The sequence below is a fragment of the Pelophylax lessonae genome (assembly GCF_965119305.1).
Source record: "Pelophylax lessonae genome assembly, chromosome: 2".
NCBI classification, from domain to species: Eukaryota; Metazoa; Chordata; class Amphibia; order Anura; family Ranidae; genus Pelophylax; species Pelophylax lessonae.
This window is the reverse complement of record NC_138769.1, coordinates 333,704,598-333,776,686: the sequence shown is the minus strand read 5'-3', so window position 1 is coordinate 333,776,686 and position 72,089 is coordinate 333,704,598.

Here is a 72,089-nt window from a genome sequence, read left to right as displayed (position 1 = left end):
GGGGGAAAAAAACACACAATGCGCAGGAGTTGTGGAGGAGCATGGAACAGCAGACAAATGAGTGGTTGCTGCCAGCGAGCCTCAAGCCCGGCCCGGTGGTGTGCGATAACGGGCGAAATCACCCTGCTGCTGCTCGCCTGTCAGCGCTGCAGAGTAACTTCAGACTTCCCGCTCACCGCCTCATATGTGACGTGCCCACAAGTTGGAACTCCACCTTGCACATGCTGGAAAGACTGTGCGAGCAGCAGCAGGCCATAGTGGAGTTTTAGCTGCAGCACGCACGCCTGAGTCGCTCTGCGGAACAGCACCACTTCACCACCAATAACTGGGCCTCCATGCGAGACCTGTGTGCCTTGTTGCGCTGTTTTGAGTACTCCACCAACATGGCCAGTGCCGATGACGCCGTTGTCAGCTTAACTATCCCACTTCTATGCCTCCTTCAAAAAACGAGTCGGGCGATGATGGAAGAGGATGTGGCACAGGAGGAGGAGGAGGAGGAAGAGGGATCATTTCCAAGGCTTTCAGGGCAGTCATTCACAATTGGCTCCGAGGGTGGGTTCCTGCACCCACAAATGCCAGGTACACAATTGTCCAGCAGGGGCACAGTTCTGGAGGATGAGGAGGATGAGGAGGAGGAGATGGAGGAGGAGATGGAACCATGTTCACAGCAGGGTGGCACCCAGGCCAGCTCATGCCATCATTGGTGCGCGGCTGGGGGGGATACAGAGGACACAGACTATACACCTCCCACAGAGGACAGCCTTTCGTTGCCTCTGGGCAGCCTGGCACACATGAGCGATTACATGCTGCAGTGTCTCCACAATGACCGCCGAGTTGCCCACATTCTAACTTGTGCTGATTACTGGGTGGCCACGCTGCTGGATCCCCGTTACAAGGACAACGTACCGTCCTTAATTCACTCACTGGAGCGTGATCGCAAGATGCGTGAGTACAAGCGCACGCTGGTAGACGCGATGCTGCTGGCATTCCCACCTAACAGCGGGGCCACAGTGGAAGCACAAGGCCAAGGCAGAGGAGGAGGAAGAGGTCGCCAACGCAACCAGGGCACCGCCAGCACCTCAGAAGGCAGGGTTAGCATGGCCGAAATGTGGAAAAGCTTTGTCAGCACGCCACAACAAACAGCAGCACCAGCAGCTCATATGGAACGTCTTAGCAGGAGGCAGCATTTCACCAACATGGTGGAGCAGTATGTGTGCACACGCCTACATGTAGTGAATGACGGGTCTGCCCCCTTCAACTTCTGGGTCTCCAAATTGGGCACATGGCCTAAGCTTGTCCTTTACGCCTTGGAGGTGCTGGCGTGCCCTGCAGCCAGTGTATTATCTGAACGTGTATTTAGCACGGCTGGGGGCGTTATCACAGACAAGCGCAGCCGCCTGTCCAGAGACAATGTGGACAAGCTCACATTCATTAAAATGAACCAGGCATGGATCCCACAGGACTTTTCCATACCTTGTGCAGAATAGAGATGGATACCGACCTTACCCAGCCATTGTTATATTTTTGATCTTTCTCACTCTTTTGGGGTGTACCCTAATTTAAAATGACTAAAAAAAAAGCAGTGTTGGCTACCTCGTCTCCCTCCACCGCCGCTTCGACCTACACCGCCACATCCACCGCCACCTCAACCTCCCTCCTACTCCATATGGGCCTCGTCCTTCACAGATGAAGAAAATTGTTTTATTTTTCTTGTTTTTTTTTTTGTTGTTTTAAGTTATTTCCCTATCCACATTTGTTTGCAGAGCACTTGCCATGCTCTTAACTACATTGTTTTTTTAGAGCTATTTTAGTGCCTGAAAGTTCGGGTCCCCATTGACTTCAATGGGGTTCGGTGTTCGGGTAAAGTTCGGAAAAAGTCCGGGTCACGAACCAGCTGAACACAGACATCCAGGTGTCCGCTCAACTCTAGTCTCTATCAGACAAAAGTCTGTGCATTTCTGAGATGTACGCCATTTTGTCAAGAACGACAATGCCCCCACCCTTTTCCGCTGGTTGGACAACAATATCCTCCCTTTTTTTCAATGACCTTAAACCTTCATTGAATCTAGATTCGTTCCGATCATTCCTGATCTGAAGATTTTCTACATCTTTAATAACTAGATCCCTAAAAACCTTTATTGAAGGAGCTACAAAACCCAGAGGATTGAACAAAGAGGCGTTAGATAGGCCCGCATGTCTAACTCCATCTGCCACCAATCGGTGGTCCCTAATGGGGTTAGACATAACATACCTCCTAATATTGATCTTGCTGATATATTTGTGAACACCCATAAACAGACTAAACCTGTTGATGGGTTTAGTTGGAGCATATTTAAGGCCATGGTTGAGGACTAGTTTTTCATTGTCAGTGAGGGGAGCTGAGCTAAGGTTGAAGATACCGGCATCTATTATGTCCTTTTTCTTTTTTTGTCGGTTCCTCCGCCCCCCTCTGGTCCCTCTCCTTGTTCTAAATCCTGACCATTCATATCCCTGGGTCTGTGAAAACCCCCTTGCCTGGTGGGATGAAAAGGATCAGGACCTGCCCCTGACCAGTTTGGTTAGCCATAATAATTACACCTTCGTGGAGTATTTTATAGGTGATTGGTAATATACCTATCATCATCCACATCGCTATAGTACTCATCCCTAGCAAGCAAGGGGCTCAAAGCGATTATGGGATGCACCACCGTCTCTCCATGGGGAACCATAACCCCCATATCAAGAATAGTGATCCCCCTGATTATGCTGGTTACCCCCATAACACTGGTTAGAGCGAGGTGGATAATGATGAGGCTTTCCACCTCTACCATTATTAGCAGACTTACCTCTGTTACCTCTTCCTCGGGCATTGTTGCACCCCCTTTGGGCCGGTGTTACAGGTACTCTATTAGGGGCATTCCCAGGCTGAGGAACCGAGGTTGGACCAGATGAAGAAGGCTCATTCACTGTGTCCAACCTCCTAATAGCTGAATTAGTTCATCCTGACTTTGTTCTATCATATTATTATTTACTGTCCATCTATTGTGTTTTATGCTTTTTATGACACAGCCATGTGTTTTGTTTGCTTTTTATAATTATGAAAATGTTTCCAGGACATACCTTGGTCATATTTGACTTTTGTTGAACCTGGATGTGTGTGGGTTATTGTCATTTGTGGTTATTATCTATATTCATGCCTGACACTGTCATATTAGCAGTTATTTAACCACTTCCCGCCCGCCCTATTACAAAATGACGGCGGGAATGTGGTTGTGTTATCCTGACCGGACGTCATATGACGGCGGCAGGATAACACCGCTCTGGGCGCCCCCCGGGGGCGCGCAGAGCGGCGATCGGTGATGCGAGGTGTCAGTCTGACACCCTGCATCTCCGATCTCTGTAAAGAGCCTCTGACGGAGGCTCTTTACCATGTGATCAGCCGTGTCCAATCACGGCTGGTCACATAGTAAAACAGGAACAGCCGTTGATCGGCTTTCCTTAGTTCGTGCCTGACAGGCACGAGTAAAGGAGCGCCGATCGGCGGCTCCCCTGACAGGGGGGGGGGGTCGGCACTGGTAATCAGATCATTGATTACCAGTGCAGACCCTCGGGGGGGGGATGCCACTAGAACCACCAGGGATGCCCACTATGACCCCAGGGATGCCCACTATGACCCCAGGGATGCCCACTATGGCCACCAGGGATGGCAATCAGGGCTCAGGGAGCCCCCATTGCCCTCCCCATCAGTGATGCCCACCAGTGTCCTCCCTATCAGTGCTGCCCACAAGTGCCCATCATTGCCATCCTTTAGTGTCGCCCACCAGTGCCCATTATTGCCCACCAGTGCCGCCTATCAGTGCCCATTAGTGCCCATCAGTGCCGCCCGTCAGTGGCGATCAGTGCCGCCCATCAGTGCCCATCAGTGCCCACCAGTGCTGCCTATCAGTGCCCATTAGTGCCCGTCAGTGCCACCTATCAGTGCCCATCAGTGCCGCCTATCAGTGCCCATCAATGCCGCCTATCAGTGCCCAGCAGTGCCGCCTATCAGTGCCCACCAATGCTGCATATCAGTGCTACCTATCAGTGCCACATATCAGTGCCTATCAGTGCCGCCTATCAGTGCCGTCTGTCAGTGCCGCCTATCAGTGCCACCCCATCAGTGCCACCCCATCAGTGCCACCCCATCATTGCCTCCTCATCAGTGCCTGTCAGTGCAGTCTCATCAGTGCTCATCGGTGCAGGAAAAAACATATTTATTTACAAAATTGTATAACATAAACAAAAAAACTTTTTTTTTTTTTCAAACTTTTCTGTCTTTTTTTATTTGTTTAGCAAAAAGTAAAAATCGCACAGGTGATCAAATACCACCAAAAGAAAGCTCTATTTGTGGGGGGAAAATGATATAAATTTGGTGTAAGTACAGTGTTGCATGACCGCGCAATTGTCATTCAAAATGCAACAGCGCTAAAAGGGGAAAATTGGCCTGGGCGGGAAGGGAGGGAAGTGCCCTGTATTTAAGTGGTTAACTGTCCCCTTTTTTATAATATCCAGTCTTGCCAGGCTAGGGCTAATGTTTTTATAAATTATCATTTTCATAATTTATTATGATTATTCATGTCTCAATATGTCATATGTGGGATATGAATGTGCTCTCTGCCTGTTGTTGCTTGTTCCGGTGTGTGTCCAGCTTTGGTGGTTTCGGGAGCGTGGGCTTAAGTGACTCCTAACGCTTCCTATCCATCTGGTTACGGCATTACACTAAGTGGAACGCATGAAGTGACTACTTCCGGTTATGTCACTTCCAGGCTCTATGCTTTATTATGTGTGCTCACGTTGGTAAACCACGCCTCAGATGATGTCAGATCTGTGACGATACGCGTAAGGCGGATGTACCTATGTGAAGCACGCTATTACATACCGCGGTTGAATCTTTTTATACATGCTGATCCTACAGTGAATTCATGTAAGTGCACTACTTTTAATAAAGTCATTTGTTTAAGACATACTTCACTATTGACCCTTTTCTGTCCTCTGAGGCAATTCGCATCGACATTGTTGAGGGACCATTTTATTGTATTACCTATTGGAGGAATGAAGTCCTATTAACCACTTACCGCAAAGTGACGCAGGGGTACGTCGGCAGGCTTTGCGATGTTATACCGGGGTGATGCCTCTAGCTAAAGGCATCACCCCGGTACCGTTGTTTAGAACCAACGGTCGACTTTCCGCCAACTTCCGCGGCTTTGCCCGGGTCTCCCGTCCCATCGGGAGACCCGAGCACCCAGCCGGCACGTCCGCCGGCTGGATGGAGTCCCGATCAAAACCGGAAGCGGCATCGATCGGGTCTCCGATGACGTAACCCAGAGGCGCCATCCATGACGTCACGTCCGGGTTACTCTGCTGCTAAAGGCGGCAAATTCAAAAAACGAGTGTATTCAAAAATGCCGTTTGCGGCGTTTTGAATACATGGAAGTGTAGTGGAGGGATCGAGGGTCTTTTAGACCCTCGATCCCTCCATAAAGAGTACCTGTCACTGCATATTACTGTCACAAGGGATGTTTACATTGCTTGTGACAGCAATAAAAGTGATCAGATTTTTTTTTTAAAAAAAACCTGTGATAAAGTTAAAAAAAAAATAAAATAAATAGGAAAAAGAAAAATTTTAGCCGCCCCCATCGCCGTTAGCTCGCGCACAAAAGAAAACGCATATGGAAGTCAAGCCGCAAATTAAATCACTGTTCAAACCACACATGTGAGGTATCGCCGCGATCGCCAGAGAGTGGGCAATAATTAAAATAAAAGAGCTACACTCCAACTCTAAATTGGTAACCGTTAAAAATTTTTAAAGCGTGGCCTATTGAGATTTCTATATTGACCGTAGTTTGTCGCCATCCCACAGGTGTGCGCAATTTTAAGCCGTAACATGTTGGGTATCTATTTACTCGGTGTGACATCTTTCACAATATACAAAAAAACTTTACTGTTTAGTTTTTTTAAATGCAGTGAAATGTGATTTTTTGTAATTTTTCCAAAAAAATGGCGTTTTAAAGACCGCTGCACAAATACCGTGTGACAAAAAAAAAAAAAATATATATATATATATATATATATATATATATATATATATATATATATATATATATATATATATATATAATGTTTGGGGGTTCTAAGTAGTTTTCTAGGAAAAAATACTGATTTTAACTTGTAAACAAAAAGTGTCAGAAATAGGTCTGGGGCTTAAGTGGTAAAGCCGAGGGAGCTGAGAAGGATCCATCCATTCACATCAAGTGTATTGCTATCTTGTTGGCGCTAGTTTGACCGCTCTGTAAAAGGAAGGTCAAACCTTCTGGTAAGGAGCCCTGAGTGTCATCACAGGGTGGAAATAGGTTTTCCTGCTACACACACTGGTGATTGGTTGACTGGAATTGATTTCTTCCTTTCCTCCCTGCTTCACAAAGACTTTTGGGACTTTATTATTGATATATATATATATATATATATATATATATATATATATATATATTTAGGACTGTAATCTACCTATTGAGCTGGCGGTCTTTTGTATACATGTTTCTTTATTGTGTTTATTTTTAGTTCTGAGCGCAGATATTCTTCCTCTTTTTTCCCCCCTAACACTTACCTGATCCCTATCTCCATCCAGCAATGTTACACAAGAATCTCGGGACTCTCCTTCCTCATTGGCTGAGGCAGCAACGGGTGCGATTGGTTCCTGCTGCTATCAATTAAAGTCAGAGAATCAATGAGGAGAGAGAGAGGGGGGGGGGCTGAGCCATGGCTCCATGTCTAAATGGACATACAGAGCAGCGGCTCAGCTTGGATGCCCCTATAGCATGCTGCTTGCTGTGGGGGCACTCAGCAGGAGGGAGGGGCCAGGAGCACTGGCGGGGACCTGAGAAGAGGAGGATCTGAGCCGCTCTGTGCAAAACTATTACACCATACCTCCCAACCGTCCCTGATTGGCCAGGACCATCCCGCAAATTGATCCCTGTCCTGCGATCCCGGCCAATCAGAGCTGAGTCCCGGAATGCCCGCGGCATGTGCAGGATATCTTGGTTCCCGCACGCCGTTGACAACACTTTGCATTGCAGCCAGATGTCTCCAAGGCTGCCTCTGCAGTCACTGTGTGTCGAAGACCGAGTACACTGAAGCTGCCCCTCCTCCTCCTGCTGTGATGTTTTCCTGTACACAGAGGAGGAGGGGAGGGAGGGAGGACAGAAGGCACATTACTCTGACTGACCGACCGGGATCGTCTGTCAGAAGATGGGAGAAGGTACATTGAAGGTAACCCTTACACTGCTGGCACATCATCACTGGAAGGATCATCCATGTTCTTTTCAACTTCAAGGATATTAGACTTTAACAGCATTTTACGTTTTAGGAGACAGACACTTATCTGTAATATATTATGTTTCCAGTCTCTCACAGTCTCTTTTATACCACTGAAGCATGTCCACTTTCTCCAACAACGCCTGTATCATGTCCGCAGTCTCCAACAACCCCTGTATCATGTCCGCAGTCTCTGACAGTCTCTTGTATCATGTTCGCAGACTCTGACAGTCTCTTGTATCATGTCCGCAGTCTCTTGTATCATGTCCGCAGTCTTTTATAATATGTCCGCAGTCTCTGACAGTCTCTTGTATCATGTCCGCAGTCTCTTGTATCATGTCTGCAGCCTCCGACAGTCTCTTGTATCATGTCCGCAGCCTCTGACAGTCTCTTGTATCATGTCCACAGTCTCTTGTATCATGTCCGCAGCCTCTGACAGTCTCTTGTATCATGTCCACAGTCTCTTGTATCATGTCCACGGTCTCTTATATCATGTCCAAGGTCTCTTATACCATGTCCACAGCCTCTTGTATCATGTCCGCAGTCTCTGACAGTCTCTTGTATCATGCCTGCTGTCTCTGTCAGTCTCTTGTATCATGTCCGCAGTCTCTGACTGTCTCTTGTACCATGTCTGCAGTCTCTGACCGTCTCTTGAACCATGTCCGCAGCCTCTGACAGTCTCTTGTATCATGTCCGCAGTCTCTGACCATCTCTTATATGTGGGAGGAATTTTGCCATTTCCTTACCCCTACACTATGAGTTACGCACCCCTGTCTCCTGCACTCTTTTTGTTTTTTACTCCTGACTCTTTTTATGCATTACACACTCCTGTTCCCTGCATACTGTGCATTATGAACCCCTGGACCCCTTCAGCCTGCGTTATGTATCCTAAACTGATTACTGACTGCAGCACTCCCCAACCCCTGCGCTCTGCTTTACACACTCCTGCACTATATACACAATACTGTACATACTTCTCACCAAACTCTTTATTGTCTCAACAGTTGCTGGTTGCTATGCAGTCCCTGATTATTTGAATGAAGTTCTTCTTTAGGTAGGCTCAGATAAAGCATTTAAAGCATATTTTATAGGTACAAGGAAGCCAGGGTTTTGTTTTAAACATATCTGTTAAGCCCCTCCCACTGCTAGGCGCTTGATCACGCCCACAATTTACTGCAACGTAGCATGCCGCGCCGCAGGTCTTTTCACTCCTCCAGTGTCCCCCATTCTGAAGTTCAAAAGTTGGGAGGTATGTTACACAGAGCAGGTAAGTATGACATGTTTGTTATTTTTAAACAGAAAAAAAGAAAAAAACAAGACTTTAAGACCGCATTCACACTGAAGCGGCATAACTTCGGGGGCGACCTGTGAAGTCGCGTGCACCGCGACTTCGGCGCGACTTGCACGGACTTCATGTAATGAATGTCTATGCAAGTCGCCTCGAGGTCGCCCCGAAGTAGTACAGGACCCTTTTTCTAAGGCTGGCCATACACTATACAATTTTCTTATTCAATTTCCTTTAGATTTACCTTAAACTATGTAGTGCAAGGGCCTGCCTGATTGCATACAAATTGAAAGTATTTAGGTTTGACCCTATATTACATGGTTTTGGTAAATCTAAAGGAAAGTTGAACAAGAAAATTGTATAGTGTATGGCCAGCCTAAGTCGGAGCGACTTGTGTCGCTCCTATTAGAATGGGTCCTGTAGCACTGCATGGACCGCGACTTGTCAGGCTGTCCAGTCGCCTGACAAGTCGCGGTAGTGTGAATGGAGACTTAAAATCACTTTTATTAGAACAAGCTGACATTAGAAGCTGATTGGTTACCATGCACAGCTGCACCAGATTTTGCAATCTCCGGTTTTAGTAAACCATCCCCCTTGTATTAGTTGAAAAAAAATAAAGAAGTGTGCTGAATGGCGGAGCTATAAAAGGGAGTTTGTTGTCCCATTGATAATGAAACTAAAATTGCAATTCTGGGACAGAGCATTACAAAGGTATTAATCATAATACAATGATAACTAATCTTCTATAAATTTGGGGGTGATTTCACAAAGAATGACACAACTAAAACATAACCAGTAATAATTTAGTCACACCTGCAGGCTACCCTTCACCCATAAGAATTACATATATACACTACAGCACAAATAAGTACATGTGGAAACTTGCCAAAATTGACCTGACAGTGCTGGAATTTTCTGTAAATCCTGTTACTGGGTCATTACTGGAATGATGTTAATCTCAAGATCAGCCTGCCTAATTTTTGCAAGTTGAACAAATCACATATATACACTACAGCACAAATATGTACAGGTGGGAACTTGCCAAAATTGACCAGACAGTACTGGAATTTTCTGTAAATCCTATTACTTTTAGAAAGGAAAGAGAAGACTCAGAAGAGGGGTGTGTGCGCTTGCGCAGGTGCTGGTCGGCTGGAGAGTGGGAAGAAGAGAAGTGGAACACGGGATGTTATAGCTGAGATGTCAGGATGCAACATCTACAACAGGCCCTACAGGCCTGTGAATGTGAAGGAGCAGTACAATTCCCAGCCTGGGAGACAAGTCTCTGCTGAGGAAGACAGGAACAGAAGTGGAGTACAAGGTGGAAGTTACAATGAACTTCTACTGTGAGCTGGACTTAACATTTTCTGTGCACTCTCCAGATGTAGGAAATAGATCCCACCCAAAGTTCCCTCCTCAAACATATGTAGAGTGCACAACCACAGATGTGGACAAAGGATCAGAATATTTATGCATAAGGTAGGGGCTAGAAGAACAAGCAGGAATAGATACTTTGAGGTTGATTTACTAAAGGCAAAAAGACTGTGCACTTTGCAAAGTGCAGTTGCACCCTGCAAGTGCATTTGCTCCAGAGCTTAGTAAATCAGGTAAGGCTTCACTTTGCAGTAGCCAGTGACGTGCAAGGAAATTAAAAAAACAGCATTTTTGCTTGCACATGATTGAATCATAGAAGTTAGCAGAGCTTCTGCTCATTTACTAAGCTCTGGAGCAACTGCACTAGCAGAGTGCAACTGCACTTTGTAAAGTGAACAATCTGTTTGCCTTAACCGCTTGCCGACTGCTCACAGTATATTTACTGCGGCAGTCAGCCCCTCACAGGCAGAGTGACGTAGGTCTACGTCGCTCGCCTGTGAGGCTCCCGCACGGTCACGGACCCCCCCGCGCGTGTGACCAGCGGACCCGATGTCCGCCGGTCACTCGGCGATCGGCGGGGGAGAGGGAGAATGTCAGGCAGCTTGTGTAAACAAGCCACCTGTCATTCTCCTCGCTGTAAAAACACTGATCACATGGATCTACTATGTAGATCCATTGATCAGTGTCCTTACAGCTCAAGCCACAGCCAATCACAGTAGAAAGCACGCCCCTAGGGACACACACAGCCCCTCCCTCCCAAATAAAGTTAACCCCTTCACTACCAGTGTATTTTTACAGTAACAGTGCATATATATAGCACTGATTACTGTAGAAATGTCACTGGTAACCCCAAAAGTGTCAAAAATGTCAGTCAAGGGTCCGATCTGTCCGCCCCAATGTCGCAGTACCGCAAAAAAAATCGCAGATCGCCGCCATTACACGTTAAAAAAAAAACACCAAAAATGACAGAAATCTTTCCCTTTGTTAGTAAACGCGATAACTTTTGCGCAAACCAATCAAAATACGCTTTTTGCGATTTTTTTTACCAAACATAGGTAGCATAAAACAAATTGGCCGAAAATTTTAAAAAATTTTGATTTTTACATTTTTTTTGGGGGGAATTTCATATAAAAAAATGTGAAAAATATTGTTATTTTTGCAAAATGTACGCTCTTTTTTTGTTTATAGCGCAAAAAGTAAAAATCGCACGGGTGATCAAATACCACCAAAAGAAAGCTCTGTTTGTGGGAAAAAAAGGACGCCAAATTCGTTTAGATACAGCATCGCACGACCGCGCAATTGTCTGTTAAAGTCACGCAGTGCCGAATCGCAAAATACCCCCTGGTCGTTTAGCAGGAAAATCCTCCGGGGCTTAAGTGGTTAAGTAAATCCACCCCTCTGATTTTCCCTGTGCAGAGGGCTTGTCAGTACAATTCTTGGCTATCGGAGGACAGACAGGCTGTGCTCCCAGCATGACAAGTAAAGGACCACTGTGGGAAGGATGTTCTTCTATGCTTAGCCCGGTCAGTTTGAAATAGGAAAGATGAAGGACTGGCAAGATTACCAGGTATTTCACACAAAATGTTTAGCCGTTACAACCATTTTAGGCAAACAAGCACCAATGCATACCTAAAGAGGAAGTAAACTTCCATCTTTAGGTTTTACCTACAGGTAAGCCTATATTAAGGCTCACCTATAGGTAGTATAAATATCTCCTAAACATATTTACTGAGCTGGCAGGCAGTTTTGTCACTGGCGCATGCGCTCTGAAGGAACAGCCACCCGTGCCGTTTCTTCCGAGCAGTGTGCCGTGACTAGCGGCTCCCGCGCACATACTTTGTAGTTGGCTGGAGCCGCGAACCCAGAAGGAAGGTAGAGATAGACACTGGCTTCAGCGATGGCATTGCATCACTGGAACGCTTTGTTTTCAGGTAAGTTTAACATTATGTGCTAGTATGGGATGCAAACTAGCACATTATGCCTTTGCCTGGCAGGTAAGAAAAAAAAGAAAAAAGCAGCGGTTCACAGCCGCTTTAACATGATACTCCCCATTAAAATTTATGATTTCAAATATTAAAAATTGAGAATAAAGTCCAAACAATCCTATTATTCCAGGAACACCTGAAAGAAAAAAGGGGAGAACAATAGAATAAGAATGCAAACATTAACATACTATAAAACTGGTGTGTGTAAGAAGACCGTTTATAATTTTATCTTCAGAAGGGAAAGCAACGAGATGCACTATTCCTTCTTACCTCCCTTTAAATCAAGTCGTTGGTTTAGAAGATGACTCTTCTTTCGACAACAGAAGCACCAGTTCAAATGTATAATCAATAATACCTCTGGTCTTTACGTCAGGTGTTCTCTAAATTAATTTGGCAAATGTCATGAATCTAATTCTGGAAAGGGGGAAAAAGGGGGCGGGACTTTAAATGAGGTTACAAATATTGTATCTCCATCCCTAATATCAATTGAAGCAAAGGGGGATTGTGTGGGACTTTAAATGAGGCGTGTGGTTGAGATGACCATAGAGATTGTATATATAGAAAAGTATATGTGCATACATGTCCAAACAAAAAAACATGAAGAGTATACATGTAATCTGATTTATTTTGCATGCACATTGATAACATAATAAATGCAATATTGACATACAATAAATTCCAATAACATAGCATATCACAACCAATTACATAGCATAAAAATATAAATTGGATTCTAAAACATTCCGTAACAAAGTAGTAAATACTCCATAGTAATTGCATCATGTATGCTCGACGCGTTTCGTGTATTTGTAACACTTCCTCAGGAGCTGGTGCAATGGGTTAACTATAAAGGGGAGAATAAATGGAATCACAATGTATCTGGTAGTATGGACACCCAATTAAAAATATGTTGTTTTAAATGGAATTGCTTACAATAGAGTAAAGGCTGTAGCCTCAAGGAATTTGCCATAGAAGGACCTCCATATCGTCTGGCCCGGGAGCTGAGGGAACAGTACCAGGCACGCACAAGGGTGAACACAGAATTTGTAGTGAAAGAATCTGGGTAGTAAGAGGAATAACAAGTATCTCAATAAGTCATGTCATAAAGTATCAATAATGAAATTAAGTATATATATTGCACTGAATGTGCATTGCATTACAACAAAGTAATGGAGTATTAGAAATGAAGAATATTGAGAAGATGGATAAGCTCCTAGAGCCAGAAATAGAAAGCATGGTGAAAAGATCAAAGTAGGATGCCACATAGGGGTTGTGAAGATGGTGCGAGTATAGATAATTATAAGGAACCAGGTGAGAGTGAATGGGTGAAGACCATACAGTGAATATAGGGAGAAACCAGAGTGACCCAAAATAAAAGCTGAACCAAGGTGAATGGTAGAAAAATAAATATAACAATGTGGAGTGAAAATAAGGTAGGGAACCAAATTGCTAGACAAGAGATGAAAAGCGTAAAAAAAGTGGAAAAGTGAGGGTAATAGCTGAAATATCCAAGTATATATCCCAGTATCAATAGTGCCTTGTGCATGAAGATCAAAGAGCTCACCCAAGGTAAATGAAAAATGAAGTGAACATGTGTGAAATAGAAACAGCATAAGAAACCAAACATAAGGTATAGTTACCAAGTATAAGTAATGCCTTGAAGTGGGGATCCAAGAATGTGGTGTTCAACCCAAGCAGTGCACTGGGACAGCTCCCAGCGTCACGCAGCCACTCCAAAGAAGAAGCACCGGGGGCCGCCAGCCGCAGTCCAGCGGGAGCCGGCGCCTCATGGAGGGACATGATGGTAAGTCAGCGTGTCGGTCAGACCGCCGACAATGCGGCGTCTTAACCAACACGGAAGGGGCGTGGCGCCGATGCGCCGTGGCTAAACACGCCCCCACCCCCGCATCACTAGGATGGAGGAGGAGGGGGAGGGGAGCCAGGGCGCATCGCAGCTCCCGGGACAACCAAACAAGGAAAGACACAGCAAATGGCAAACACCCAGGGAAGGGGGGATAATGCTATGTAGAAAATGGACAATGTAAGTTGGGTAAAAGTATAACAATAAATATAAATCATATAGATAAAACCGTAGATGCTGGCCACTAGAAATTAGGTGCCAGTGCCCTGAATGTGAGAAATCGTGTGTACCAAACCAGGGTGAGTACTAACCGACCCCAAAGATCCACGGGGCCGGCCCCTGGATGTAACACAATGTTTGCACAATAACAGGGTATGGTCAGACACGTCACACGCCTCCATCCCTAATCGTAATAAGGAAAGGGGGAAAAAGGGGGCGGGACTTTAAATGAGGTTACAAATATTGTATCTCCATCCCTAATATCAATTGAAGCAAAGGGGGATTGTGTGGGACTTTAAATGAGGCGTGTGGTTGAGATGACCATAGATATTGTATATATAGAAAAGTATATGTGCATACATGTCCAAACAAAAAAACATGAAGAGTATACATGTAATCTGATTTATTTTGCATGCACATTGATAACATAATAAATGCAATATTGACATACAATAAATTCCAATAACATAGCATATCACAACCAATTACATAGCATAAAAATATAAATTGGATTCTAAAACATTCCGTAACAAAGTAGTAAATACTCCATAGTAATTGCATCATGTATGCTCGACGCGTTTCGTGTATTTGTAACACTTCCTCAGGAGCTGGTGCAATGGGTTAACTATAAAGGGGAGAATAAATGGAATCACAATGTATCTGGTAGTATGTTTTAGAATCCAATTTATATTTTTATGCTATGTAATTGGTTGTGATATGCTATGTTATTGGAATTTATTGTATGTCAATATTGCATTTATTATGTTATCAATGTGCATGCAAAATAAATCAGATTACATGTATACTCTTCATGTTTTTTTGTTTGGACATGTATGCACATATACTTTTCTATATATACAATCTCTATGGTCATCTCAACCACACGCCTCATTTAAAGTCCCACACAATCCCCCTTTGCTTCAATTGATATTAGGGATGGAGATACAATATTTGTAACCTCATTTAAAGTCCCGCCCCCTTTTTCCCCCTTTCCTTATTACGATTAGGGATGGAGGCGTGTGACGTGTCTGACCATACCCTGTTATTGTGCAAACATTGTGTTACATCCAGGGGCCGGCCCCGTGGATCTTTGGGGTCGGTTAGTACTCACCCTGGTTTGGTACACACGATTTCTCACATTCAGGGCACTGGCACCTAATTTCTAGTGGCCAGCATCTACGGTTTTATCTATATGATTTATATTTATTGTTATACTTTTACCCAACTTACATTGTCCATTTTCTACATAGCATTATCCCCCCTTCCCTGGGTGTTTGCCATTTGCTGTGTCTTTCCTTGTTTGGTTGTCCCGGGAGCTGCGATGCGCCCTGGCTCCCCTCCCCCTCCTCCTCCATCCTAGTGATGCGGGGGTGGGGGCGTGTTTAGCCACGGCGCATCGGCGCCACGCCCCTTCCGTGTTGGTTAAGACGCCGCATTGTCGGCGGTCTGACCGACACGCTGACTTACCATCATGTCCCTCCATGAGGCGCCGGCTCCCGCTGGACTGCGGCTGGCGGCCCCCGGTGCTTCTTCTTTGGAGTGGCTGCGTGACGCTGGGAGCTGTCCCAGTGCACTGCTTGGGTTGAACACCACATTCTTGGATCCCCACTTCAAGGCATTACTTATACTTGGTAACTATACCTTATGTTTGGTTTCTTATGCTGTTTCTATTTCACACATGTTCACTTCATTTTTCATTTACCTTGGGTGAGCTCTTTGATCTTCATGCACAAGGCACTATTGATACTGGGATATATACTTGGATATTTCAGCTATTACCCTCACTTTTCCACTTTTTTTACGCTTTTCATCTCTTGTCTAGCAATTTGGTTCCCTACCTTATTTTCACTCCACATTGTTATATTTATTTTTCTACCATTCACCTTGGTTCAGCTTTTATTTTGGGTCACTCTGGTTTCTCCCTATATTCACTGTATGGTCTTCACCCATTCACTCTCACCTGGTTCCTTATAATTATCTATACTCGCACCATCTTCACAACCCCTATGTGGCATCCTACTTTGATCTTTTCACCATGCTTTCTATTTCTGGCTCTAGGAGCTTATCCATCTTCTCAATATTCTTCATTTCTAATACTCCATTACTTTGTTGTAATGCAATGCACATTCAGTGCAATATATATACTTAATTTCATTATTGATACTTTATGACATGACTTATTGAGATACTTGTTATTCCTCTTACTACCCAGATTCTTTCACTACAAATTCTGTGTTCACCCTTGTGCGTGCCTGGTACTGTTCCCTCAGCTCCCGGGCCAGACGATATGGAGGTCCTTCTATGGCAAATTCCTTGAGGCTACAGCCTTTACTCTATTGTAAGCAATTCCATTTAAAACAACATATTTTTAATTGGGTGTCCATACTACCAGATACATTGTGATTCCATTTATTCTCCCCTTTATAGTTAACCCATTGCACCAGCTCCTGAGGAAGTGTTACAAATACACGAAACGCGTCGAGCATACATGATGCAATTACTATGGAGTATTTACTACTTTGTTACGGAATGTTTTAGAATCCAATTTATATTTTTATGCTATGTAATTGGTTGTGATATGCTATGTTATTGGAATTTATTGTATGTCAATATTGCATTTATTATGTTATCAATGTGCATGCAAAATAAATCAGATTACATGTATACTCTTCATGTTTTTTTGTTTGGACATGTATGCACATATACTTTTCTATATATACAATCTCTATGGTCATCTCAACCACACGCCTCATTTAAAGTCCCACACAATCCCCCTTTGCTTCAATTGAATCTAATTCTAGGACGAATCTCAGAAATGTGAGAACTTGGTATTTGAAGTTGTTGTGCTTGTAGGGACTCTTTTTATGCTTCTAATCTTTTTGCTTGTCTCTCTATTTAATAGGGTAAACCAATCTGTGATTTCAGAAGTAAGCTGCCTTAGTGAAACCGAGAGGATCGTACATGCTGTTTACAGCAAACAATGGGTGTGTCAAAAGTTGATATTTGAAACGTGAATGAACTTATTCACAGAGGGGGAGCCAGGTTCGAATAAGCGCCCTGCCCGCAGATCCCAGGGCTGTGGGGAAGAGGCTCTTGTCCCAATCAAAATTCTCTCTCTCTCTCTCTCTCTCTCTCTCTCTCTCTCTCTCTCTCTCTCTCTCTCTCTCTCTCTCTCTCTCTCTCTAACAGTTACAGACTTATCATTGAAATGTACTGGAATATGTTCAAAACTTGCAAAGAACATTAAACAAATAAAGGTGACAAAGGGAAACAAAGAGGAATATGGGACTTTAAAGATGGCGGAGGAACTCAAGTATTGATTCAATAAAAATTAATTTAATTTAAACTTCATTAAAAGATTTTATACCATAACTAATTCATACAAATAACTGTATGACAACACAAAAAGATACAGAACAATATCTCCCCATTGTTAAACAAGATCTCTCCCGGTGATAGCAAGGTACACCCGGGAGATCGAAAGAAATACCTGTACTGAATATGTACGTAAATCTTGCAAAAAATGAATATGCAGCCACGCATGATCGAAAATGGAGGGTGAGCAGTGCCACAGCAATTTGAGTGCATAAAGGTATTTACAACACTATGCCCAACTCAGATTTTGTTTTAGATGTTCACAGAACAAGGGGTTTTCTCAGCTAAGCACACTCTACTGCATGCATACTTGAGCTAAGGGCAGATGGATTCCAGGAAGTAAATGCTACATGAATCATTTGCTCTCTTTCTCAAGATGGCCATGACCAGAAATGCTAGGGGGTGTTTTTCAAAGAGATTTCTCACCAAAATTAAGCACGAAGACATGGATAGATGGGGCAGTTTTCAGGGAATTTTAAAAATTAATTAAATAGTATTTTTGGTTTGTGGTGCTCAGATGAAGTGAAGATCCGTTTTAACAGAGCCAAAATAACTGGCGCATACACAGTTTGGCAATTGAAACTGCACTGGAGCAAAGATTAGCCAATAATATTATATCCCAAATCCAAACTTAAAAAGAGCCCTTTGCAGTACTAATGGCTGAGAGTTTCTACTAATGGCTGTGAAAGTCTTGGTTACCAGTTATTCCATGTTATTGCATCTAGTTTTAAAGGTGCAGAAATACTGTCTATATGTAGAGGATTATATTTTATATTTGGACATATAGCTTATGCCTGGCTTTTTACTAATGTTACAGGAATGTGTTATATTGGAAAGTTATTACATAAGAATTTTAGATGGCATAATTAACCTTACCATCATTGGTCAGCAGCAGGACTTGGGCTGGCCCTTTAGGGCTAAACAAAACCCATCTGAGACAGTCTTCACCCTGAGGCTTTGTTCACACTGCAGTGACCTGAAAATCACGCGACTTACGGTGTGACTTTGCCAGGTTAATTCCTTGCGATTTGCTAGCACCTCGAGTACGACTTGAGGTGACTTTGAAGCAACTTCAAAGCTACATTAAGGGAATGCCTGGGTAATCTTCCTGTAATGTCGGAACCAAATCTCATCAATATTGATGAGGATTCGACTTGGAGGCGACTTCTAATAAAGTCTATGGACACAAGTTGTATAGAAGTCGCTATGAAGTAGTACAGGTACCTTTGCTAAAGTCGGAGCAACTTCAGTAGTGTTAATTAAGACAGCTCGTATTGACTAACATAGAATTTCACAAGTCACGTTACTTGGGATCTCATAAGTCGGATCCCAAGTCACGGCAGTGTGAACTGAGCCTGAAACAACAGCGATTGGCAGATGCTGGCCAATTGGCCAATAGATTGCAGTCCATATTTAAAGCACCTGTTGCACACACCACCAGTGCTTGTGATAGCAGGCATTACCTGCTGCTTGTATTTGCTCTGTAGATTCATGTGTATGACTCAACTTGCTCTGACTCTGCTCTCATCACTGTGATTCTGTACTGTTATTTCTACTCATTTAAGACCCAGCTAGTTTAAACTATGCTTCTGCCTAATCTTCCTGTGTTGTCGGACTCGGTTACTTTTTGACCTGTTCTGATATGCTCCATCCACACACCAGTCCTTGCTGCCCTACTGCCAATACCCTACCTCTTGAACCGAAGATTCCTTTGCTGGATCGTTGTTCTGTTGACCTTACGGGGTTCTGTAATTTTTCAAACAGCTGCAAATTATATTTCAAGTTAAAGCCATCTTCATCTGACTCTAAAACACAGAGGCAAGTCATCATTTTGTTACTGCAGGGTGATCCCCAGGCCTGGGACTTTAGTTTGCAACTAAACCATTGAGCCCTACTAACTATAGATGCCCTTTTCAAAACCCTGGGCTTGCTATATGATGACCCAGATCATTCTACTGCAGCTGCTGCACAATGAGCCTTGTGTAACTTTGGAAGGATACATAGTGTGGGTAAAAAAACAAGGGAGGACCAGGTCACCACTCTTGATGTCTATAACAGAGGACATTCTGACTCTAGCAGAAATGAAGCTTCTATGTCTGTCTGCAGTACACCTAAAAGGTACTTTTAAACTTCCTAGCAGACTTCTGGAGCAGAAGGAAGAAGACACAAAGGGAGTGGCAGTTGAATTGTCAGGTTTTGCTTCAGATCACCACCACATGTGGAACATAAAACATAAACCTGTTTGTATCCAAAATCAATGCCCAGGTGAAATAATTATCCTCACTGAAAGAACACTGAAAGAACACAATGGGGTGTCAGGGTCTGGAGACACTGGCCCAGTCTTGGAAGTTCCAGTAACATATGCTTTTCCTCCCGATTCCACTTATGTCCAAGATTGTTCAGAAAATAATATCAGACAAAGTGAAAATAATTCTACTGTCCCACTACTGGCAGTGTAGGGCATAGTTTCGCAGGCTTCTAAGACTAAATCTAGTGCAACCTTGGAATATTATGGACCTAGATCATTAGGGTCCAGTATTGCACCCCAACACATAATAGCTAAAGTTAGCAGCTTGGTACCTGATAGGTAAAAAAGCTAAAATATCAGCACTTATCGGACATGGTGATTGACACCATTATAGTAAGTAGGTTGAAGGTCAAAAATGCGATCTGCAATAAAGTATGAAAAACCTTCAGTACTTTGTTGTCAAAAAAATGAGGGTGAAACATATTTGGTACAAGAGGTTCTGCCGGAAGGTAAAGTAAATACTCTAAAAAGGACAAGTAGCAGCACTATCAGTGTGTTTAGGCGTGAAGTTAGCTGAAGATCTTTTAATTCAAAGGTTCATCATGTCCATGGGCATGAATTTCTTCCCTAAGTAGATCACCTTTTGAACCCACTGAAGATTGCTCAGACAGGAAAATCACACTAAAGACAGGTTTCTAGTAGCGCTGGCGTCATTCAGAAGAGTAAGTGAGATACAAGCTTTCTCTATCCGAGAGCCTTTTTTTCTCTTTATAGAACAGACCCAGGATTTCTGTGCAAGGAAGTTTCTTCTTTTCACAGGACACAGGAGGGGACTATTCCCTCTTTTTGTGAATATCCAACTAAAGCTGCCCATGAATGGACTGAAATGTGGCCGGTTCAACAGGGACAAGCTGAATTTTTTATCTATGGTCATTCCTGCATGACACAAGTTTATCTAACGATCAAAAAAAGCTATTAATTTATGACCAGCCTAAAGAAAAACAGAAGAATTCCACATTTTACATGTAAGAAGAGCTGTGTTAGAGTATCTAGAGTTCACAAAGGAATGAAGGAAATCAAACAACTTGTTTGTTTTATATGCAAGCCAAAGGAGAGTGCATTCAGCCTCAAAGTCTTCCATAGTTAGGTGGATTGAGCAAGCCATAAAATAAGCCTTCACCTACCAAGGTCAGAGATTGTCAGAGGGAGTAAAAGTTCCTTCAATAAGAGCTTTGGCTGCCTCCTGGGCAGAGAAAGCAGGGGCTATGCTGTAGCAGATCTGCAAAGCAGCAGCATGGTCAAGTTTTAGCACATTTGTGAAGTGCTACTGAGTGGATTAGATTTCCAGCCAGGATAAAGCCTTTGGCAGTAAAGTCCTCCAAGCAGTAGTCCCACCCTAAGAAGGTCAGTACTAGTTTATCCTCTCAAGTGCTGTCCTGGATGATGATTCAGAAAGTAAAGTTAGTTACCTGGTAACCTAATTTCCAAGTATCTTCCAGAACAGCAGGATATTCCCTTGGTAAGTTGTTATTTCATTGGTGTATACATATAATTATGTTTATATGTGTTTAATGAGGCTGTCATTCTTATGTGATTACTGGGGCACGCAGAACCCTGGCACCTTTTATATTAATTGTGAGCCTTGTTGTGTTTCCTGTTTAGGTGGGAGGAGTCGCTCTCTGCTGTTTTGGATTATTCCTAAAAATGAAGTTATCAGGTAAATAATTTAGTTTTTCTTTATTTGCTACAAGTAACAGCACTGTTATCATCATCTCTATGGGTAAAAGCCTTTTTAGCACTTTTTGTCACATCCACAATTTGTGTTGCACATTTAATTTTTCACCATACACACTCCCAATTTGCTTGCATATTCCGCCCAAGGGGAAACTCAGGTTGTGGGAATTGCATCAGTTTTGAGGTGTATTCATATATGCATATTCTCCTTAGTAGGAGTGGTCAGTTGTAGTCTTTAAAACGGAACTGTTTTTTTTTATATTGATTTAAATTTTTTTGTAAACTTCAGACCTTTTTTGCCCCTTCTATTTATATTTGGCCAAACCCACAACTACCCGATTAGCCCTGCCCACAGTGGCGGCCGGTGTAATGAGGGTGCAGGGGCGCTGCCCCCCCATCCATGCGTCCGGCCCCTTAATCTGCATGCAGGGGCGTCGGACGCATGGAGCTTAATGTTTTTTTGTTTTTTGTTTTTAAATCACCTAATTAGAGCCAGAGGCTCTAAAAAAAAGAAAATTCGCTATTGTCACACCGATCCTCCTCCTGGCCAATCAGGAAGCGCGTCCGATACGCGCTTCCTGATTGGCCGCAAGGCAAACCCCATGCCATTGGCCGAGGAGGAGGCGGGAGCGGGAGGACTCAGAGACACGCCCCTCTCTGTTATTATAGAGTCTTACAGAGAATATGCTATGTTGGCACATTTTACCCTGATTGAGTCACAAAGGCACAATTTTTTACACAGCTCGATCTCAGCTGAAAAATTGTTAATGTTTAGTGCATGGTAATCCAGCATTGTGCCTTAAGTTCTGAAGCCTATTCCAGTGTTCCAACAATGTAAAAGTGCCACACAACAGTTTTGCTATACATGGTTTCTGCAATTTTACCTCAGCTGCCAAATCCTGTGTTGTGCCTCAAAGTTCACGGTCTATTCTGGAGGCTCTGACATTTAAAAATATTTGTGGTTATTGGCTCTCAGATAATACACTTAAACAATATAATAATAATAATACAATATTTTACGATAAAAGTTGCCTCATCTCGCTTATTTATTTTAAAGTCTAAGTAGCAAAAAGTAGTAATAAGAACATACTGTCCAGCCATGGCATAATATTTGTGGCTATTTTTTACCAAATAATACACTGTAAATTAATTTTCAATATAACACCTACCTTGTTTCTCCCTCTTGTATTGTGACCCAGTCAAGTTGTCTGCATACTGCCCAGCCAATGTGCAATATATATGAATATTGTCTCTAAGCCAATACTCTCTAATTTCTATTTCAAGATAAGACCTGCCTCTTTTCTCCTGCATAAATTCCAGGTAAACCAAGCTACTTACATACTACCCACCGTTATAAAATATTTGAGGCTATTGTGTCTCAGAGAATACACTCTAACTTCTATAGCAATATAAAAATTGGCTTGTCTCTCTGCTGCCTTTTCAAGTGTATGCTTACTGTCCTGATGCTGGTCTATTTCTGCCAAACACATACCTGAAGTCTATACATTGATTATTTTGGGATTATTTAGAAATACTGAAAATGTAGGGTTGTGGTTTTGAAGTTTTTTTTTTTTAAACAAAAATTGGTTTGGTGCCTAATACTACTAAAATAAATTAATTTATTAATACATTTTGTGTCCATGAAAATTCATTACATGAATTTAAAGTGCCATGTATACAAGTGTCATTGCTCTAATCTGAATACATTCAGTGCACTAATAATTGTATTATAAAGTCTCTCCACATATAAAAGTCTCTAAATAAGATGCAACAAAATTTCTATAAAGTGCTGGGTAAAAGTGACTGGTGCTCAAACCTCATTATCTTTAATATGTGCAGATCACTTTGTGCTCCCCTCCTTTTCCACCTCACTCACCAGAGTTCCGTGACCCCTTATGCAGCATAAGTGGTTCTCAAGCGCTTTAAAGATGAATACTATCTCCTCTAATTATTCTGGTGTCCCCACTGTACTAGAAGAGTTCCTGCAGTTCCTCTCCAGTATGCGTGCATGTAAGGGGAGAAAAGTTGCAGGAGGCAGCCTTTATTTGTTATTAGTGCACCGAGTGTATTATGATTAGTGCAATGGCACTTGTATACATGGCACTTTAGATTCATGTACTGAATTTTCATGGACACATACTTTATTTATTTATTTATTTATTTATTTATCTTAGTATTATTAAGTGCCACACCAATATTTGTTTAATATTTTGGATTGTACCCTTTTCTGGGGATATAATCACAGTGGGGGCAGCAACGTATGGTTTTGACACTATAGTTTGGAGTTCTGTATTTATTTGTGTTTTTTATGTACTCTTTTTTGACATTTTGGGTCAATATTGTGAGGTACTGGCCAAAAAAATAATCACAAACTATGCCACTGGCAAATTTGTAAGCTGAGGGCTTTAGCTTTGTTTTTTTAAAATTGCTTTTAGATCTGTTGTAGCTGCTATTTTCATCAGTGGACTATTACTGCTTTTTAAAAATATCAGGCGCTACACCCAAAATTTCCTAAAAAACATTTTTTTAAGTGGAAATTAATCAGATTGGGATGATGCTGCTGTATTTAAGCTAAGCTAAATGTAAAAGGTAAACAATCAACTACCCACCTACAATATATGTTGCCAGTATATGGTGTAAGCATGCAGTACAAGCAGAGAGCATAGAAAGTTATAAAGTAGACTAGATTTCTGGCATTAATAATACTTTTTTTTGTGTGTATTTTATCAAACAGATTTACCAAAGCTCTTTTAAAGAGGTTGTAATCCTTAAAAAATAGACCTTGTTCCCTTATAGCAGGGTAAACAGCACAGTCCTTGAGAATGGCCGGAGGTCACATGACCGGCCAGAAAACATCTGAGATAAGGTATTTGGAGGAATCGTTTTACACAAACATTTACACTGTGTAGGATGGCTTGATGGAACAGAGGGGCTGGCAGTGAAATTTTTTTTGACTTTATAACCACTTTAACTGTTTATTTTTTAGACCAAATGGGAGCAAATAAGAGAAGTTCATTGTTATGGTTCATGTACTCTTTAAAAATTTTAAGATTTACTAGGGAAAATCTTCACTAACAAGATAGAGTAAAAATCAGGATAGAAGATGATTTTCACTAACGGAAGAGGAATCAGCAAAGGGGACACATCCTACTGACTGTCCCCTGTGCTTATTTTTTTGTTTGTGATTTTGGCTGCACTTAGTCATTAATATTTCTTTAATCCACATAGAGAATGTATATGTGACAGAACCCACTGTCACTGTGTGTTTTGGAGGGGACTGTGCGCAAGCCTCCTACCGACAGATTATGGGCCAGAAGATACTGGAGACCTGGGGACATTGCCTTTTATTTCATTTTATGTTCCCTTTATTCATCTTCTGAACAGCTGAAGATGGCATGACTCAGGGCATTGACTTAATGTAATGCTACAGCCCTTCTCCCCCCCCCCCCCTCCTGTTTCTGTGTCTAATTGTGTGGATTCATGACACAGACAATGGTCTGGACTGGAGACATCTCTCCGCAGGGGGTGTGTATTAAGACTGCCTGTTTCAATGTACAAATGTTCCGTTCCCATTGGCTGGTCCTTGTCCCCTTCCCCCCCTGTGGCAAGGCTAAGGGGAGTTTCCCTAACTGTGTGTAAAACTGTATGTCTTGGAATTTAATAAACAGTTTAAGCTCTGCATGGTTAACCCTCAACACCTGTGTGGATTGTCTCGTGATTGAGGAGTTAAGGGCTGGGTATGGCTAATCTGCAGGCTGCGGGTGCGTTTGGAGGACAGGAGACACAGGTCCAGCGGATGTGCCCACCTGGGGTACTAAGATCCGTTACAGTATATATTTTATTTTTTATTGTAGGTAATAGAAAAACAAATGGTCTTATTTTGAAATTGCAAGGTTCCCATGGAGTCAATGAAATATAGCTGATTCTTTGCTCGGGAGCTTCTCCGCATCATTTAAAAACCTCCTTATTACTGCTAGTCAATCTTCCTTGTCTTTTTTTTTTTTTTTTTTTTTTTTATATTTCTTTATTAAATTTTCCAGGTAAAAAATTATTAACAACACTCCAATCGCTGGAGAATTTTTTCATATACATTTTACACATATTACCTTTTTTCCCTTTTTTTTTTTTTCCCCCCTCCCTTCCTTATCCCCCCCCCCCCGTCTCTTCTTATCATTCGACTCCTATTATTTCTCTGTATTCCCTTGTGTCCTTAAACTCTTGCCACTCATCCCAAATCTCCTCTTCATTCCCCTGTTCCTCCTCCTCCCAGGTCCTCAGCTGCTCCAACTTTCTTATTTTCTCTACTTTTAACAGCCAATCTTTCCTGGAGGGGGCCTCTTCTTTTTGCCAATTAAAGGGAATCAAGCTCTTAGCTGAGTTTAATAAGTGGGGGAGTAATGTTTTTTTATATTGCTTCACTGACATATGGGTTCCATGAAACATGCATTTCCAAGGATCCAAGGGAATATGTATTTTAGTAATTTTACTTATTAATTCTATAACTTCACTCCAGAATACTTTAATTTTTGGGCACTCCCACCATATATGGGCTATAGTCCCTACCATCTGACATCCCCTCCAGCAAAGTCTTGAACTCTCCACCTGAATTCTTCCCATCTTATCAGGAGTGTTGTACCACCTTGTAATCAGTTTATAGTTCATCTCCTCCGTGTTGGTGTCTATCGCGGATTTATGTACTAATTGAAGGCTCTTATCCCACTGTTTGTTGTTACTACACGGGCCGAGGTCTCTTTCCCTTTTTTCTTTTAATGATATTCCTCTCTCTTTTGTTATTGTTAACAGTATTTTATACACATTCGAAATATTATTTATCATCTTATCCTTAAGACATAATTGCTCAAAAGGGCGGAGGTCGTTTATATCTCTCAATGGCTGCGGTAGTGACAATGTGAAGTGCTTTAGTTGGATGTACCTCCACTCATTTATCTTCCAGTTTTCTTTGCTTTGTTTCAGCTCCGCCAAGGTTATAATTTTCCCCTTCTCTACTATATCCCCTAATTGTGCTTCTCCTTCTTCTATCCATTTACCTAATTCCTTCTCTTCCCCTGGTGCAAACAATTTTGTGCCCTGTAACGGGATCAGTGGTGAATTGTGTTTCCAATTTTCTTTTTTATGTATATTATCCCAAACCTTAATAGCATGTCTTGTGATTATATGCGTGTTAGTGTCCAGATTTCTGAATCTCTCAGGTATCCATATAACTTTTGCTAGGTGTGTACCACTCATCGTGCTTACTATTACCACCCAATTTCTATCATTATTTTTTTTTGTCCATTCTATCACCCTTGTGAGTATTGCTGCAAAATAATAATTTTTAAAGTCGGGTAGGGCTAATCCCCCTTGTCCCTTACCTTTACATAGTGTAGTGTACTTTACCCTTGGCTTTTTGTATTTCCAAATAAAGCGGGATATTAATCTTTTAAGTGTTTTAAAAAATACTTGAGGTAATGAAATCGGAATCATCTGGAATTTATATATAATTTTGGGCAGGATTATCATTTTTATCGTATTTATTCTCCCTATCCAGGAAAATATTCTCGGGGATAATCTATTTAATTCTGATCTTACTTCATTCAGAAGTTCTAGAAAATTTGTTTTGTAGAGTTTTTCTGGAGTTGGGGTTAATTTTATCCCTAAATATTTAATCTCATCTTTTCTCCAGTTGAACTGAAATTCTTTTTTTAACATCTCCTCTTCTTGTTTAGGGATATTAATATTTAATATTTCTGATTTTTTTTGATTAATTTTTAAATTGGATAGTTCTCCATATTGTTTCATTATTTTAATTATGTTGGGCAAAGTGATCCTCGGATTACTTATGTAAAGCAGGATATCATCTGCAAAGGCAGATACCTTATGCTCCACTTGTCCCACCTTTATGCCCCCGATGTCCACACTATTTCTAATAGATGCCAGTAGTGATTCCAAAGATAAGACAAATAACATCGGAGACAAGGGACATCCTTGTCTTGTTCCATTGAGCATTTTAAACGAGTCTGACAAAGTTCCATTGACCTTTACCTTTGCAGTTGGTTGATTATACAAAGTTTTGATCCAGGCCAACATTCTAGGTTTTATTCCCAACTCCACTAGGGTGTTTATCATGAACTCCCAGTCTACCCTGTCAAATGCTTTTTCCGCATCTATTGACAGGAGTAGACTGGGAGCTCTGCTTTTTACCATATGGTCTATCAACAGTATAGTTTTTATCCCATTGTCCCGTCCCTGTCTCCCCGGGATAAATCCTACTTGATCATTGTGTATCCACTCCCCCATTAAGTTCTTCATTCTAGTGGCCAAAATTTTTGTGAATAATTTAGTATCAACATTAAGTAGGGAGATGGGTCTAAAACTAGAACATAGTAACGGGTCTTTTCCCTCTTTCCGTATAACTGTGATTGATGCTGACAGGGCCTCTCTACTCATCTCGTACTGAGTCCCTATTCCGTTTATATATTCTTTAAATCTTGGGATTAAAATGTCCTTAAATTTTTTATAATAACCTATGGTAAACCCATCCGGTCCTGGGCTTTTACCTAGGCTCGTTTCTTTAATGGCTCTCTCTATTTCTTGTTCTGAGATTGGTCTTTCTAAGAATGTTAACTTTTCCTCATCTATCTTTGTCAGTCCTGCGTCTACAAGGTATTTTTTGATTTTCTCCCTCCTTTCTGTTTCATTCCCCTGTATCTCACCTTTCTTTACTGCATAAAGATTAGCATAGTAGTTTTGGAATTCTTTGGCTATTCCTGTCGTTGTTTGAATTATTTCCCCATTTTTATTTTTAATTTTATCTACAAAATTTTTTCCTTTCTTCTTTTTCAGGATTTTTGCTAGGTTTTTCCCAACCTTATTACTTTCAATGTATTTTTCTTTTATACATCTTTTCATTTCCTGCTTTATTTCCTGTTCTAGCAGATCTTTCAATTCTTCTCTCTTCACCTCAAGTAAATTATTTATTAATATATCTTGTGTATTTTTATGTTTTTGCTCTAATTGATGTACTTCTGTCATTAGCCTAATCTTATCTTTTATTCTTTCTTTTTTCCTTTGGGTCCCCTTTGAGATAAATATGCCCCTCATATAAGCCTTATGAGCTTCCCATACTATGTCTTTTGGTGCATCTTTTGTATCGTTTATTTGAAAATAGAATTCCAACTCTTTCACTATTTCTTTTTCCCACTTTTTATCTCCAAAAATCTCCTCATTTATTTTCCAAGCATCCATCCTAGGTCGCTCTTTCGCCATTTTTATTTTTACCATAATGAGGGTATGGTCCGACCAAGTCTTGACCCCAATCTCTGCCTCGCTTACCCTTTCGATCCACCTATGTTCGATTAGTATATAATCCAATCTTGAGTATGTTCCATGTACACTTGAGTAACATGTATAATCTCTATCTTTCGGATGGAGAATTCTCCAAATATCTGCCAGTTGATTTGTAAATAGTTTTTCCTTTATTTTCTTTGCCTGTACTTTATTTATCCGTAGGGTTTTTGATGTGGTATCTACTTTAGGGTTAAGGCAGAGATTGAGGTCCCCTGCCAGTATGACTCCTCCTTTTTTAAACTCCATTAATTTTCCCAGTACTTTACCTAGGAAGTCTACTTGTCTCTCATTAGGGCTATATATATTTACTAGGGTCAAATCTTCATCTCCTATTTTTCCTCTCAAAAAGAGGTATCTTCCCTCTGGGTCTACCTTTCTCGACTCTAGAACAAATCCAAGGCCCCTAGAAATGCCAATGGCTACTCCCTTGGACTTCCTCCCGGGTGAGTCCGCGTAATACCAGGTAGGATGGCTCTTAGAATACAATCTGATATTAGATGCATGAGATAAATGAGTCTCCTGTAAGAATGTCAAATCTGCTTTCAAATAACTAATTTCTTTTAAAATTTTTTTCCTTTTTTCTGGAGAGTTTAAACCTCGGACATTGTAAGATAATATGTTAACTATAACCATTGTTTCTTAATCTTCATTACTGTCTTTCTCTATCATCTCTTCAACTCTAAAGTGGCCATAAAAACTGTTCAACCAACACCAGGGATCCCTAAGAGATGGCATTAACCCTCTGATTTTTCTTGTCTTGTGGGTTCTCTTAATTCTTGTATTTTCTTATAGGAGACGTTTTGATCTATTAACTTCTTTTTCCCTCTTTCTTCCCCTTTCCTCTTCCCAACCCTACCCTCCCCTCCCCCAACAATCCCCCTGTCCCCCCAGTCCTTTTTCATCCTTTTGTTTTCATCTTTTTCTTCTGTTTCCACTGATTCAATTCTCCTTCATCAACTTCTTCCTCTGGGCACTCCTGGTCGGTCCAGCCTGGAATATCCATAAGTGGGATTTTTACTGCTTCACAAAAGTCTTTGGTTTCCTCTGGGTATCTAAGGAGTACTGTCCTCCCATCTCTTCTCACTCCTAGGCCTGCTGGGAAGTTCCAAAAGTATTGTATATCTTTTTTCTTTAATATTTCTACCATTGGTCTAAGAATGCGTTTTCTATTAATTGTCTCTTTTGCCAGGTCTGGGAAAATCTGAATGTCCTCCCCGTCATATTTTAATTCCGATCTACTTCTCATTTTCCCCCAGATCTGGGCCCTTGTCTCATATTTATGGAATCTTACAATCACATCTCTTGTTTTCTCTTTTGGTAGGTTGGTTGGTTTACGCAACCTATGAATTCTCTCGAACTCAATTTTATCTTTGGTCACCTTTCCCAGCAGAGGGTTAAATAACTTCTCCAGGGTTTCTTCTAAATTTTCTGTTGGCCCTTTCTCTGGTAATCCTCTTATTCTCAGATTTTTTCTTCGATTTCTATTCTCCTGGTCTTCGATTTTGTATAACATATTTCTCTGCTCCATTTTCATTTTTCTCATTTGTTCTTTTAGATTTTTTAGTTCTTTTCCTTGGGACTCCACCTTTTCTTCTGTTTCTTCTACTCTGCCCAGAATATGCCCAAAGTCGACATGTAATGTGGCCATCTCGGCTTTGATGGATCTTTCAAGGCTGGCAAACATTTCTCGCATTTCTGATTTTGATGGTGGATAATCTTTTTCATTGAATTCATCTTCTCTATTCATGTCTCCATCCTCTATTGTTATACTGCTTCCTCTTGACACTTGTAAGCTTTCTTCTCCACTTACTCCTATATGCTTTTGATTCTTAGTTTTCTTGGTTCCCTCTGTATTTTGTTTGGGTCTAACAACCGGTTGATCCTCTGGCTGTGTGTTTTGACCTTTTCCCTCAGGTGTCATATATTTTTTAATTGTTCCTGGGCTTGCTGTGGTTTTTGGAGGCTTCCCTGCCACTTCCTTTGCCGGTTTACCTCTCATTGTGGATTCGGCTCTGGGGAATAAGCCCTCAGTATAGCTTCCTCTTATGTCTCTATTTTCAGTATGAACTAAATATCATATACATTTATTCAGTGGTTCAAGTAAGAGAGGTCCCACACTTTTTGCACGACAATCTCACTAGTTCTTAAGCTATACACTCACGCATGATAATATAGCTGTGCTACCAGGGGAAGCTGTTGTTGAAGTCAAACATATGAAAAACTTTTTCCAGAACCGTTCAACTAGCTCTTAAGCATACACTTGTAAATAAATACTGTAGCAGTGCTTTCTAAGAAAGCTGATATTTGAGATTGGTCATATAAGGATTCTGGGGGGTTTCCCCTCTCATTCAAACAGGCAGAGTCCCGAACCTTTTCAGCACAAACCCGCCTTCTCTTAGACCTTATACTCATAGATGACAATATGTCTTTGCTTTCAGAGAGGGCCGGTATATTATATCCAATAAAGGAGGATTCTGGGGGGTTTCCCCCCTCCCTAAGTAAGCACACATTTTTTCCAAACAGTCCCGATAATTCTTAAGCTATACACTCATGAAAGATAATCTAGCAGTACTTCCAAGGAGGGCTGATATTGAAATCCTGTGCAATAAAGTCCTGGGGGGTTTCCCCTCTACCATAAGTAAGCAGTGTCCCGCACAATTTTCAGAACCATCCCTCTGACTCATTAAACTGTAAACTCATAAATGAAAATATACAGATGCTTTCACGAAGGGCTGGGAATGAGATCAAGTGTAGTGCAGTTCTATAGGGGTTTCCCCTCATACTTTGGTAAACAGATTCCCGCACATTTTTTCTCAACAGTCTCGTTAACTCTTAAGCTATATACCCCTGGGTGATAATTTAGCAGTGCTTCAAGAAAGGCTGATTTTAGGATCCAACGCAGGGGGGTTCTAGGGGATTTCCCCTCTCGCTTAAGTAAGCATAATCCCGCACTTTCTTCAGATTAGTCCCTCTGTTCTATTAAGCTGCATACTCATAGATGATAATAAGACAGTGCTTTTTAAGAAGAGCTGATGTTGAGAAATAAACGTACAACCTCTCTGGGGGGTTTCCCTCGCACTCAAGCAAGCAAGGTCCCACACCACTTTTCCATCACAGTCACATTAGCTCTTAAGTTATATAAGTAAGCAGAGTCCCACACATTTTTTCCAAACAGTCCCGACAATTCTTAAGCTATACACTCATGAAAGATAATTCAGCAGTACTTTCAAGGAGGGCTGATATTGAGATCATGTGAAATAAAATCCTGGGGGGTTTCCCCTCTACCATAAGTAAGCAGCGTCCCGCACAATTTTCAGAACCATCCCTCTGACTCATCAAACTATAAACTCATAGATGAAAATATGCTGATACTTTCACGAAGGGCTAGGAATGAAATCAAATGTAGTGCAATTCTATAGGGGTTTCCCCTCATACTTTGGTAAACAGAGTCCCGCACATTTTTTCTCAACAGTCTCATTGACTCTTAAGCCATATACTCCTGGGTGATAATTTAACAGTGCTTCAAGGAAGGCTGATTTTATGATCCAACGCAGGAGGGTTCTAGGGGATTTCCCCTCTCGCTTAAGTAAGCATAGTCTCGCACTTTTTTCAGATTAGTCCCTCTGTTCTATTGAGCTGCATACTTATAGATGATAATAAGACAGTGCTTTTCAAGAAGATCTGATGTTGAGAAATAAACGTACAACCTCTCTGGGGGTTTCCCTCGCACTCAAGCAAGCAAGGTCCCACACCACTTTTCCATCACAGTCACATTAGCTCTTAAGTTATACACTCCAAATGATGATAGTATTTTTAAGAAAGACTGTTTTGATATCGTTCATATGAAAATTCTGGGGGGTTTCCCCTCTCACCAGTCCCCTTCGGCTAATCTGTGGCGTTCCTTGTAGAGTGGTATGGTGGGGATGATTACGATGTCCAATGTTGCTGGGTCTCTCCAAGCTGGCTCTCTCGGCGGTGTTCACTCCAATCAGACCTTCTCTCCTGATCCTGGACGCCGGCTCTCCCAGCGTCTCAGCAGCCCCTGCGCTCTGCGGCCACCTCTCCAATACACAGCCGATTCCAATGCTTTGCCATTGAAATGTTATTTATTTTAATGTGTACATCTGCATGTTTTCAAGACCCCTAAAAAAGTTAATCTGTAACATTTCAATTCTTCTTACATTGCAGTTTGATTCTTTATTATTCTGCACTTTATCCAGTAATGCTTTTTTCTGTACCGCCCTCCTAGTTAGGTTGCTAGTTGGATTAAGGAAAATTTAGTTTTTTTTGGCTTCTCTGTAGCCAATGGAGCAAAGTTTGATTGCTTTTGGCTTTTCTGGGTTCTGATGGTTGCAGGGTTGAAGTGCAGCACATTTTCATCCACTGACAAAAACTATGACAAAAATCAAATCGGACAAAAAATGTGAGGCAGGGCCATTTACTAACTTCCGGCTTCGTTTGCTTCCGCTCCCAGCAAGCAAGCGAGTTGAAGTGACTGTGTGCACCATCCATGACGACTGCCAGAGACCAGAGCAGCACCGTGCATTACAGGCCATCCCTTAGACCTGAGACCACCATCCAGCACTGTGCAGCATTACAGGCCTCCTCTGACCAGTGACCCCCGGCATGGCGGCATCCAGATTACAGATCATACCTCAGACCGGAGACCACCATCCAGAGCATTCTGCAGCAGTACATGCCTCCTTAGACCACCATCCAGAGTGGCTTAATCTGTATCTGTGAATTTGTTCAAACCTTAATACCATAAATAATTACATGATATTAGATTTTTTTACTCCAGGAGTATATAATGAGTTTGGAAATTCTTTAGAAATGCTTAAAGAATAAATTACAATTGAACTAAACACATTCGATTTTAGTTGACTAAAATTATTTTATTTCACTAAAATGTACTGGAGATTTTAGACGACTAAAATGGGACTAAAACGGTGTTTAAGTCAAAGACTATGACTAAAACCAAAATTAATTGCAGATGACTAAAAGAGGACTAAAACAAAAATGGCATTTTAGTCAAAATTTAATGCCAAAATTAACACTGGTGTGAAGAGGCAAACCCTGAACCTGCATATCCATACAGCCACAGCCAATCCCTGGAAGGAAGTGTGACCAGTAGGGTGCTGAGGTGTGTATAGATAGGCTGGGGCCTGTGGGCCTCTGGGTCACTTAGCTTATGTTTGTAGAAGGCCACCAGGGCCCCAGCTCAGGGAAAGCTTAGGGATCCATGTCTGAAGTTGCTGGAAGCAGTTTGGAGAAAGTCTAAAGTGGATCTGGCCGGGAGGCTCACAGCACAGAAGATGGTTGGTACAGCAGGAAAGCATTCAAGCACACAGGATACAGTGAGTACAGGCCTGAGAGAGATACTAGAGACTGTTCTTACTAAACCCTTGAAGAGACTGCTCAAGATTTGCTGGCTCAGGTATGCTCTTGCATTGGAGTCCACTAAACTGTGGTTCATTATTACTAGTCTAGGGAGGGGTTTCGCACAGAAGAGTCACTCATAGCTAGAGAGTGTCCTCCATTCTATCTTGTACTAAATTTGGACTATCCTAAGGCCTACCCTGCACTCTAATCAAGTTCAACCAGCATTAAACTACAAAAAGACATGCACTACCTGTTTCTTGAGTTGTGAGAATGTGGAAATGCACACTGTGCCTGGCTGCTGTGTGCCTCATAGGGAATGGAACCTGGGATAAAACAGCCAGCCTGGTCTGGGGGTCTGTGCTTCACTTAAATATTAAATACATTTTAAAAAAAGCACAGCAAGTGTATTTTCTTTTTTTTTAAACAACATAAAAAAACAGAGGTTTTTAACTCCCTGTTATTGTAGTGCACATTACCACAACAAGTAGAACCACAGTGCCGCACACCATAGTTCTATTCATTTTGGGTGCCACCCCAGTGAACTTGACACAATGCACCACAGCATATCTGTGTTGTAGTGCCCCAAGAAACATAACTATGAACATTCTGTGCACTGTGTTGCACTACATTAAAAAAAAAAAAAAGAAGTCAGTTTGAATTTGTTGTGGAGCGTTGGCCGTCAATTAAAAAATATTGGTTTCCGCGCACCCAACTAATTAAATTCAAGATACCAACAATACCTTTTGAAGCCATCCACAGCTTGGCCCCTATCTACATCACTATCCTAGTCTAAAAATACCAACCTAATCATTCTCTTTGTTCCTCCCAAGACCTCTTGTTCTCTAGCGTTACCTCGTCCCCCCTCCAGGACTTCTCCAGAGCCTCACTCATCCTCTGGAACTCTCTACCCTAATCTGTCCGACTATCTCCTACTCTGTCCACTTTCAGACGATCCCTGAAAACTCATCTCTTCAGAGATACCTATCTGGCCCCCCACCTAACATCTAGCGTGGAGCTTTGGAGGGCGGGGGCAACAGGCGTCGCTTAGCAACGCCCCAAGCTAAAGCCAGGAGCTGCAATAGCTCCTGTGCTGTATGCCACAGTTTGAGCGGATGAGTTACGGGTAAGCCCCCTCCTTGTTTTAAGGGGGGAGGGAAGGGTGGTTATACTGACTCTTGTGCATGTAAACTGTAACTGTAATTATTCAAAGAGAAATGAGAAAGGCGAGTAAAAAAGGCAAACATACAGAATCGCTTTTCAAAACTATACCCATTCAAGAACTTGGATGCTGTCTTTTGGGAGACGGCTCCCAAAGTAGACGTAGCTTTGCAGCTCCTAGCAAGGCACGTTTCCCTGCCATTGGAGGATTCTACTACCTTAAGAGACCCAATGGACAGGCGCGCAGATGCAGATCCTAAAAAGATCTATTTAACAGCAGCTGCCAAGTCATAGCTCTAACCTCTATTTCCAGGGTTCTAAAGGTCTGGGTCATAAATGTTGAGACAGCCCTAAGGTCAGGCGTAGAGATGGCCAGAATTATAAGGCTGTCGGCTGTCTTTCTGGCAGAATCTTCCGTAGACCTTGTCAAACTGCTTGCAAGGCTCTTGACTCATTTGATGACAGCTAAGAGGGCCCTGTGGTTGCAGCATTGGTTGGCAGATGCCACCTCAAAACAGGTACTCTGTAACATCCAGTATAATAGCAGAATGCTATTTGGAGAGACCTTGGAAGAAGCTATCAAGTGAGTAACTGGAGGAAATTCGGGCCTGCTACTGCAAAGAACCAAAAGGACATAGCAAGCCATTCGTTTCGGACAATAAGATTTCATCAGAGCTCAAGAGGCCAGGTTGTATAGGCCAGGATGAGAATATGGGGGGGGACGCAAAGCTCCTTTCTACAGAACTTAAAGTTCATGGCTGCTCAGACCGCTAAAGAAGCAGAGAAGTCTTTTTGACGGTTTGTCCGTCCAGTCTCGCCAGGTAGGTGCTAGGTTGGCGACCTTTTGGGGGGCATGGGTGGAAAAGGTAATGGAAAACAATAAAACAAGGTGACAGGATAATTATTCGAGAAAAGACACCAGATATCTTTCTCCAAACAGAATGGCCACAAGATCAGAGGAAACAGAGGTTCTTACGAGAATATGTGACTGAATAACTTCATTAGGATGCAATCTCTCCAGTTCCTCTATGACACTAAAAAAAGGAGTTTACTCATTAATGTTTTTAGTGTCCAAAGCATCGGGAGATCTCAGACCAGTCTTAGACCTAAGGTCTTTGAACCACTTCATCCATCCCAAGAAATTAAAAATGGAATCAATATATACAATTATATTGATTCTGCAACCAGGGGACTGGCTGATATTGGTCGATTTGACAGATGCTTATCTGCATGACTCAATAAACCGACATCACCAACAATATCTCAAATTCATAGTAGGAAAACATAATTTTCAATTCAGGTGTCTTCCCTTCGAAATCAGTACGGCACTCCAAGTCTTCCCTGAGATTTTACTAGCTACCATTGCAGTAATACGTAGGATGAAGATAAAAATCTTTCATTACCTCATTACTTACTAAAGATGCTATCCGAACTTGGCTGAATTATCAACAGACAGAAAAGCCATCTGGTTCTATCCCAGGAAATGGAATGCCTAGGTCTTATGTTCATCACCAACATCCGAGTTAGTCACTTGCCTCAACAGCGTGATAAAATCCCCATCGAGAGACAGTATGACGCTCCTGGGGATGTTCACAGCAGCGACCCCAGCTGTTCCCTAAGCAAGATTTCATACAAGGGCATTCCAAATGTCCTTTCTAGACCAATGGGACAGCCTATAATTGGACCAGAGGATCTTCTTCCCAAGACGGATCCGCTAGGGCTTGTCGTGGTTGATAGCATCAGCAACTTTGTCACAAGGCATGCCTCTCAGTCTGGCAGAATGGATCCTGATAACCTTGGATGCCAGTCTCCAGGGCTGGGGTGCTCACTGCCTCGGCAGGCAGGTCCAGGGCAGATGGAACATGACAGTGTCTCCAACCTTCTGGAGTTACAGGCAGCATACCTAGCCTTACTGGCATTCAGGAATCAAATTTACACTGTTATACAAGCTGTAAACTCACTACTTTACATTGTAGCAAAGTGTAATTTCTTCAGTGTTGTCACATGAAAAAATATAATAAAATATTTACAAAAATGTGAGGGGTGTACTCACTTTTGTGAGATACTGTAAGTCTTTATGTGTGTTTATTTGTTTTTTTTGGGGATGTTTTTTTGGGAGCCCTTAACCACACCCAAAAAATGTCAAGCCCCACCTTTAACCACTTTACCACCGGAGGATTTTGCTGTGTTACGTCCAGGCCACTTTTTGCGATTCGGCACTGTGCGACTTTAACTGAAAATTGCGCGGTCGTGCGACGCCGTACCCAAACGAAATTTACGTCCTTTTTTCCCCACAAACAGAGCTTTCTTTTAGTGGTATTTGATCACCTGTGCGATTTTTACTTTTTGCGCTATAAACAAAAAAATAGCATAATTTTTGAAAAAATAACAATATTTTTCACAATTTTTTTATATGAAATTCCCCCCCAAAAAAATGTAAAAATCAAAATCTTTTTACATTTTTGGCCAATTTGTTTTCTGCTACCTATGTTTGGTAATAAAAATCACAATAAGCGTATTTTGATTGGTTTGCGCAAAAGTTATTGCATTTACTAACTAAGGGAAAGATTTCTGTAATTTTTGGTGTTTTTTTTTTTTAACGAGTAATGGCGGCGATCTGCGATTTTTTTTGCGGGACTGCGACATTGCGGTGGACAGATCGGACCCTTGACTGACATTTTTGACACTCTTGGGGGTACCAGTGATATTACTACAGTAATCAGTGCTATAAATATGCACTGTTACTGTAAAAATGACACTGGCAGGGAAGGGGTTAATGTATGCCTTGTGCTTACTAACGTGTGTGGGGGGAGGTAACTGAGTGACACAGCTATGCTGAACCCTGCAATCTGTCACTGTCTGTCACTTAGGAGATCCGCCCGCTTTGTTTACACAAGCGGGCGGATCTCCAAACTCGATTCCCCGACGATCGGGGAAGAGCGGCGGTGATCACCGCCGCTCCTCCCCTGGCCCGACTCCCGCTGTGACTGAATACAGCGGGAGCGAGCCTCCGGTGGCACGCGTGCACCGCCCACAAGGGGAGGAGTCCAGCGACGTAGGTCTACGTCGCTGGACGGGAATTAACCACTTTGCCGCAGTAGAGCTCCAGTGAGCGGTCGGCAAGTGGTTAATACTACTCTGCCTACACTTCATATCTGGAAAAAGAAATTTGAGAATGTTGGCAACTATGCACTTGCCAACACCTACACTTTTGTAGCAACAATTCCATGACATGTTTCCCAGTTGCTGGAGTGGAAAAAAAAGCTGTCCCCAAACGACCCCACTCCCAGCCTGCAGAAAGCAGCAGGAGACAAAGTAAGAACATGAAGAGGTGGGTTGAGAGGGGGAGCAGGAGAAGAGGAGGAAGAGGAAGATTGGCAGGTTTTACTTGGGACTTTTCACACTTCCAAAACCCCAGGCATGATATGAGTAAGCATTTGGAGGACAGCATCAGTGACACAGAAGACTCCTCCACCACAGGCACTTTGTGGTGTATGGGGCCCTTCATGCTCTGGTGCCTACATAAGGGCCCCCCACATACGTCTGATTAAAGAGAGAGATAATTATTGGATTGTCACTCTCATGAATCCATATAATGTAGCACTACTCCCATGGGAGCTGCTGGTTACGGATTCCCCTGGGTTACCCATAGCAACAACTTAACAAAAACCAAAACTCCTAGACTGTTTTCTGACTGAACCAAGCACTTTGAAATTGCTATATTGTCCTTTTTATTTGAGAACTTGGATAGGAGAAGGGATGAGTGGGATACTCCAACTGAATAAACTATGCACAAATGCTGGGACTGCTGAATATAAATGAATGCAGCAAGGCGCTGCTTCACCTTGACAATGCAGTGAAGAAGTATTAGATGAGCTGTACTGTACTGTAGATCACTCTTCAGGGCCCTACTTGGTACCCCCTTTGTCCCTATTCTTTAGGGTTCTCTACACGGCACCCCCTTTACTGTAACACTCAGTGTGAGCTAGCTCCTTGATCCTCTGACTGGAGTGGTCCCCCTTCCTGGGCAGACCCTTTGGCAAGTCCCCTGGTACTCAAGGATACTGTTTTTCCCAGAAGACTCTGCCAGCAGCTCCACCGTCAGCTCCACTGGATTCTCTGCAGCTCAGCTCCACACCTGGGTCATTAGGCCGACTGGCTAAGACCACCTTCCTCATGCACAGCAGGAGGAGAGACAGCCATCTGCCTCCTCCTGGGACTCTGCTTCCCGCCAAAGAAGCCCTGTCACATGTCCCCTCCGCTTTTATGAGCACTCCCAGGATGTATTGCAAGAATGCCCTCCCACTTGGACTCCCACAAAAGCTAATGTGTCACTGGCTGGGTTTCCTCCACTGTCCAACAAGCTCCCTCATTGGATACAGTGGGGACACTCCCTCAGACCCAGTGAATCACACCTGGAAACATGTAACATGGTTGTAGCATTTATTGATGGTGGTGGGAATGCCTTTGTTGATCACGTTAAAGAGCAACAAAAGCAGTAGCAGGCCTCAACATGGCCTTTCAATAAGCACTATCTTACCAGCAGAGGAAAGCAGCTGCACAGGATACATAGCATGTAAGGCTAAGTTCACACCTGTATGACTGCATGAGCCGCAGTTTGCCTGGGCATGGGAGCCCATTTATGTGAATGGTCTGTCATGCCCTGCTAAACGCAGGAAAGAAGTCCCTGCAGTATTGTTGAAATTGCAGCCCGCACGGGAATCTTGGTTCCCAGTACAGTTGCAATTTCCAGGGTGGAGCGGCATGCCATTAGGATTAATGGCACCTGCTCCTGGGTCCCAGTACGGTTGCAATTTCCAGTGCGGAGCGGCATGTCATTAGGATTAATAGCACCTGCTCGTGGGTCCCACGCTTCTCTGTGTGAGTGGTTGTGACTGCCGGTATTTGTGTGGGTCCCGCAGCGGCACCACCCACACAGATGTGAACCTAGCATCAAGGTAAATAATCCACTGAACAGCAATGACCCCCGCTGATACCAATGTCCCCCACCCTAATTTCACCAAGTACCAGTGCTCCCCCCTCTCCGTTCTCAGAGCATCATTGTCTTCCTCTACACCCAGAGAGCCCCAGTGCCTCTCTCTCTCCACCAACAGAATACTACAGAGCAGGGGCGTAACTACAGGGGTTGCAGGGGTTGCAATTGCAACCGGGCCCCATGCTCCAGGGGGGCCTGTGTGGCTCCCCTGTACACCTGGATAGGGTTGGATAGGATGACACAATAGTGAACCAGGAAGGGGTCGGTAAATATGTAATTTGCCAGCTTCTTCCTTTTCTGAATGGACAGAGTCATAGTCAGTGACATTAACCACTTAAGCCCCGGAAGATTTTACCCCCATTCCGACCAGGGGGTATTTTGCGATTCGGCACTGCGTGAATTTAACGCACAATTGCGCGGTCGTGCGACGCTGTACCTAAACGAATTTGACGTCCTTTTTTTCCCACAAACAGAGCTTTCTTTTGGTGGTATTTGATCACCTGTGCGATTTTTTGATCACGCGCTATAAACAAAAAAAGAGCGTCAATTTTGCAAAAATAGCAATATTTTTCACATTTTTTTATATGAAATTCCCCCAAAAAAAAATGTAAAAATCAAAATTTTTAAAAATTTTCGGCCAATTTATTTTATGCTACCTATGTTTGGTAAAAAAAATCGCAAAAAGCGTATTTTGATTGGTTTGCGCAAAAGTTATCGCGTTTACTAACAAAGGGAAAGATTTTTGTCATTTTTGTTGTTTTTTTTTTTAACGCGTAATGGCGGCGATCTGCGATTTTTTTTGCGGTACTGCGACATTGCGGCGGACAGATCGGACCCTTGACTGACATTTTTGACACTTTTGGGGTTACCAGTGACATTTCTACAGTAATCAGTGCTATACATATGCACTGTTACTGTAAAAATACACTGGTAGTGAAGGGGTTAACTTTATTTGGAAGGGAGGGGCTGTGTGTGTCCCTAGGGGCGTGGTTTCTACTGTGATTGGCTGTGGCTCTAGCTGTAAGGACACTGATCAACGGATCTACATACCAGATCCGTTTTATCAGTGTCTTTGCAGCGAGGAGAATGACAGGCAGTTTGTTTACACAAGCTGCCTGACATTCTCCCTCTCCCCCGCCGATCGCCGAGTGGCCGGCGGACATCGGGTCCGCTGGTCACACGCGCGGGGGGGTCCGTGACCACGCGGGAGCGGGAGCGCGCCCCGGGGGGCGCGCGCTCGCTCCCTAGACCCTCACAAGCAAGCAACGTAGCCCTACGTTAGTTTGCCTGTGAGGGGCTGACCGCCGACGTAGATAGTCGTGCGGCGGTCGGCAAGTGGTTAAATAAAATGATAAAAATAATACAATTAAAATACCAAAAAATAAAAACTACTGACACCAGTGGATGAACTAGCAAAGGTCACACTTGCAACTGGCATTCCACCACCGAGGGGAGGACCCAAGATGGCAGGAAGGGGGCCCACTGCAGAACTTGTGAAAGGGTCCCGCAACGAGCGTAAAGGGCCCCAGGATCAGTGGGAACACCCCCAGGCTTGAAGGGAAGGGCCCCGGCCAGGGGTCATGGGGGCCCTTCATGGTTTCTTGCACCGGGGCCCTGAAGGTTCTAGTTACGCCTCTGCTACAGAGCACCAATGTTTCCCTTTATTCCTCCACTGAGTACCCATGCTCCATTTTCTCCCACTGAGCACCCCCCTCCCCCCCCCCCACACCATTGGGCCATTTTTTTTCTCCCATTGACCACAAACTCCAGGAATTTTTTTCCTCCAAATGACCAGCGCCGGACTTTTTTTTTCCTCACGCTGACCACAGATAGCAAGTTACCTTTTTTCCCCTGATCACCAACATTGGGTATTTTTTCCTCTCCCTAACCATTGACACCACATATCTTTCCATTCCCCTGACCATCAACCCTGATTTTTTTCTTCTCTTGCTGACCACCAGTGCCAGCCATTTTTCACCCCCCTTGACCATAGACATAAACCACCTTTATGCTTGCTGACCAGCAACATAAGGGGCACTATGACAACATTGGATGCTGTGACCACTTTTCACCATGGCATGCATGGTATATTTTATTTCCATTACAAGTTGTCCCTCTTTCTCAACTTCTGATGTTAGGAAGTATGAAATCCCAGTGGCCAGGCCTGGCTAGAGGCAGCAGTGTCTGAATCTGATGGTCAGCGACTATATACGCTCCAGAGCTGACTCTAAAACACACATGAGGTACCAATGGAAATGATTTGCCAGGCTTATTGTAAATGTGAATGATTAAAAACGGTAGAGATAAAAATAAACTGTGTGGTGACAGTTGCCCACTAGATGTCTCCAACAGACTTGGAAAACATTTGCATGCATGACAATTACATTTATGCTAGACATCCCTAGCCAATTCCATATTTTAGTAGACACAAACCTTAAGGACCGGTTTACACCACATGTAGTCCAGTTTTTTGTCTGAATCAGAAACACATGGATAGTAGGTTATATGGTTTTCCAATGGCATAGTTCACACCAGTTCCTGGGCATTCCAGTTCTGGAAAAAAGGTAGAACATGCTGCATTTTTTCTGCACTGAACTGTACTGGAACGCAGTAAAATGCATCAAAAATGCACTGGAATGCACTTAAATGCACAAAAAAATGCACCAGAAAGCATGTGTCATCATTTAAAGTGAAGAAAAACAAAAGAGAAAAAAAATGCACTAGAAAGCATCAACAACGCACCGGAAACACATCAAAAACGTGCATGCAGAAATTAGTCCGGAACGCATCTGGGCTGCGTTTCTATGGTATAAACTGGCCCTTAAACAATTATTTTTTGTGCCACAAAATAAATTATATTCACATGTGAATCTTGTTGGACAAATGTGGCAGAAATGGAACAATAGCCAAGACTGATTTTCCATTTTTTTCTTATTGGTATTTATATAGTGCTGACAATTTATGCAGCGCTTTACATATATATTGTACATTCACATCAGTCCCTGCCCTCAAGGAGCTTCCACTCTAAGGTCCCTAACTCACATTTATTTACTTACCAGTGTGTCTTTGTAGTGTGGGAGGAAACCTACGCAAGAGTAAAGAAAACATGAAAACTGCGGGTGGGTAGTGTCGTGGTTGGGATTCAAACCAAGGAACCTAGTGCTGCTATGCAGAAGTGCTAACCACTATGCCCCTGTGCATTTTTTTAGGCTTACAGTGGGTGGTAGTAAATCCAAAAACAGAAATGCAATAAATTGCAGCTTATCAATCCATAGATATGGAGGCTGCATTCGGTTTTCTTTTTTTTTTTTTTTAGGTTTTATTTTCTAGAATTCACCTGGTGATCCAGCCACTAATAGAGTTCCCTTAACCTGGTCATAGTTCAGTTTCTCTTTGCTCAGCCAGGCCGCTGTACAAAATAAAAGCTGAACTGATTTCCCCACACATTCAAGGTAGAAGGGGTAATCCTCCCTGCTGTGTCATTGTAGTCTGACAGCAGGAATCCTCTGCCGACAGAATGCACTGATTGAGCAAAAATATACAAACAAGCATGTTCATGAACACGAACGACCATACATGATTCGAAAATCCTCCAGTTCCTTATGCATTGCCAGCTGTCTGCATTAGGGTGTCTGCATTCTGGATGAAATAGTAAAGCAAACACCTTTGGACAGTAGCATTGTCAGTCTGGGTGGAGGGTAGGGGTAGGCAGGAATGATTCATTTTTTTTGTTCAACAAAAAAAATGACTTGATTGCCCCATCCACATATTCGAGGTGGATTGGGGGATCCTCCCTGCTGAGCCTTTGTGTTCTGACAGTGGGGAGACTTCCCCATCATCTGAATACACTAATCAGCATGGTGGTGCTAAAAAAGCAGAAATTTTTCAACACATAAGCAAAGCCCTGTACACACGTACCGATTGTCGGCCGTAAATATTCGGCCGACGACCGATCGGCCGATTGTAGGCTTGTTAGTATGATGCTTCCGACAGCCGACAGCGCATTTTCGGCCGAACAGAATCTGTTGTGCAGGCATTAAAATTTTTGTTGGCCAACACCAGAACGGCCGATTGTTCGCCAGTCAGTACAGAATTCGGCCGACAGACAGCCGATTAGCAAGACTGGGCATGCTCAGAAAAGAAAAAAGACAAGGAAAGTTAACCATCACATGACATCACTTCTGCAGTCGGCTGTTGTTGGCCGACAAAATTCGTGTGCAGTCTTTTGCAGTTTTCAACAGACACGACAGCCCTGGACAAAAGATGGCCGATCGTTCGGCCGACGATCGGTACGTGTGTACGAGGCATTAGGCTCATGTATTGGAACAACAACACTGTGCCTATGGGTCAAAATTCGGGCCTGTTCCTGCTAAACTGGTCGCATTTCCATTCATGTATGTGCGGCTTTAGACTAGCAGATTTAGATGGACTTGAAAAAAATATTGAAGCTGAAATGGTTTGTCTCAGCCCTCTATTTAATACTTTATCTGGACAGCTTATGCTATTAAAGTAAGTAAAAAAATAACAAACTTTCTGGCTGGGTCACCAGGTGAATATTAACCGGTTGCCGACCGCCGCTATACGTCGGCAGTCAGCCCCGGCCAGGCAAAGTGACGTATATATACGTCACTAGCCTGTCACTTGCTTGGGAGCCAATAGCGGGCGAGCGCGCGCCCGCGGAGGCGCGCTCCCCCCCCGGCTCGTTCCCCAGCAAGTCCGTGCGTGTGACCGGCGGACCCGATGTCCGCCGGTCACTCTGCGATCGTCGGTGAAGAGGGAGAAAGTCAGGCAGCTGATGTAAGCAAGCCGCCTGTCATTCTCCCCTGTGTAGAAACAGTGATCACACGGTTCTACTATGTAGGACCGTTGATCATTGTTCCTACACTTCACGCCACAGCCTATCACAGTAAGAATCACGCCCCTAGGGACACACACCACCCCTCCCTCTCAAATAAAGTTAACCCCTTCACTACCAGTGTCATTTTGCAGTAACAGTGCATATGTATAGCACTGATTACTGCAGTAATGTCACTGGTAACCCCAAAAGTGTCAGTCAAGGGTCCGATCTGTCCGCCGCAATGTCGCAGTACCGCAAAATAAAAATCGCAGGTCGCCGCCATTACGCGTTAAAAAAAAAAACACCAAAAATGACAGAAATTTTTCCCTTAGTTAGTAAACGCAATAACTTTTGCGCAAACCAATCAAAATACGCTTTTTGCGATTTTTTTTTACCAAACATATGTAGCAGGAAACAAATTGGCCAAAAATGTTAATAAATTTTGATTTTTACATTTTTTTGGGGGGGAATTCCATATAAAAAAATGTGAAAAATATTGTTGTTTTAGCAAAATTTTTTGTTTATAGCGCAAAAAGTAAAAATCGCACAGGTGATCAAATACTACCAAAAGAAAGCTCTGTTTGTGGGGAAAAAAAGGACGTCAAATTCGTTGACGACCGCGCAATTGTCCGTTAAAGTCACGCAGTAAAAAAATCGCAAAAAACCCCCTGGTCAGGAAGGGGGTAAAATATTCCGGGGCTTAAGTGGTTAAGAAAAATAAAAACCTTAATAAAGAAAATTAATGCAGCCACCACATCCAAGGCTTGGTTCACACTGCCGCCACGGCAAAGTTGTACGACTTTGCCCTGCAACTTCCTTCTGACTTGGATTCTATTTAGAAGCCTGTACAAGGGCTGAAATCGCACCCAAGTCGGACCAAAATAGTGCAGGAACCTTTTCTAAAGTCAGAGCGACTTGTGTAGGATATCAGTTAAGACAGCTCTCATTAGAAAACATTGAATTTGATATGTCATGCGACTTGGGGTCTCACAAGTCGGATCCAATGTCGCAGCAGTGTGAACCAAGCCTGGTATGTTATTTGATTTCAAGTGGTTGTACGAGAGTGATGCTTGCAGCTGAAGGCATCACCTCAATACCATCTTTTAGAGCCGACGGTCAGCTCTCTTGTAATAACAACCAGAGCTGCTAAGCAGTTACTCGGTTTTTAGTACAAGCAGCAGAAGGGGACACCCCCTCCTGCCACCTTCCATGGCTCGATGCGGCCCTCCTATAACATCAGGAGACCCGAGCAGGCTGGAGACCCAAAGAAAGCTGGGATCGGCTTTGACCAGGTCTCGGATATGGTAACTCGGAAGCAATGACATGACATCACTCCTGGTTTACTGGAGTCTTAAACGTGCCAATTTTTGAAAATCAAAAGTATTTAAATACGCAGATCTTGGCATTTTGAATGTTTTCAAGTGCAAAGGAGGGATTGGGGTCTTTTAGACCCCAGATCCCTTTATAAAGAGTACCAGTCACCTGCCTATTGCTGTCACATGGATGTTTACATTATTTGTGACAGGATTAAAAGTGGTTTAAAAAAACTATTTATTAAAATTAAAGCAACAGTGTAAAAATAAAAAAATAATAATAATAAAAAAAAATTTAAAATGCCACTGTACCCCCGTGCTAGAGCACAAAGGTGAACGAGTGTGTTGGTCCTGAAGACACGCAAGCCGTGATTGTCCCACACATGTGAGGGATCACCAGGAACGTTGGATCATGGGCAGTAATTCTAGTACTAGACCCCCCCTGTACATCTAAAGTGGTAACCTGTAATGGCTTTTAAAACGTCGCCTACGGATAGCAAAATTGATGGCGTTTGTTGTCGTTGTGCAGGCGAGCGCAATTTTAAAGCATGACATGTTTGGTATCTATGTACTCAGGGTGACATCTTTTATCATTTACAAAAAATTGGGTTATGTATTGTTTTTTTGCAATAAAATGTAAAAAAGTGTATTTTTTTCTCAAAAACTGCGTTTGAAAAACCACCGTACAAATGCTGTATGACAATACAAATTGCAAAACCCACCAATTTATTCTCAAGGGCCTATGCTTTAAAAAAAAAAAAAAAAAAAAAAGTGTTTTGGGGTTCTAACTAATTTTATAGCAAAAAAAAAAAACAAAAACTGATTTTCACATGTAAACAAAAAGTGCCAAAATATCTGGTCTTTAAGTGGTTAATGAGCTACAATAATAAATTTAATACATATTTTTGTTTTTCCTGCAAGTAAAAATTAGGATTGCAGTGCATGTGTCCTATTGACCAAGAGATGATTGTTTTAACGTACTGGGGTTTCTGAATGTCTTGCACTGTAATATTTAAATTTCAACACTTGGCAGTGCTGAGAGCTTGCCTACCCCCCTCCTAAATGTTCATCAACATAATGGATGGCTGCAATGGATGGCTGCACTGGCCATTAGTAACATGTGGTGGGGGGCAGTGCGAGGCAAGCTCTTAGACTACCAGAAAGTATCAATTTGCATTACAATGATGAGGGATTCAGAGCAATGGAGAAAGCATCTAAAAGTATCTACAGCTATAATTCCACAGTCTTTTCAGCACCAACTACCAGAATCTTTGTACTTCTCCAAGAGGGTGGTTTCCCTGTGAAAAATGTTTCTTGTCCTACCTCTGCTACAGCCATTTTTACCAGTCAGATGTATTTACATTATATATAAATTAGCGATCGACCGATTATCGGCGTAGCCGATATATCGAGGGCCGATATGCACTTTTTTCCAATATATCAGAATCGGCCCCCGGAGGTTACCGATATTTCGGGAAAATGCATTTACTGGAGTAATGCCTGTGGCTAGAGGCATCACTCCGGTACTGGCGTCCATAGCCGACGATCGGCTGTCTTGTAGTGACAACCGATGCGGCTGAGAAGCCGCTCGGCTGTCATTATAAGAAGCTGGAGGGGACCACCTTCCGCGGCTCCCCCGGGTCTCCCGTCCCACCGGGAGACCTGGGCAACCAGCCTGCATGGCCCACATTCGGCTCTGATCGGGTCTCCATGCAAAAACCTGGAAGTGATGTCATGAGTGACATAATTTCTGGGTACTGTCTGGCACCAGATTAAAAAAAATGACAGCATTCAAAAACAGCCAAACTTGGCGTTTTGAATGCTTTTAAGTGCAGAGGAGATGTTTGGGGTCTTTCAGACCCCCAGATCCCTCCATATAAATACCTGTCAAAAAAATAAATAAATAAATAAAAAAAAAACATGTTTTTTAAATGTACAGAAATATTGGGCCGATACCGATATGCATTGGCCAAAATATCGGTATCGGTATCAGCAATGAAAAACCAATATCGGTCGATTACTAATATAAATGTTGTTTTGAGTTCTGACTGCCTGTTTGCCATCTCTTTCCACAACTTCCTGGATGCCCTGCATGCTCTGTAGCTCCTTCTCTACTGTTTACTTTTAGTTTCTACGGACTACATATCCCATGGTACCTTGCTGCCTCCTGAAGCTCCTCCTCTCAGCACCTCTTCAGTTCAGAAGATAGGCTCTGTGAAATGTGTGACACAGCAGTGCCTATTTACTGGGCATAGTGAATACGTCTCACAGAATTCAAGGAAGTAAATGTATGGGGATCCTCACAAAGTAAGTTTACAAACTTCAAGATCGTTTATCGTAATAGGAGTAGGCTAAAAATAATGAAAATACAATGTGGAAAGAATATATAATTTTACATTTTGACCATGGATACGCTTGAAGGGAACAAAAGCCTATTGCCACAGACACTTATACATATACAGTAGACAGTTCTTTGCCAGCTGCTGTATTTATAAAGAAGGAACATTTAAAGTGTCACCTTAACACTAAAATCCCTGCATCTATAGATCTCCAAAATCTAACACTAACATATCTAGCCCTGTAAAGAAGAAATCAGTATACATACCGTTTTTTAAGCCGATCCGACCCGATCCCATGCTGAGCTGACAGCGGTGGCTTCGCTGTGGAGGTGGGTGCAGAGGACACAGCCGACAACGGAAGCCCCATAGTAAGTCTATGGGCGACGTCACGCCCCATTCATTTCACAGCCGTTGTCGGCCGTGTCCTCTGCAGAGATTTCGCCTGGAGGCCGGATTGGATCGGCTTCAAAAAAAGGAATGTATACTGATTTCTTCATTACAGGGCTAGATAGGTTAGTGTTAGATCGTGGAGATCTATAGATGCAGGGATTTTAGTTTTAGGGTGGACTTATCCTTTAAAAGATTTGGTGGTTGTAAAAAATAACTAACAATCTGCAGATTAAAACAGAAGGTAATTTTATTAACGCAAGATTACAAAATACCTTGTGTGGGATATATATCAATTTATGTAACAAACTTATAGTTACCCTTTACCAGATTGCTTGACATTCCTTGTATAATAATCTTTATATAGTAAAAATATAATACGTTTTATGAACAACTACAGAATCAAAATCCAACTAACCTCTACTTCTCATTGCAATAAAGCATTTCCATGTAGAATACAGACTAATAGAGAGAGTGAAACACTGCTCCATGTGAGTCTCCACTGTTCCCGGTTCCCACTGCCACTGATGGGTGCTGGCCCTGTATGTCACTAACAGTGGCGTAGCGTGGGGGGTGCAGGGGGGGCGGGCCGCACCGGGCGCAACATCTGGGGGGGCGCATCCGCAGTGTCACTCTGTCTGTCTGACTATGACATACACAGTTCACACACTGTCTGTGGCTGCCTCCATCTTCAGGCTGGGAGATGTCCAGCACGGCCGCCCTATGGCTGAAAATAGCAGGTCGGGGCGGGGAGGGGAGGGGCTGGACTGTGCCTCACCTGTCCATTGGTGTAGGGTGGGGTGGCGTTGCAAACCAAGCCCTGCCTATGCCGCCTCTCCTCACTGCTCAGTCAGTTTAGCAGTGAGTGAGTCAGCAGCCTGGCGCTGTCACAGAGTGGGTTTTTTTTTTTTAATCACCTGATTAGAGCCAGAGGCTCTAATAGGCTTCAAAAAAGGGTGGACCCGGGGTGCAGAGCAGTGCGCCCCGAGCCCACCCATTGTGTGACAATAGCGAATGAAAATTCGCTATTGTCACATGGATCCTCCTCCTGGCCAATCAGGAAGCGGGTTCGAGACCCGTTCCCGATTGGCCGAGAGGAGGAGGCGGGAGGACTCGAGGAAACGTGGGGAACTGAGGAGAAGCTGCCGCTGCAGGTAAGTCTCTTTGCATTGAAGGGGGCACGCTGGTCTGTCTGCATTGAAAGGGGGCACGCTGGTCACTCTGCATTGAAAGGGGGCACGCTGGTCTCTCTGCATTGAAAGGGGGCAGGCTGGTCTCTCTGCATTGAAAGGGGGCACGCTGGTCTCTCTGCATTGAAAGGGGGCACGCTGGTCTCTCTGCATTGAATGGGGGCACACTGGTCATTCTGCATTGAAAGGGGGCACGCTGGTCTCTCTGCATTGAAAGGGGGCACGCTGGTCTCTCTGCATTGAAAAGGGGCACGCTGGTCTCTCTGCATTGAAAGGGGGCACGCTGGTCACTCTGCATTGAAAGGGGGCACACTGGTCATTCTGCATTGAAAGGGGGCAAGCTGGTCACTCTGCATTGAAAGGGGGCACTCTGGTCATTCTGCATTGAAAGGGGGCACGCTGGTCTCTCTGTATTGAATGGGGGCACGCTGGTCATTCTGCATTGAAAGGGGGCACACTGGTCATTCTGCATTGAAAGGGGGCATGCTGGTCTCTCTGCATTGAAAGGGGGCACGCTGGTCATTCTGCATTGAAAGGGGGCATGCTGGTCTCTCTGCATTGAAAGGGGGCACGCTGGTCTCTCTGCATTGAAAGGGGGCACGCTGGTCATTCTGCATTGAAAGGGGACACACTGGTCTCTCTGCATTGAAAGGGGGCACGCTGGTCTCTCTGCATTGAAAGGGGGCACGCTGGTCATTCTGCATTGAAAGGGGACATGCTGGTCTCTCTGCATTGAAAGGGGGCATGCTGGTCATTCAAACTTGTATTTAGATGCATTTTACTTTGAAAGGGGGCACGCTGGTCATTCAAACTTGTATTTAGATGCATTTTACTTTAATTTCATCAGTATTTCCATAACAAACAATACATGTGCTTAGGGGGTAAGGGTTTCTTTAACTAATCTAGTGGAAGAGACTCTGCTAAAATCCCAAAATCCCACGGGTAAGGGGGCGCAAATTACTTGCCTTGCCCCGAGTGCTGACAACCCACGCTACGCCACTGGTCACTAATGCCCCATACACACGTGCAGATTATCTGCAGACTTTTGTCTGCAGACTTACCAAAACCATATAATATGAGGTCAAATCTAAACACTTTGAATTTGTATGCAATCCGGCAGGCCCTTGCACTACATAGAAAAGGTAAGTCTGCAGACAAAAGTCTTCAGATAATCTGCACGTGTGTACGGGGCATTAGGGTTGCCACCTCATTCCTTTAATCCAGGACACATTAATTACACAGGTTCTGAGGCTGATGTAAAACACATAAGGCACCAACTGAGTTTAATTACCACCTTAATCAGCCACATAACCTGTGTAATTGTTATGTGTCCTTGATTAAAGTGATAAGGTGGCAATCCTAATGTCAATGTGGAATCCCAATGTGAAGAAAGTCTGGCTGGCCACACTTCCAAAAAAACACCTTAAGTCCACCTTTGCATTGGTCCGATTTTAAATACGATTTGACATGTCAAATCACATGTTAAATCAGAGCCAATTGGCAGCAATGGCACCGTCCGAATCAGTTTGACGCCGACTTTGCGGCACCACACCGATTCCCAAAAGTAGCTTCTGCACTACTTTATGGCGGCTTGGGGGGGTGATTTTAATAGACACTTGTGCAGGAACCCACACAGTAGGGTTGCTACCTCATCCCTTTAATCCAAGACACATATTAACCACTTGCCGACCGCCGCAAGTACATATACTGCGGCGGTCAGCCCCGTGCAGGCAAAGTGACGTATGGGTACATCACTCGCCTGCGAGCCAATAGGGGGCGAGCGTGCGCTGCCGGAGGCACGCTCCCTCCCCGCTCATTCACTGTGATCCCCGCGCGTATGACCGGCGGACCCGATGTCCGCCGGTCACTCACGATCATCCGGTACAGAGGGAGAAAGGCAGGCGGCTAATGTAAACAAAGCCGCCTGTCATTCTCCCTGGTGTAAGTGCAGAGATCATACGGTCCTGCTATGTAGGATCGTATATCTCTGTAGTTACACAACAAGCCACATCCCTTCACAGTAAGACCCCGTTCACACTGGGGCGACTTGTCAGGCGACCTGGTCGCCTGCCATTGAGTAGCACAGGACCCATTCTAATAGGAGCGACACAAGTCGCTCCGACTTAGAAAAAGGGCCCTGAGCTTCTTTGGAGCGACCTGGAGCAACCTGCATTGACTTCAATGATATGAAGTCCGTGCCGGCCGCTCCGAGGTCGCGGTGCGAGCTGCGCACCACGATTTCACAGGTCGCCCCGGCAAGTCGGGTCGCGCCTGTGTGAACCGGCTCTTAGAAGCACGCCCCTAGGGGCACACTTAACCCCTCCTTCTCCAATAAATTTAACCCCTTCCCTGCCAGTGTCATTTTTACAGTAACAGTGCATATGTATAGCACTGATTACTGTAGTAATGTCACTGGTACCCCCAAAAGTGTCAAAAATGTCAGTCAAGGGTCCGCTCTGTCTGCTGCAATGTCGCAGTCCCGCAAAAAAAAACGCAGATCGCCGCCATTACTCGTTAAAAAAAAAATGACAAAAATCTTTCCCTTAGTTAGTAAACGCAACAACTTTTGCGCAAACCAATCAAAATACGCTTATTGCGATTTTTTTTACCAAACATATGTAGCAGAACAAATTGGCCTAAAATGTTTAAAAATTTTGATTTTTACATTTTTTGGGGGAATTTCATATAAAAAAATGTGAAAAATATTGTTATTTTTGCAAAATTGTCGCCCTTTTTTTGTTTATAGCGCATGATCAAAAAATCGCACAGGTGATCAAATACCACCAAAAGAAAGCCCTGTTTGTGGGGAAAAAAGGACGTCAAATTTGTTTAGGTACAGAGTCGCGCGACCGCGCAATTGTCCGTTAAAATCACGCAGTGCCGAATCGCAAAATAGGGCCTGGTCAGGAAGGGGGTAAAATCTTCCGGGGCTTAAGTGGTTAATTACACAGGTTCTGAGGCTGATATAATGCACATAAGGCACCAAGTGAATTTAATTACCACCTTAATCAGTCACAGAACCTGTGTAATTAATATGTGTCTTGGTTTAGGGATGAGGTGGCAATCCTAACGCCCAGATGTCTGTGAAATCACCCCCTAAGTTGGACTGAAAATGCTGGTATGAAATTGTGCGAGTTCATGTTAACTCGCACAATTTCAAACCGGTCTCAATGTGAACCTAGGCTTACTGATGCAGAAAATTCACAACAATAATCACTACTCCCTGTATGTAGCTCTGTGAGACACCATGGTGGTGCTTGATTGCCCACATCTGTGTCCAATTAGCTACACACAGGGAGTAGTGATCTAGGGGATGGCTAGACCTGATATTCATACTATATATATATATATATATATATATATATATATATATATATATATATATATATATATACCTGTGTGTAGATGTATCCTTTGAGCTATGATTAAGTGCCAAGAATGGCGTGAAATGCGTTAGCTGTATGCTATACACCTCATTTGTACATTGTAGATTGTCGTCGTGAATTTTTTGCACCAATAAAGTATATTTATGGAAGTCCAGCCAGACTTTCTTCACATTCAAAATACAGACTGAAAACATATGAGAACATTTAAAATTGAATTTTTAGTGAAATTTAAAAAAATGTCAGATGGAATATATGCCTGGGGGATATTTACTAAAACTCTTGCACTCAAAATCTGGTGCAGCTGTGGTAGCCAATCAGCATCTAACTTCAGCTTGTTCAATTAAAGTGATATTAACCACTTAACGACCACCCACCGCAGATTTACTGTGGCAGGCAGCCCCTCCTGGGCAAACCGACGTAGTACTACATCGTTCGCTCAGGAGGCTCTAGGGGGCAAGCGCGTGCCGCTGGTGGTGCACTCATGCCCCCGTTTGTCGGCCAGGGAGCCAGTGCGTGTGACCAGCGGCTCCGATGGCCGCCGGCCACTCGCGATCTCCCGCAGCTGTGAGAGAAGGACAGACGGCTGATGTAAACACAGCCGTCTGTCATTCTCCCTGAAGTGATCACAGAGGCTATGTGATCCTGCTATATAGGATCGCATGTCTCTGTGATGACTTTACAAGCCACGCCCCTTGACAGTTAGAATCACGCCCCTAGGGAGACATTTAACCCCTTGATCACCCATACTGTTAACCCCTTCCCTGCCAGTGTAATTTTTACAGTAACAGTGCATATTTTGTGCACTTAGGGACTTAGTAATGTCACTGGTCCCCCCAAAAGTGTAAAAAATGTCAGTTAGGGGTTCCATCTGTCCGCCGCAGTCCTGCAAAAAATCGCAGATTGCCGCTATTACTAGTAAAAAAAAAAAAACAATAAAAATGACATAAATCTTTCCCGTAGTTAGTAAACACAATAACTTTTGCGCAAACCAATCAAAATAAGCTTATTGCGATTTTTTTTTACCAAAGATATGTAGCAGAAAACAAATTGACCTAAAATGTTAAAACATTTTGATTTTTACATTTTTTTGAGAATTTCATATAAAAGAATGTGAAAAATATTGTTATTTTTTCAAAATTGTCGCTCTTTTTTTGTTTATAGCGCAAAAAATAAAAATCGCACAGGTGATCAAATACCACCAAAAGAAAGCTCTATTTGTGGGAAAAAAGGATATCAATTTTGTTTGGGTACAGTGTCGCATGACCGCGCAATTGTCCATTAAAGTCACACAGTGCCGAATTTCAAAATAGGGCCTGGTCATTGAGCAGCCAAATCCTCTGGTCTTAAAGTGGTCAGCTTGAAAAAGTGTCTGTACTAGGATGATGCCTGCAGCTACAGGCATCAACCCATTACCGTTTCTTAGAGCCGGTGGTCGGCTTTCATGAGATAACAACTGATGTGGCTCAGCAGCCACTCAGCCATTATCCCAGGGAGCGGGAGGGGACACCCCCAACTCCCGCCGCTTCCGTGGCTCTGCCTGGGTCTCCCGTCCCACAGGGAGACCTAAGCAACCAGCCGACACGTCCGCTGGTTGGTTGGAGTCCTGAACTAAGCCGGTTTTGGCTTCAATCTGGTCTCTGATCATGTAACCCAGAAACAACGTCACTTCCGGTTTACTTAGCTGCCAATAGCGCCAATTTAAAAAAGTGTCAGTATTCAAAAATGCAGATTTAGGCGTTTTGAATACTTTGAAGTGCAGTGGAGGGGTTTGGGGTCTTTTAGACCCCCGATCACTCCATAAAGAGTACGTGTCACTGCCTATTACTGTCACAAGAGATGTTTACATTCCTTGTGAAAGCAATAAAAGTTATCAGATTTTTTTTTTTTTTAAAAACAGTGTTAACCACTTGCCGACCGCACCACACATATTTACTGCGGCAGGGCAGGTCAGCTACACATAATCACGTAGATACATGATTATGTGCATGTGGTTTAGACACAGCGGGAGCCAGACCATGAGAGGAGCGGCCTCGATCGCCCCCAGCCTCCCACGATCTTCAGGTAGAATGACAGAAGAGCCGCCTGCCTAGGTAAACAAAGCAGGCGGCTCTTCTGTCAGAGAGGCAGCGAGAAATTGTGTGATTAAAGCGGAGTTCCACCCAAAAGTGGAACTTCCGCTTTAGGGAGTCCTGACCCCCCGACATGCCACATTTGGCATGTCATTTTTTTGGGGGGGGAGCGGGTACCTAGTTTTGACAGGTACCCGCTCCCACTTCCGCTCGGAGCGCCGCGGCGCCCTGAGCGGAAGTTCTCCTCTCCCCCTCCCTCCCTGCAATCTTCTGGGACACGTCAGAGGTCCCAGAAGATTGCCGGCCAATCACGGCGCGCAGCGCGACTCGCGCATGAGCAGTGGGTACCCGGCTGTGAAGCCGCAAACTGTAACAGCCGGGTGCCCACAGCAGTGATGCCGGCGCCGAGGGAGATGATCGAGGCTTCCGGCGGCCGCATCGCTGGACCGTTGGACAGGTGAGTAAATGGCTGGAACTCCGCTTTAAGCTAAGCTGAATCACCGATCTCTCTCTCTGCCTCTGTCCAACCCATCCCCCACACAGTAGCAGAAAGTAAAAAAATTAGTTTTTTTTTCATTTTTTTTTGTTTATAGCGCAAAATCTAAAAACTGCAGAGGTGATCAAATACCACCAAAAGAAAACTCTATTTGTGGGGGGAAAAAAGGACATTAATTGCATTTTGGTACAGTGTCGCACAACCGCACAACTGTCAGTTAAATCAATGCAGTGCCGAATCGCAAAACATGGCCAGGTCATTAAGGGGGTAAAACCTTCCGGAGCTGAAGTGGTTAAAAATAAAAAATAAAATAAATTGGTAAAAAAATACATTTTAAAGCACCCCCGTCCCCGTGAGCTCACGCACCAAAGAAAACGCATTCCTAAGTCACGCCCGCAAATGAAAACGGTGTTCAAATCACACATGTGAGGTATCGCCACGATCACCAGAGCGAGACAAATCATTCTAGATAAAGACCTCCTCTGTAACTCTAAACTGGTAACCAATAAAGCATTTTAAAGTGTCGCCTATGGAGATTTTTAAGTATCATAGTTTGTCGTCATTCCACAAGTGTGCGCCATTTTTAAACCGTAATATGTTAGGTATCTATTTACTCGGACTGAAATCTTTACCAATACACAAAGAATTTGGGCTAACTTCACTGTTAAGTTTTTTTAAATTCAGTTAAATGTATTTTTCCCGCAAAAATAAATCACGTTTGAAAGACCGCTGCGAAAATACCGCGTGACAAAAAATATTGCAATAACCACCATTTTATTCTTTAGAGTCCTTGATTAAATAACAAATGTTATACTCACCTGCTCTGTGCAATAGATCTGCACAGACCAGCCCAGATCCTACTCTTTTCTGGTCTCCCGCTGGCACTCCTGGCTCCTCCCTCCTGCCAAGTGTCCCCACAGCAAGCAGCTTGCTCTGGGGGCACCCAAGCAGGCTCGCTCCTGAGCCACTGCTTTGCACGTCCTTTCACACACAGTGCCATGGCTCAGCCCCCCCCTCCTCATTGGCTCACTGGCTGTGATTGACTGCAGCCGGAGCAAATGGCTCTCGCTGCTGCCTCAGCCAATAAGGATTGAGAGTCCCCAGAGAACTGACACTTTTGACCACACCGCTGGATTGAGATGAGGCTCAGATGAGTATTAGGGGGGCTTGGGGGCGCTACTGCACAGAATGTACGAAGGTAAAAAACCTTTAGCCTTTAGAACCACTTTAACCACTAAAGGAACGGAAGGTTTTGCCCCCTTAATGACCAGGCCATTTTTTGCGATTTTGAACTGTGTTACTTTAACTAACGATTGTGCGGTCATCCGGCGCTGCACCCATAAAAAATTGATGTCCTTTTTTTCTCACAAATAGACGGTATTTGATCACCTGTGCGATTTTTACTTTTTGCACTATAAACAAAAAAAGAGCAACAATTCTGGGGAAAAAACTGTATTTTTCACTTTCTGCTTTATAACATTCCCAAAAAAAAAGAATTTAAAAATCAAATTTTTTTCATCATTTTAGGCCAATATGTATTCTGCTACATATTTTTGGTAAAAAAAATCCCAATAAGCGTATTTTGATTGGTTTGCGCAAAAGTTATCACGTCCAAAAACTAGGGGAAAGATGTATGTAATTTTTTTTTTTTTTACTAGTAATGGTGTTGATCTGCGATTTTTAGCGGGACTGCGACATTGCGGCGGACAGATCGGACCCCTAACTGACATTTTTGACACTTTTGGGGGGACCAGTGACCTTACCATAGTAATCAGTGCTAAAAATATGCACTGTTACTGTAATAATGACACTGGCAGGTAAGGGGTAAACCCAGGGGAAATCAAAGTGTGAGCCTAGGGGGTGTTTTCTAACTGTATGGAGGAGGTACTTCTGGAATCAATGCAGAGACCTGTGATCCTAAATAGGAGGATCACAGGTGCTCTGTGTTCATTCCAGAGTGAACAACGGCCTGCTGTGTTTACAACAGCAGACCCGTCGTTCTCTCTCCCCGGAGAGCGATCGCGGGTGCCTGGAGGCAATCCCGGCCGCCGGCCCCATGGATCGGCTTCCCTGCCTAATAGGGGCGGACTCGCACCCCCAGTAGCACTCCTGCAAACCGCTGTACAGGTATGGGGGTTCGCGCAGCCGAGGCAGCCTGCCGCAGTACATCTATGGCGGTCGGTCGGCAAGTGGTTAAGCTATGGCAGTGAAACTTTGAAGCTGATTGGTTTCTATGCACAACTGCACCAGATTTCGCACGCTCCATTTTTTGTAAATAACCCCCTTCTATGTCAATATTTAATTTAAAGTTTTTCTCAACAAAAAACTTGATTTAAAACAGGCGTATAAGGTTGTCTGTCATTTTAAATAGCATTACATGCAAACAAAAAAGAAAAGCACACAGGCCTTGATCCACGAACTGCTAAAGCACATTAATTACTCCCATACCTGTGTAACCTAAATAAAATCATATAGCCAAAGAGCACTATCCAAAAAGATTCCATCCATGGGAGGGACAATTCAGAGCCGGCCTCAGATTCCCATACAGGGAGAGGCTTTTACAGCATTCCTCCAGAAACAAAGGCACAACTAATGGTTAACCCTTTCCTGCAGATGTTCAGTCTCTAGGAACTTATTCATGGACAGGATATTACTATGGATAGAATACAGTGCTGTTGTTTCAATTTTTAATGAAACAATATTTTCTTTTTTTTTTTTCACAAAAAGTTATATTAAAATAGGAATTTGTAGCACAAACAGAAAATAATATAATATGTATAATGTAATACATAAGAAATCAAAATAAAAATATATTTTTTTACAAGGAATACAAATAGTTTGATAACTAAGCATTAATATACAAGGAAAAGAAAACAAGGGAGTCTACAATGGCAAATGTGGATATGATGTATAATAAATAATATTCTAGATTGGTCTGGAAAAATTGAGTAGTGAGGCTGGGTACACACTTATATGAAATGGATGCAGGTTTCCGCGCATCCAATTCGCATGACAGGAGAGTGTGACTGGCTCTCTATGGACCCTTTCTGGGGCAGCCGTGGTCCGCATTTGGAAAGGGTACTGTGCGTCTTTGGCTCCAAATCAGGTGACCTGATCCGCTCCTGAATTAGTGAACAGGTACGCACGGCCGCAGAATTTGTGAACTGAATGTGTTACATTGAGTTTTGATGGTTGTTTAGCATGTAAACTTTTCAGGAAAGGACATTAGTAAATAAGGGTCAGGAGCTTACTATAGGGCAGTGATGGCAAACCTTGGCAACCCAGATGTTTTGGAATTACAATTCCCATGATGCTCATCTACACTGCAGAGTGAATGAGCATCATGGGAAATGTAGTTCCAAAACATCTGGGGTGCCAAGGTTCACCATCACTGCTTTAGGGTTAAGATTTCAGTATTCATTTATATTTGTTAGACAGTATAAAGGTCAATCATTTTGTAGGCACCTGCAATGAAATGTTATGGCTGTTCCTAGAACAAGTAGGAAGAAAATTGCTTTACAAGATGCCACTCTGAAAATATAATTTTAGGTTAAATGGCATCACTTATTAAGTGAGTATTGTCACTTACTTATTATTATCACTTACAAAGTCAATAATTGGGTATTGGCTTATATACACTATTGGCTTAATGACACTTTGCTACAATGTAAAGTAGAGAGTGTACAGCTTGTATAACAGTGTAAATTTGCTGTCCCCTCAAAATAACTCAACACACAGCCATTAATATCTAAACCACTGGCAACAAAAGTGAGTACACCCCTAAGTGAAAATGTCGAAATTGGGCCCAATTAGCCATTTTCCCTCCCCGTTGTCATGTGACTCGTTAGAGTTACAAGGCCTCAGGTGTGAATGGGGAGCAGGTGTGTTAAATTTGATGTTATCGCTCTCACTCTCCCATACTGGTCACTGGAAGTTCAACATACCACCTCATGGCAAAGAACTCCCTAAAGATCTGAAAAAAAGAATTGTGGCTCTACATAAAGATGGCCTAGACTATAAGAAGATTGCCAAGATCCTGAAACTGAGGTGCAGCACGGTGGCTAAGACCATACAGCAGTTTAACAGGAGAGGTTCCAATAAGAACAGGCCTCGCCATGGTCGACCAAAGAAGTTGAGTGCACGTGCTCAGCGTCATATCCAGAGGTTGTCTTTGGGAAATAGACGTATGAGTGCTGCCAGCATTGCTGCAGATGTTGAAGGGGTGGGGGTCAGCCTGTCAGTGCTCAGACCATACACCGCACACTGCATCAAATTGGTCTGCATGGCTGTCATCCCAGAAGGAAGCCTCTTCTAAAGATGATGTACAAGAAAGGCTGCAAACAGTTTACTGAAGACAAGCAGATTAAGGACATCGATTACTGGAACCATGTCCTGTGGTCTGATGAGACCAAGATAAACTTATTTGGTTCAGATGGTGTCAAGCGTGTGTGGCTGCAACCAGCTGAGGAGTACAAAGACAAGTATGTTTTGCCTACAGTCAAGCATGGTGGTGGGAGTGTCATGGTCTACGGCTGCATGAGTGCTGCTGGCACTGGGGAGCTACAGTTCATTGAGGGAACCATGAATGCCAACATGTACTGTGACATACTGAAGCAGAGCATGATCTCCTCCCTTCAGAGACTGGGCCTCAGGGCAGTATTCCAAAATGATAACAACCCCAAACACACCCCCAAGAGGACCACTGCCTTGCTAAAGAAGTTGAGGGTAAGTGTCCTTCATCTATCCATCAGAATACATGTGCTCTCATTGTGGAGACTCTCTAAAGGTAGAGTTAGGTTCTGCAGATATCAGGGTGCCTTGCAGGGGCCTGCAGCTTACGCATGCATTTGCAAATGTGTGCAATTAAACCCCTGTTTTTAACGCATACTGTTAGACAGGTTAATTTGGTTGGTCGCAGGCTGGTTGATAAGTTGTGACTGGAAACTCCTTGGCTTTTTTAACACGCATTTGTCCTTCCAGTGCTCCTTGCTGTTAAGACCAGTTAACGGTGGGGGAAGTGACCATTTTTTGTATTGTTGTTGCTAAATCCTATTGAGCATCTGTGGGGCATCCTCAAACAGAAGGTGGAGGAGCGCAAGGTCTCTAACATCCACCAGCTCTGTGATGTCGTCATGGAGGAGTGGAAGAGGACTACAGTGGCAACCTGTGAAGCTCTGGTGAACTCCATGCCCAGGAGGGTTAAGGCAGTGCTGGAAAATAATGGTGGCCACACAAAATATTGACACTTTGGGCCAATTTGGACATTTTGGCCCCTTTCACACATACGGTCCGTTCAGTTCATCAGTTCAGTCACGTCAAAATATATCAGTTTTCCATCCGTTTTTCATCCATTTTTCATCCGTTTTTCATCCGTTTTTCGTCAGTTGTCATCCATTTTTCGTCAGTTGTTATCCGTTTTTCATCCGTTTTTCATCAGTTGTTATCTGTTTTTCATCCGTTGTCATCCGTTTTTCATCCGTTGTCATCAGTTTTCATCCGTTGTCATCCCTTTTTCATCCGTTGTCATCTGTTTTTCATCCGATCCGTTTTTCTGACGGATGAAAAATAGGGCATTCATGCGTTCAAAAAAACGGACATTGACGGAAGCGGATGAAAACTGATGTTAACTGATGATCATCCGTTGTCATCCGTTTTTACATAGAGATACATTGATGTCCGTTTTCATCCGTCAACGGATCGATGAAAAACGGAAAAACGGACAGCATGTGTGAAAGGGGCCTAAAACTTAGGGATGTACTCACTTTTGTTGCCAGCAGTTTAGACATTAATGGCTGTGTTGCGTTATTTTGAGGGGACATCAAATTTACACAGCTGTACACTCACTACTTTACATTGTAGCAAAGTGTCATTTTTTTCAGTGTTGTCACATGAAAAGATAGAATAAAATATTTACAAAAATGTGAGGGGTGTACTCACTTTTGTGAGATACTGTATGTATACTGCAAAGCTCGTCCAGTAAGACAAAATATAATAATTGTGGTATGATTGCTTGATCATTTGCAGTCTACAGTTATCTATATATGCTGCACAACATTTAGCGGCATTGTTATGTAAAGCATAGTGTACATAGTACACATATTTCATGTCTATGTATGCCGACTCAGAACAACGAAAGCAGCCTGTACAGTGTGTGTGGTTTGCGCACTTCTGTAGCTTGCAACTGCTGGTCTGTGCCTACTATTCCACCTCTGTTTCCTTTGTTAAAAGCAAATCTCCTCTTTCCATTGGTGGTGCCAGCTTTGTGGCTCCTGGCATCTTGCACACATGGATCTTTCTCTATAGCATCTTCCTTTACCTTATATAGCAGAGAGCAGATGAATTTCTCACTTCTAATATTAATAGCCAGGAGGAGCTCAGGGGAGCTGCCAAAAATAGCAGGGAGGAGAGCGACAGAGGAGGAGATAGGAGGCTAGGGGGAGGTGAAGGGGTGAGACACACACCAGCAGATACTTTGGGTACAAGAGAGGACACTTGTAACTTGGCTTGGCTTTGGATACCTGCAATGAGAAACATTGCCAGCAGGAGGTAAGTGACTATATAATATATAAATCCAAAATTTATAGAAGGTATAGGTGCTTTTAGGGGGAACCCATACATAGTAGATCACCTGCATATTGAAATTCAAGGCACAGCAGCAACAGACATTCAGCTTGAATCAGTCATTAGCATTTAAAAAATGATCACTGAAAAGTCTTTGCAATGCTTGCTTTGAAATAAGCAAACTATGTTTGTTCTGTGATAGTTGGAAAGTTTCTAAATACTGCTAAAAATGACATTTCACCTATTCTTTTAGATTGTAAGCTCTAACGCGCAGGGCCCTCTGATTCCTTTTGTACCAAATTGTATTTGTAACTGTAATGTCTGCCTTCATTTTGTTAAGCGCTGCGCAAACTGTTGGCGCAACATAAATCCTGTATAATAATAATAATATTCTCTATGACAGATGGTCGTTTAAGTTTCTCCCCTGCCTGAGCGATGCACATTTCAATGCCAATTTATCAGGTTTATTAAAGTATAAAGCGCTGTCGCTGCATGAAATATATAGAATGAATAGGTACAAGCTCAAAGTGGTGTAATTACAAGAAACAGGCCTAAGGTCAATTTAGCACTTTTACAAAAAAAAAAAAGTCTTATCTCTAGCAAACCTTTCTTCTGTTAACTATGTTTGGTATTTGTATGGCATATGTGATAAAGTCACCCACACAGCTGTCCTGTATGAAAGCGGCACAAGTGTGATGTGTAGGAGGGGCCGATCTAGGCCTAGAGTTACACTGATACCCCCAATGCAATGCCTGGCCTTTTAAGGAAGGATCAGGCCACTGGATTACAGACTTTACATTAGGTATTGTCCTCATTGCTACTACATCACAAAGAAAAGTTCAGTTAGGTTGAAAAAAATGTTGTGCACGATGACTGATGCAATGTTACACTTACATTTTCATAATCCTATACAGTCATAAAGTTCTATGTTCCTTTATAAGGACAAGGAACACATGATGAGCTATAAACATTTAAATACCAGGCGCTCGTAATTCTCTCCTGTTTTGGGTGGCTGCGGGCTATGTACAATAAACTCACACATTCGTATTTTCATCTCTGCCTTCACAGGTTATTTACAAGGGTTTTATACACAGCACAGTGCATGTAGCCTGATGCATCAATTACTGGCCAACAGGTAACCCACTGGTTGGGGAATCAGAGGTGCTGCCAAATGTGCCCACATATGGGGTACTTATCAGTGTTTTACAAGGTCATTTGCTTTCCTAATCTTTACTTTTAGCCCCCATTGGCATTGGGGCAATTTGGCATGTCAAATTACAGCCTATTGCCGTTTGAATTGGTGCGACGCCAACTTTGCGGCGCCACAACGGACTCCAAAAGTAGTTCCTGCACTTTTGGCGACTTCAATGGCGATTTCAATAAACATCTGTGCAGTGAAGCTTTCAAATCGCACCCAAACTCGCAATGAAATGCGGGTTTGAAATGGTGCGAGTTCAGCTGAACTCGCACCTTTTCAAAGCCGCCTCCAATGTGAACGTTTCCTTATGGCCAGAAATAAATTATAAACTCATTATGGCCAGAAATAAATTATAAATTCCTTATGGTCAGAAATAAATTATAAACTCCTTATGGCCAGAAATAAATGATAAACTCCTTATGGTCAGAAATAAATTATAAACTCCTTGTGGTCAGAAATAAATGATAAATTCATTATGGTCAGAATTAAATGATAAATACATTATGGTCAGAAATAAATTATAAATTCCTTATGGTCAGAAATAAATTATAAACTCCTTATGGCCAGAAATAAATGATAAACTCCTTATGGTCAGAAATAAATTATAAACTCCTTATGGCCAGAAATAAATGATAAACTCCTTATGGTCAGAAATAAATTATAAACTCCTTATGGCCAGAAATAAATGATAAACTCCTTATGGTCAGAAATAAATTATAAACTCCTTGTGGTCAGAAATAAATGATAAATTCATTATGGTCAGAAATAAATGATAAATTCCTTATGGTCAGAAATAAATTATAAACTCCTTATGGTCAGAAATAAATTATAAACTCCTTATGGTCAGAAATAAATTATAAACTCCTTATGGTCAGAAATAAATGATAAATTCCTTATGGCCAGAAATAAATGATCAATGCCTTATGGCCAGAAATAAATTATAAACTCCTTATGGTCAGAAATAAATTATAAATTCCTTATGGCCAGAAATAAATGATCAATGCCTTATGGCCAGAAATAAATTATATATTCCTTATGGTCAGAAATAAATGATAAATTCCTTATGGTCATAAATAAATTATAAACTCCTTATGGTCAGAAATAAATGTTATATTCCTTTATGGTCAGAAATAAATGATAAATTTCCTAGGCTACATTCACACCTGAGCGTAGCGTTTTTCGCGGTTTTTATTTACCGCGATTTTTACCGCGATTTACAGGCGTTTTTACAGGCGTTTTTTGTGCAGGCGTTTTTAGATTGAATAGAGACCAATGGAACACGCCTGTAATCTGCCCAAAAAGAAGCTCATGTACTTTTTTGAGCGTTGGGCGTTTTGCTCACAGCGTCAAAACACTCAGATGTGAACAGGGGCCATTGAAATGAATAGGATTTGTCTTGTTGGGCGTTTTGAGAGCTGATCCAAGAGCAGAAAAACTCCCCAAAAACGCCCCAAAACGCCTACATGTGAACGGAGCCTTATGGTCAGAAATAAATTGGCAGTAATACGATCCCAAACATTTAGAACTTTAGATGTGCATTCAGGCTCGGTTCACACTGATGCGACATAGATCCGACTTGTGAGACCCCAAGTTAGATGACATGTGAAATTCAATGTTTCCTTGAGAGATGAGAGCCGTCTTAACCAATACTACACAAGTCTGCCCAACTTTATAAAAGGTTCCTGCACTACTTTGGTCCGACTTTGATACGACTTCAGTGTAAAATGTCACATCAATGTCGTATCAAAGTTAGATTCCAAAGTTGCTCTGAAAGTCGCACAACTTTGGAGTCGGGCTAGTGTGAAACAAGTCTAACTGTGTTTGACAGAGTAAGCATTTAGCCTCTGTTCACACTAGATGCGATACGAATTCACAGCAAATTTGCTGCAGATTCCACACCGCTTCAAAAATTGCAACCCGTTCGTGCGAACCAGTTGCGGAGTGTATGTTAAAGTCATTGTAAACAATCACTTTGTAAAATGACCCATTCAGTTTAAAATAAAAACAAAAAGCAAAACATTTTTTTATAGATATAAAAATACATTATAAATACATTTTTTCCCTTTTTTATATGTGATCACATTCCCTCTGTTCTCAGCTGCATTAGAAATGGGGGGAGGAAAAGCAGCAGCACACTGAGCTTTCCAGTGAATAGCTGTGCAGCGGGGGCATGTCAGGACAAGTCTGATCACTGGAGGAGAGTACACTGAGATCCCAGCATAGCTAGGTAGCTGACCACGCTGTGTTATTCTGTTTAGTGTGGTCAGTTTTTAATAGGAAAGCAGATGGACTGGCAGGAACACCAGGGATTTCACATAAAGGAAGCAATACAAAGAGAACAGGATGCTTTCTCATACAATCACATGGTATAGCAGGCACATATAAGAAATATAAAGTGTTGGGGTAACAAATGCTTTTATTTAACGACACCCTGAAGTTGGTTTGCAAAATGCAGTGCAGTTTGCAGAATCGGATCGCATCGGATCGCGTGAACACCCATGCAATCTGATTCTGGTGCGGACAAGAAAAAGGGTCCTGCACGAGTTTGGTGCAATTGCGGTGCGATTTGAGCCATACAAATCCATGGCTCAAATCTCACCCCAGACACACTGCATGTAATTTGCATAGGAATGTGCCGCGATTACTGTGCCAATTACATGCGGTGTCCCGCAATGCATCAGTGTGAACCCAGGCTCATTATTGTTCCACATGCTATCTGAATGCTCGCAGTGTGTGTTGAAAGACGTTCATGGAGCTGTGCCCAAAAAAGGCAAGCAGAGGGCAAAGGACTAGTCACCAGTATTGTCCCTGGTCTCCTGCAGCTGATCTTTTCCCCATTACTGACTTATCATACCTTGTTCTATACCGTTTCTGTGCGGGGGGGGGGGGGGGGGGGCATATTGGTAAAGGAATAGGTCTTTTTTTTTCTCATGCCAGAACTGTTTTCCTGATGGCTGATAATCTGCTAATGGGTGGGGGTATATTAGAGAAAAGCAGATTGGCTTCACAAATCACAGATAGGCCCCTTTCACACTGTAGAGTCCGTCGGCGGACTCCGTTTATCTCAGCGGGGGGATCGATCTGCCGATCCCCCGCTGAGCAGGCGGATGGCAGCTCTGTCTCCGTGCTGTGTGCAGAGAGAGAACTGTCAGGTCCCCGCTGTTCTCTATGGGGGAATCGGATGAGAACGGATCGCTTGTCCATTCTCATCCGATCCTATCCGATCTGATCTGATGGATGGATGGAAAATAGGGTTTCTGTCCGTCCAGATTTGACGGATCGGATGTCAGCGGACATGTCTCCACTGACATCCGATGCCCCATAGAGATGCATGGGGCATCTGTTCAGATCCGACAAAAAAACGGACAGGTGGATCTGAACAGTCTGCCTGTGTGAAAGGGGCCACACACAGAATAAATTAAAGAAGAAGCAGGAATATGTACTGTATGTACTGCAGATTCCTCTCCAGAAATGAACATCACTAGATCTCACTTCAAATCCCGTGATACTGGCAGTGAGAAGCAGTAGCGCCTTAGATCTCATACTGCGGATAGACATCTAAAAGGCTGTATGTATAAAAGTGCTAGCTTCCTATACCAGCAATAGCACTGCTGTTTTTAAGAAGGAATCCAAGGCAAAAAGTTACAATTTTCAGAATACTGCTTAGGCACAATTAACATTTCTAAATGTTTTCTATAATATAGCAAATCTTCACTTTTTGAGTTCAGCTGCACAAATAGAGAAACTGAATAGCTCTGTACAAAGCTTACCGTTCATTAACAAACTGAAACATAGTAAACATAGTTTACTATGCCTCAGTTATAAATGAACAGTCAGTCGTCTCATCGGTGTGAGGGCGCCGTTGGGACCGCTTCGTCCTAAGGTAAGTATTCCATAATGTGCTAGTATGCAATGCATACTAGTTCATTATGCCATTGTCTTACCAGTTGTTGTTTTTTCCCCCAAGGGTTTACAACCTCTTTAATGCAGTCGAGCCTGGAGACCAGAAGCTATTAACCCCCACAGCACTGGAAAATCAGCAGCAGAAGGAGGATGGGGCACCCTTCCAGTGAAGATTTCTACAGATTCCAGCAGCCTGAACATCTTGGGATATACTTCATTACAGGTAAGTAATTTAACTAAATCTATAGAGGAAAAAAAAATGTATTTTAACAAAACTTCAGCCTCGAAAAATAGTGCATTCACAACATGTCTTGTGGCTTTTATAGATCTCCAGCTTATTGTGCAGGCATAGCAGGAGGCCTTGGCATTCCCTATGTCATGGGTGCTCAAACTTTGGCCCTCCAGCTGTTGCAGAACTGCAAGTCCCATGATGCAATGCAAGGCTAACAGTTTCAAGCATGACTCCCAAAGGCAGGGGCATGATGGGAATTGTAGTTCTGCAACGGCTGGAGGGCCACAGGGTGAGCACCCATGCCCTAGCCTAGGTCCTCTTAAATGTAACACTTTTGGCTGCACAGCGCAGAGGTCATAGGCCTTCCATACCTCCCTTTTAGTATGTGATTATGCACCTTTATACACATAAGGGGCAGAAACCATCACTGCACAAAACAATGTAACTCTCCCAATGCCTATCCTGTGTTCCAACTATTTAATCGATTGACAGCCTAATTTAGTAAAACAAGCAACAAGTGGCTGACAATTCAAATCAGCGACAAGTGGCTGACAAAAGAGCAGAAGAGCAGGATGATAAGGCTGGCTATACTCTAATACAGGGGTTTTCAAACTTTCTAAACAAATGGCCAGTTAACTGTCCTTTAGCCTTTAGGGGGCTAGACGATGGTGTCAGTGAGAGGAACTGTACCCCATTGCTGGAAGTAAGAAGAATTGTACCCCATTGTTGGTGTCAGTGGGGGGAGAAGTGTCCCATTGTTGGTAGCAGTGGGAGGATTAGTGCCCCGTTGTTGGTGTCAGTGGAAGGAATAGTGCCCCATCATTGATGTCAGTGGGAGGAATAGTGCCCCATCATTTGTAGTGGGATGAATAGTGCCCCATTGTTGGTGTCAGTGGGAGGAATAGTGCCCCATCATTTGTAGTGGGATGAATAGTGCCCCATTGTTGGTGTCAGTGGGAGGAATAATGCCCCATTGTTGGTGTCAGTGGGAGGAATAGTGCCCCCTCATTTGTGTGGGATGAATAGTGCACCATTGTTGGTGTCAGTGGGAGGAATAATGCCCCATCATTGGTGTCAGTGGGAGGAATAGTGCCCCATTGTTGGTGTCAGTGGGAGGAATAGTGCCCCATCATTTGTAGTGGGATGAATAGTGCCCCATTGTTTGTGTCAGTGGGAGGAATAATGCCCCATCGGTGTCAGTGGGAGGAATAGTGCCCCCTCATTTGTAGTGGGATGAATAGTGCCCCATTGTTGGTGTCAGTGGGAGGAATAGGGCCCCATTGTTGGTATCAGTGGGAGGAATAATGCCTCATTGTTGGTGTCAGTAGGAGAAAATGTGCCCCATCATTTTTAGTGGGAGGAACAGTGCCCCATTGTTGGTGTCAGTGGGAGGAATAGTGCCCCATCATTTGTAGTGGGAGGAATAGCACCCCATTGTTGGTGTCAGTGGAAGGAATAGTGCCCCATCGTTGGTGTCAGTGAGAGGATTAGTGCCCTATCTTTGGTGTCAGTGGGAGAAATAATGCCCCATTATTGGTAATGGGAGGAACAGTACCCCATCATTTGTAGTGGAATGAATAGTGCCCCCTTGTTGGTGTCAGTGGGAGGAATAGTGCCCCATCATTTGTAGTGGGATGAATAGTGCCCCATTGTCGGTGTCAGTGGGAGGAATAATGCCCCATCATTGGTGTCAGTGGGAGGAATAGTGCCCCATCATTTGTAGTGGGATGAATAGTGCCCCATCGTTGGTGTCAGTGGGAGGAATAGTGCCCCATCATTTGTAGTGGGATGAATAGTGCCCCATCGTGGGTGTCAGTGGGAGGAATAGTGCCCCATCATTTGTAGTGGGATAAATAGTGCCCCATTGTTGGTGTCAGTGGGAGGAATAATGCCCCATTGTTGGTGTCAGTAGGAGAAAATGTGCCCCATCATTTTTAGTGGGAGGAACAGTGCCCCATTGTTGGTGTCAGTGGGAGGAATAGTGCCCCATTGTTGGTGTCAGTGAAAGGAATAGTGCCCCATTGTTGGTGTCAGTGGGAGAAATAATGCCTCATTGTTGGTGTCAGTGGGAGAAAATGTGCCCCATAATTTTTAGTGGGAGGAACAGTGCCCCATTGTTGGTGTCAGTGGGAGGAATAGTGTCCCATCAATTGTAGTGGTATGAATAGTGCCCCATTGTTGTCAGTGAAAGGAATAGTGCCCCATTGTTGGTGTTAGTGTGTAACGCTCTGGCATTTGTTTTAGTGAACTGGATTTGCAGCTGCAGAATTTCCACTCAGTAGTCCTGTAGAGATGTGTTGAATCACCATATCCAACTCTCCAGACTCATCATTGTGGCCCAGCCTGCTTCAGCATGCACATATACAGACACTCAGATAAGATGTTCCTGGAGTGATAGTTTGTATGCGATAGTATAGAGGTGATGTGCTGAAAGGACAGGCGTGAGTAGTGATAGCAATGATAGGCACTCAAGTAGTAATGTTCAGGAGTGTTAGCAGATGGTGATAGATAGTATGCAGGTAGGTTAGCAATCATGTACAAGTAACAGGTGGTAGGGGACAGCAGATGAATGTACAGGAGATGCTAACTTAGTGCAAGGGTATAAATGGTAGTAGACTCAAGAGCTAGCAATCTATGTAACAGTGCAGATGATAGAAATAGTAATGCATAGATAGCAACAGTCTTTAGTATGCAAGAGTAGATAGTGTAAGTTGATAGGAAGGAATCCCCTGCGGGGTACTTATCACTAGTTGGTTTAGAGAGGTGAGGGGTCCAGTAATGAGATAAGGATCCGGTAGCGAGATACAGGATCAGTAGCGAGATATAGGATCAAGTAGCGAGATACAGGATCAGTAGCGAGATACAGGATCAAGTAGCGAGATACGGGATCAAGTAGCGAGACTAGGATATAGTTGGTAGTAGACTCAAGAGCTAGCAATCTATGTAACAGTGCAGATGATAGAAATAGTAATGCATAGATAGCAACAGTCTTTAGTATGCAAGAGTAGATAGTGTAATTTGATAGGAAGGAATCCCCTGCGGGGTACTTATCACTAGTTGGTTTAGAGAGGTGAGGGGTCCGGTAGTGAGCTAAGGATCAGGTAGCGAGATACAGGATCAGTAGCGAGATATAGGATCAAGTAGCGAGATACAGGATCAAGTAGCGAGACTCCGGTCTATCCAGATATTGGGGAAATAGCTGGAGGCTTCGGCAGCGTCAGACAAGGCTGTATAACAGGCGGTTGCACGAACACCTTGTGAGTGAAAGCCGGCGATTGAAATAGCCGCTCAGAGCTGCGCCTAGTGATGACGTCATGAGAGTTAAAGGGACAGGTAGCTATATGCGTTCCACCTACCTGAATGGTGGAAAGCAATGCGGAAATAAGAGGCTGGAAGGGTACCGAATGTGGGTGTCAGTCGGAAGAATAATGCCTCATTGTTGGTGTCAGTAGGAGGAAACATGCTCTATCATTTGTAGTAGGAGGAATAGTGCCTCATTGTTGGTGTCAGTGGAAGGAATAGTGACCCATTATTGGTGTCAGTGGGAGGAATAGTACCCCATCATTTGTAGTGGGAAGAACAGTACCAATCTCCATAGGCTCCTCATCAACTTCTGGAGGACCAGGATCTAAAGAAGGTGTGTCAGAGTGACAAGGCTGACTGTTTAAGGCAGGCTTGTACCATGACCAGGCAGAATCACCATACTCATTTGGTTTTCTTTTTTCCCTAGGTACCCGGGGTCTGCGGGAACCTGGAGCAGGTTTAGGAGTAGGTTTTTGGGAGGGGAGACACTGAGAGTGCATGGCAATTGTAAATGACTCCCAATTGTCTAGGATAGGACTTTTCTCTTGCAGTTTCTGGTATGCCCATGTTTTCATCTTTCCGGAA